Raw genomic sequence first — 71,415 nt, forward strand, 5'->3', positions numbered from 1 at the left:
GGCCGTTTATACACCGAAAGCTGCACCGGCTTCGTCAAAATGTCGCACAAGTTGTAACTTGACCAATTACCCGGGAGGGCGATACTCCCTTATACGGGCTATATAGGTATCTGTATGTGAGGCCCCAAAGAGTAGGGTTTTTCAGCCGTTTGGATCATAAATAGGGTATCGATTTTGGCCATTTTGGTTACAAATTGTGTATGGTCTTAGCACTCTAGTCTTGAATTGGGTATGTTTCTTAGCAGAAGCTACTTTTTCATCATTATCAATAGGACCTTCAACAAAAGCCCTTCATGACGTACGTTTATGGCAACTGTGTCAGCCGCAACGGTCATAAATAGGCTATCGAATTTTAAGTCAGGTCATAAATAGGGTAGCAAAAAACGCAGATTTTGGTCATAAAGAGGGTAAGGGTTTTGAGAATGGGGCCGCACACCCCTACTCAACTTTTCTGGAAGTACCCCCCCCCCCCCCCCATCCTGTGCCAATTACCGGGGGCCGAGGGCAAATCCCCTACCCCGCGCGCGCGCCGATCATTAGATTTGGCAAGATTTTCTCATTTCAATATCGTTAATGAAAAAGCCACCCATTAATTTTTTGGACTAGTGCAATCTTTTCAGTATGACCGAACGACGACAATCATTGTACCTTTTCAATTTTTATCTACCTTTCCTCGGAAAATATAAGGAGTTGCTAACTCAAGGGCGGAGGAAGCAGACGTGGACCTAAAATTCACTTTTCCTTTCCCGTTATCAGCCGTTCGTTTTTCATAGGAAACACAATGGAAGAAAATCAAAAGATGGGACCAAGAAACCTTCCAAAAAAACCTCCATATCGAAGCGCGTGCAGATGTTGAGAGGCCGATTTCTCACTTTGTGTTTATAGGACTACTACCCTTCCCATTTTTTCTGACGACACCAGAATTATAGGCCATAAAAATAGTTTGTCTTTGATTTCTCCGCCTCGCGAAACATATGGTTAAGTGATGGGACATGCACTCTTACTGGTATGGGACTCAAGCGTTGGTGCCCGGGAAGTACTCCCTTATGTTGGCTATGTAGGTATGGGCGGTCCCAAAGGGTCTGGTTTTTCAGCCGTTTTGGCCATAAATGGGGTATAATTATCAACTTCTTTCAACAGCAGCAGGGACGTCGGATCCGGGGGAGCTGGGAGGGGGCTTTATCCACCCCAATTTCAAGCAAAAAATACTTGAAATAGTAAGTTTACAAATATTTCCAGACCCTCTACAAGTAAGCGCCTATGGCGCTCGCTTGTAAGCCCCCCCCCCCCCCTACCCCTCCCCCGATTCAAAATACGCTCCTCCATCCCTGAGCAGGGGCCCTTGATTTTAAACGAGAAGCTCCGACCATGGGATTCAATATCACGATGCTCAAGGCCATGTGAAATCATTTTGAAATTCCCCTCAAAGCCAGAGAGCGGAAGTCTTCTTTAATGAACTTGTAAGCTAAAGGACATGGTGAAGGAATGGTATAAATAGATTCAGTAGCTCGTCAATCTCAGTGCAGCGTCGACAAGTCACAGTGTAACTGTCACACAAGCCTTCTCTGTTGTAAAAAAAAAAGAATGTACGGCCAGTGGTGTGGGCTGAACTACGGGCGAAAGGGTTTAATTGTATCTTTTGTTTAATTGCTGCTAGGTCCTATTCAGTGATGGTTATGAATATAAGTCTGTACTAACAATACTTTTGATTCAAGTATGTTAATGGTCGCGATACATGATATATGTAAAAATGTTATCACATATGTATTTTCTTTCGGCTATTATGATTTTTACAGACACCATGAGGATGTAACACTGATGTACGCCGGATGCGATATAACACCTTTAATAAAAAGCCTATCGCGTTTTAGGACAATTACGTTCAAAGTCCACACCCTCGCTTGAGTCCCATACCAGTAAGAGTGCATGTCCCATCACTTAACCATATGTTTCGCGAGGCGGAGAAATCAAAGACAAACTATTTTTATGGCCAATAATTCTGGTGTCGTCAGAAAAAATGGGAAGGGTAGTAGTCCTATAAACACAAAGTGAGAAATCGGCCTCTCAACATCTGCACGCGCTTCGATATGGACGTTTTTTTGGAAGGTTTCTTGGTCCCATCTTTTGATTTTCTTCCATTGTGTTTTCTATGAAAAACGAACGGCTGATAACGGGAAAGGAAAAGTGAATTTTAGGTCCACGTCTGCTTCCTCCGCCCTTGAGTTAGCAACTCCTTATATTTTCCGAGGAAAGGTTGATTAAAATTGAAAAGGTACAATGATTGTCGTCGTTCGGTCATACTGAAAAGATTGCACTAGTCCAAAAACTTAATGAGTGGCTTTTTCATTATCAATATTGAAATGAGAAAATCTTGCCAAGTCTAATGATCAGCGCGCGCGGGGTAGGGGATTTGCCCTCGGCCCCCGGTAATTGGCCCAGGATGGGGGGGGGGGGTACTTCTAGAAAAGTTGAGAAGGGATGTGCGGCCCCCTTCTCAAAACCCTTACCCTCTTTATGGCCTAAATCTGCGTTTTTTGCTACCCTATATATGACCTGACTTCGATAGCCTATTTATGACCGTTGCGGCTGACACAGTTGCCATAAACATACGTTATGAAGGTCCTATTGATAATGATGAAAAAGTAGCTTCTGCTAAGAAACATACCCAATTCAAGACTAGAGTGCTAAGACCATACCCAATTTGTAACCAAAATGGCCAAAATCGATACCCTGTTTATGATCCAAACGGCTGAAAAACCCTACCCTTTGGGGCCTCACATACAGATACCTATATAGCCCATATAAGGGAGTATCCCCCCGGTATCGCCCTCCCGGGTAATTGGTCACGTTACAACTTGTGTGACATTTTGACGAAGCCGGTGCAGCTTTCGGTGTATAAACGGCCCGATAAACGGATCCCGAAGTTTATTTTATGCGCTGTGCAAGATACTAGAAGACAAGCATCAAGCATAAAACAGAAGTAAAGCCCATCATTCATCGCAAAACATAGTTCCATTCAAGCGTGTCGTGTTCCTTCAGGTTCATTTCCCAGCGGCGATGCAACCGGCGAGTGTTCGTTGTTGTTGTTTTTCAAATTCGGGCATATAGCCCTCAAGCTCCCAGTAGTCTTGGCAGTAGTACAGGATTCAGTTGCCATTAAACGGTAAATGAAAACTTACGATTTTCTTCTTCTCCTAGTGCTACCTCTGCGGCAGAATTTATTGAAGGGTCAGGACGAGGGCTACGGTTAATTTCTGCAGACCGGTGCCATTATTTACCTTTGGAGTCTCGCAAGTCTTGAGAATTGATCAACTTTAACGCAACCTTCACCTCAAAACTGGATCTAGAGTGTACACAAGTATTAAAGGAAGCTTTTTGCCACTACTCAGAAGGTCAACAAACGAACCTGAACGGAAGAAGATGTTTTTTCATCGGGTGCTAAGGTTATACAAATGAGCTTTTACACGAGCGATGGCTATGTAAACACACTGACTGTGGCAGATTTTAATCTGTTCTCGCGTGCAATCCAAGGAGATACCCACCGGTTTGAACTTATAGAACGGCTTATTAAGGTATGAAATTTACTGTGATGTGCTTTGTAGGCTTCATTTAGACCCAACTTTTGAGATTTTCCCCGTCAAATTTGGCTAAATTTTAGTAGGTGATCAAAGGTCTCGGAGGAGGGTGTCTTCCAGCCTCGCTGGTAAGCTTAGAATTTTTCGAAAAGTTTCCATATTTCGTCAGTCAAAGAAATGAATGTACCTTAAAATTCGTATGAAAACGAAATTCCGTGAACTACATTTTTGGCGACGTAGCACGCTTCACAAAATCGGTGAATTTTACCTTTCTGATCACGGTCGGCAACCTCAGTTCGGCCAAACTTCAATTTTGGCTCGTAGCAAAGCAAAAATAAGGAATTGGAAAATAATAAATTGCTTTTTTCTAAATATGTGTCAAACCCTTTTCACTGACAAAAAATGAAGGAAAATTACTTTTGGACCCGAAGTCGAGTGGACCGCTTTTAGCGGGACTGCCACTTAAATTCCAAAAGGGCATTTAAAAAAAATAGTTGTTGTGGCTCACCTCCTCCAGGCAACATAGAATTTTAGTTATTTGACGTTGTTGTTTTGTAAAAGACGGCAAAGAAATGTACTAAGAATTATATCGCAAGCGCACAGTCATTGTATTGCTCTTTAAACCATTTGTTCAAAGTAGCGCTTTTTAAAAAACATGTTTCAACAGAATCTTCTGTCATCTTCAGTTTAAATTACAAAGTACAGAGTTGAATATATAGTGTACACAAAATGCTGAATGCTCACATATCTGCATGGAAAAATGCCGGGTGGTTTGGCCGACATAACAGGCATTAAAGCCCGCACACAAAAACTTGTATATTACACCCGCACGGAGCCCACGAGGGATAGGATCTTTCACACCAAACATGTTACTGATTTTGAATGATGAGAAAACTAACTTGATATCAATGCTGTTACAATAACATTTAGCAAAGTGGCGAACCCGAAAGGTTTCTCAAAATTTTAACATGTCTGCTACTATCCAGACCATTTGTTTAGTGGCATTCTAGTGCCCTTTGTGGTTTTCTTAAACTCCATCTGATCCATACCTATGTATCCCATGGGGTCTAAAGAAATATGTCAGAGAGAGCAGGAGTTGGTCTCAAATGCCCAGTTTTAAAATAAACAACTATTTCTCGAGTAGGTAAAGGAGTTCAAACCAACAACCCTTCTCAGACCAGCAGGGGGAGGTGCACATACTTTCTGAAACAATATCTTGGTAGAGATAGACAGGTGCAGGGCTGGGGAGGACAGCAAGGGGGGGGGGAGGGGGGGGAGGATGTTGGGTGTGAAAGTCTTGGAAGTAAGGAAAGAAGTTTGTTTGTTTGTTTGTTTGTTTGTTTTCTTTCTTCCCAAATTCTTTAACTGGACATCTGCCTGTTTGCAAAAATTTCCTTTTCAAAGAGTCCACAGGTAACCTCTCTATAGCGGGTGGGGGTGGGAGTGGAATACTGGTAAGGTTATAAAATAAAACAGAAATGCAAATTTCCAAGCGAGAAGAAAAAGATATTTACTCTACTCATCAAAACGTGATTACACTCTTTGAATCCCCAGCTTATCAATTAACTGAACTTACTCATAGTTTAGAATCCATTCAACCGTCTCCACTGACGGAAACCAAAAAAAATTCTTACCTTGCTTTTCGCACGGCCCTTCGATGCAGGCTTCGCACTTGAGTCTTTCCCGCGCTTATCCTCATGCAACCTTTGAGGCCCCTGGTTTTGAAGTTTTTCCTTTGGGACTGAAAAAAGATCGAATATCCTATTGATAAAAAATAATAATATTGTCAGCATTACACTAAACAAGCTCGTCGACCGAAAAAATTAACGATAAACGAACCATTTCAAGGCGTTCTTCTGCATTCGTGTATCGCGCTCCGTGTCATTCACGCCATCTTTGACACGCTAGTAAAAGTGGCCAGCGGTTTAAAATCTTTGTTCTGTTACGTGATGTGAAGTGTCTCTTTGTCATTCCCATGTCCCTCGCTTGGCCAAACTTTGTAGAATTAAGTGGAACGGGCGTACGGGATTGTGTGATTAGCCACTTTAAGTATATTTTTTTATTCTTTTGGTATCTATGTCAGATTTGTCTTCTGACAGATGAGTTACCGCTGTATATAGGCTTCCACAATTCGATAACCGATTCTCGCCTTCGTGAAAGTTTTGACAACTCATCCTCAGCATCCAGCATCCTCTCATTGTCACCTTGTATGTGGTATCCAGTCCTTCATCAACCTGGGAAACACTTTCCTTCGCGTCTCTCGAAAAAAAGATATCAAACTATCAGTGAAAAATGCTAATTATTCCCGTATTTTTATCATTTCCGCAAAAAGGATAAAGAATCGCAAAGCTAACAGAACACGTGGCGTAACGTTCAACTAAATTCAGACTAGCTTTAAACAACTGATGTCCCCGTCTTCAGAGGTATTCTATCTCTTGACTCTTAGGCAATATTCTCGCTCTCTCTCTCTCTCTCTCTCTCTCTCTCTCGTGGACAAATGTTACATAATTACCGTGTGTCGTCATTATGCAGGCTTTCGGAGAGATTCAATTCATAGTCACCTGTCAATTGTAATCCACGTTAATCTTCTCCATCCTTAGCTATCCTTTTTTCGTGGTTTATCATTATCTCTTTGGTGTTTTTCTATCTTAGTAAACAGCTAATTTCAGGTTTCGTTCGATTTCAAGTGAATTTCGTACGTGGCGAAAATAACTCAAAATACCGTGACTGAGCTCCTTTAAATGGAAGAAATATTTTTAAGCCGTCAGCCATCATTCTGAAACTTATTTAACGCTAGTGTAGGCGGGCATAAGATTTAACCATTTTTACCTTTATATATTCAACACTGCGTCTGACTAGATTTGGCTTGATTTGGTCTGGACTCATCTCGTTCTTGTACTGATGTGCTTACAACGTGAACTGAATTCAGTGCAAAACGGAAAGAAAACAGATTAAGCATACGCAGAGCTTGGGGAAAATTACTGCTAAATGCAAATAAAATTACTGGATTAATTGCCGTGCTTAGCGATGGCAATACTAAATAGGTAAAACCCAAAATTAACTTGCAGCTGTCTTTGTAAGAAAGTTCAGGGACCGTGATTTTGAGGATAAAGTATACACAATAAAAAGAATAGGTAACGAAATATGCAATAACAACGGATTTGAATATTTTCATTACATTTTGGTTTTGTCTGCTTCTGTTTCTTTGGAGGCTACTGTCTCTTGTATTGGTCTGCGGTTGCACTCTTCTCCTCAAAGACCGCACGATACGGAGATAAAGAACGATAATAATAATCAATGGTGAGACAGTAAACAACGTTAGGCCAGTTACAAAGTAGATCGTACTCGCCAACTCATTCCACACGAATCTACAGAATGTTTCATGACCGACTTTTTGCACACTGGAATGGTACGCCGCCGGGAAAGAGAACGCAATCGATATCAACCATGTGGCAAAGAGTGAAGCTGCCCTTGATTTGGGTGTAATCAGAGGTGCCTTCAAAGGAAATACGATAGCCACGAATCTGTTAAAAGCAATCAACACTAGGCTTAAGATAGACACTATGGTCGATACCAGTCTGAAATACGCTCCTACTTTGCATGCAGCAGTTGCCAGAGGCTCTTGAAGAAGACTTCCACTGCTTGTTATGATCTCATCAGTGAGGTACAGCGGCCAGATGGCAAAACTGGCAGTAAAATCGGACACCGCCATGTTGACGTAGTAATAGTTGGTGCTTGTCCTCAGACTTGGAGTTTTGTAAACTGAGAAGATCACCAAAAAGTTTCCTATGAGACCTGCTAAGCTGATTATAGCCATGGTCGTTGTAAAGAAAATGGAAACGGCGTGAGGGCACAACGCAGAATCATAAGGATCGGTTTGATTGAAGTTGTTCATGATGATGGTCTTCTTTACCTTCTCAGTTTTGGTTCAGCTACAACACAGTGAATAAGAGCAATAATATTATTAAATCGATAATGTTACATGCCTCCTTAACAAATACATAGATTTTTCCTTTGCAGCTTCGAAGAAGGAGTCAGTAGATGACAATCTTTCAGCCGTTTTTTTGAATGTACGTGGGAAAAACTTCTCCTTTAATTTTTGGTTCAGTTATTTGAAGAATGATTTAAAAAGGCCGAACCGATTCCGAAAAACCAATTTTACGTACCTTTGTGTAAACTAAAAGCTTGTTTTCGCTCTTAAACTGATTGCCTTCGATTGTGTTCAGCGAACAGTTTCGGGGCGATGGTAAAATAGTTCAATAACTTGACCCTTTTACAAAGTAGAAGATATAATATGATGGTCAGGTTGATATAAAAGTGTTTATATCAAGCCAAACTGTACTTACTGTTCAATACACAATACACAACAAATCACAACACTTGGTAAACAGTACCGCGTGATCTCAGAGTCCTTAATTCGCATTATCAAACACAGCTGTTACTCGTTTAAAATTTTATAAGCATAGCATTAAAATTTTACCAATATAATTCACTTTGAAATTCCCTATCTATCGGAAAATGTTTGATAACGGTTTTGTTTTGGAACTTACAGAAGACACGATCAAACCGAAACCTTATAATTAATTGTAATTGAGAGGTGACAGGAAATTTCAGTTAATACTGTCAAGGGCGCTTCCTATACCATATTATTTGAAGGCATTGAAGAAATTGCAAATTTTCCAACTTAGGGAAATCAGTGAAAATAGTAATAGCTTCTGTAGCGTATTCTAGTGCTCAGCTTAAAACTTCATAAAGCTAAGGACTAGTACAAAACTGTCATCCCATGCAAACAGCTATCAATGTCCGACGTTTGTAAATTAAACGAGGAATTAGAATTGGAAGATTTTGCAACCGTACGTAATGCAGTCATGATATTGATCAAGCAGGGTACGGCTTTTAATGCTTGAATCGATTTTATCTTTGGGCTTTCCTTTAAATAAAAAAAAAAAAAAAAAAAACAGAGAGAGCGAGAGAGAGAAAAGATATACTTGATTGAGCCATGATTTTAAAACTTGTTATAAATATTTTATAATTTTCCGCGATTTAGGTTTTTGTGGTCTTTCGCTGATAGTTTGTTTTAAGTTAAAAGTATTGACCTTATCATAAATTATACCTGCAACGTGGAATAATCATCATTTGCAGAAGATATGAAAGCAATATAGGCCATAAGCAATAGAGTGGTAGCCCTTTTTTGTCTTTTTGTACTACTAATAATTCATTTAGTCTATACTTAATCAGCATCCATTTTTATGATTTTTTCATCACAATTTACCCCAATGTTTCTCGGAATTGTATGGGGACTCAGTAGAAACACGGATTCTCGTGTTTTGGTGTATTAACCAGTTTACCCAATTCCGACCGGGTTTTTGAACTTCTGTTGTATAGGAAATCCGCACTCAAGGAATCAATGAATTGTTGATTATATTTTTGCCAGCTATAACAAATGAGAAACACCATTGTTTGTGATCACCTGCTATAAACATTGTATGCTCAAAGTAACTGAGTTTGTAAAGTGCGAACTCAAAAAGCAGAACTCTCTTCGATGGAATTTGCATTGATTTGTCTTTATCGTAAAAAAGTAGATACACAACGCTTAAGCAATAAAACTGTGCTAGCAATAAAACCAGACTAACACTAAGCATGAATTTTTGGGAACACTTTTATGCGACGTTAGCATTTTATTATGGCATCTATAAGTCAGAAATAAAACGCGTTCAAATGTGTATCCGTTTTTACAGCATTTAGCTAAATAATCAAATCAAAATCAAACACTTTTTTACGCGAAAAAATTCATGAAGCTATCGCTTATTTACATTGAAGCTTTGTGTCTTAAGTTAACCTATGTAAATTTAACATAGCATGCATTTAATTTTAAATCGGTAAAATTCTAATTACAAACAGGTTATAATACATATTATTAAAAGTTAGGGAGTGACTACACAATACAGGGCCGCTTTTGAAGGTGAATATATATAGTGGCTCGTTCAGTGGCTCGTTTGGCTTGACTAATTTGCAGTAGATAAAAGAAAGAAGAGTAATCTGTATATGGTTTAAGTCCCAGGTCTATATTTTTAATGGCTCGTTTGGCTCGGCAGTGAATGAAAGAACGAAGAATAATCTATATATGCATTAAGTCCTAAGTCTATATATTTAGTGGCTCGTTTGGCTCGGCAATGGATGACAAAAGAAGCAAACGAGCCAAACGAGCCTGCTCATTTGGTGGTCCTTTAAAAGTGCCCCTCTATTCTGTAGTTTAGCCATTTAGTTGGATCTTGAGATAATGCAATTCAAGAGTTTTCATTGGCTTAGATTAGCCATTATAGTATATGTGAGCCAATCTGAAACTCGCGCTTCTGGAGCTATTATTAAATACATCTCTGAAATGAGGCGTTGGTATTAACTATGGATATCAATGTTAATGGTCTGAACGACATTTTTAGACCAATTCCAGATCTGACCAATCCAAAAAATCTAAGCATCATTTCACAAAGCGTTTAGTATTTGCCCCGAAGAGGGTACTATAAACCACTCGGATTGTTAAATTATATGTCTTAATATCTCTATCCTATTGTTACCGTGGATGGAGGCAGCTCTTGGACATTCTAACATTCATGTAAAGAGAATATTCACTTCGACATGTCATACGCCGCGTTCTTATATGCTACTAGTTCTGGTAGAGTTTCATCTTGTTGCCGTGGCGCTATCGGTTTTCTTTTAAAGCAGGAACAGATTTTGCTAAACTCAAAAGGACACCGACTAGTTAAGGTATGACGAAAATTTGTGCTAAAAGCAAATAAAATTACAGGATTGGATGCTGTGCTGAGCAGAGGAATCAGATAAAAAGAAAACCCTTCCATCAACCTACACTTGTCCTTGATAAAAAGGCCAGGGGAAAACATTTTAAGAACCAAATAAACGAAAAACAGGGAAGACCAGGTAAATAACATAACAACAATGGATTTAAATATCTTCATGATGTTTTGGCTCTGTTGATTCCTTTTTCGTTGCGAGTCACTGCTTCTTGTATTGCATGCTGGGTTCAGCCTTTCTCGCAAAACGCGCATGATGCGAGAGTAAAGAACAATGATGGCAATAAATGGCAAAACTTCGAACAAGACCAGACCAGTCGTGTAAAAGATAATGAGAGCAAAGCCATCCCATTCAAATTTGCAGACTTTTTCTTGACCAACCGTTACTGTCTTGAAGTAGTAGAACATGGGGGTGCAATACGCCATCGAGATCATCCATGTTCCAAGTATTAAAGCTACCCTTAGTTTCCCTGCGATGAACGCGGCTTTCAAGGGGAACACAGTAGCGACGAACCTGTCTGTAGCGATCAATACCAGGCTTAGAACGGATACTATTCCCGATACCATTCTAAAAAATATCGCTACTTTACATTCAAAAGACGCAAGAGAGCCTTGAAGAAGACTTCCATTGTATGTTATGGTCTCGTCAGTGAGGTACAGCGGCCAGGTAGTAACACAGGCGAGAAAATCAGAAACGGCCATGTTGACGTAATAGAAGTTTGTACTTGTTCTAAGACTTGGAGTTCTGTAGACTGTTTCAATCACCAGTATGTTTCCAATGAGAGCCACTAAGCTGATTATGGCCATGGCGGTCGTGTAAAAAATGGAAACAGCGTATCGGCAGATAGGTTGACCATCGGAGCTGATGTTAGTGTAGTTTTCCATGTTCATGATTTCTTTTAAGCTTTTTCGATGAGTGATTACCTGCAGGAAGATATGTATGTACCAGTCAAGAAATGAATTATGACAGATAATTGGCAACACTCCATATTGTAATAGCTTCTTTCCGTGATTGTTTTCTGATGACTTTTAACGCCAGTTGAAAGCTTTGAATAGCTATCAATACATTCGCCACCTTGTACCATTTCTTTAGTCGCCGCTTACATGACGATGATTACATATAGCCTATTAACCAAGTGCGAGGGCGATACGGACCAGTACGGTCACGAGCAAGCTTTATTGATGAGAAATTTATTGTACGACTTAAATTGTTTAGGAAAAATGCCGCCTTTACGGATCGAAAAAAAAAAAAAAAAAAACACGTATCACAAACTCCAATAGAGGATAGACCAGAATTCGAACTTTCCTAGATTTCCCGAATTTCTCTAGAATATTTCAGAAAATAGTTCACCAAAAGGGTCTTTTCGACGAAATGAAAAAAAATCGAATTTTTGGTTCTGTCACAGGATTTTCCATATTTACAGGCAGTGGCTCTTCAAACTATAGCTCCTTGGTATGGAGAAACATGACTACTCGCAAAGCGAACTAACTAACGGCATATTAAACGTATGTTATGTATTTCTTTTTTCTTTTTTTCTTTTTTTCATGAATCGATAGACGGGGGTCTGAAACACTACGTTCCTTTGCCTTTTTTGTCATATAAACAAATATCTTTTGGTGCAATAGAAGACGTTAGACTGTCATGACACTGAGACAAGGTAATCTTCTGCAAACGTAACCTATCTGGCCTGAACGAGTTCACAAACCATCGCATTGTTCGATATATACTATACTACTACACTGTCTACATGAGAGGTTGCTGATCTCATCTATTACTCAGTAATATCAAAAATAAGTGAAAGAAAACTTGTATAAAGAACGTGCAAATATTTACTTGAATAATTATCAGAGTTCAAATTGTTGTCAGAGTGTTACTCATTTTCTTTAACTATTTCCCTTATCTATTTCAGCTTCTACATTGCAGCTAATGGAAATATTTCATCGTTACATACACTTTGAGGTAAAACTGTCTGTCTTACTCACCTCTTTGATTTTTAGACCAAGGGCTAGGTTTTTGTGCCTGCAAAATTATTCCCTTCTCGTTTTCAATTGATATTTATTCAGCCAATGGAATATGTTTTATTTATGGTACATGAATGTGTAGGATGAACTTAGCTTGGTAGCTTGAGGCGGTACGAAACGAAATAAGTATAAGTATTGCCCAATGACTATTAAGATGTTCGTCACCAGCCTTGCAAGAAAAAAAGTAATTTGTTCTGAGTATAAGAACTAGCAAGTGGTCTACGTATGAACTCTTTGTAAACAATATTGCATGATCTTAGCGTGTGCTAGTCTCCTTCAAGGCCTGGAGGCACAATTTCTTTCCAGATAAATTATGGACTAATTTCGAGCGAAATTTTGAAAGACATTGTTAGTTGCAATATAATAACAATATTAAAAAAAGACCACTGTCTTCAAATTACATAACAGGAGCATATAGGAATGATCAACTTTAAGTTGTAAACAAATTATTGTGATTAATCTTTGGCGTCTGAAAATAGGAAACAAGGACTTAATAGAAAAGTTTAAAAACACCCGGGATACTAGCCATGCAAAGGTGTTTGCTCTACTTAAGGACGTTCGCGCGAAATTTTTCCATTTTTTTTAAAATTTATACTGCAGTCAGAGAATGAGTTGACTTGTGTCAGAAATGCAAAAAAACAAACAAACAAACAAACAAACAAACAAAATTGGGGGTCACCGAATTCGTTTCAGAGATAAAGCATGTGGAAAACTACCCTGATTTTGAAGAAAAATTGGCGCACGTAATTCAGCATGGTCTACAGGAGTTTATAGTTAAAAATATCGAAGGTGAACCAAGGGAGGCAAACAATATTAGCCATATTTTTGAGAAGTGGGTCTGTTGCGTAAATAATTCCAAATGTTGCCAATATTTTCGCAAAACTTAACCCTTTAAAAGGCATTTGAAACCGTTGCAAAGATAAACGAAGAGCTAAAAAGAACGGAATTCGAAGGTGTATTTTACAAAAAAATTTAAACTTCTAATCGATAGATTTTCTTCATTTTTTCGCTAAACGTAGAAAATCGATAGAGAAAATTATCTATCAAAAGAAAAATAGGGGTCACCGAACGTCCAAGATCGTAAAATCCGGGCAAAGTTATAGGCATGGCCAGCTGCCCTATCATTGTTCATTTCATTACTTAGCGTGCTCATCGATGCATGACGTGGCGTGTGAATTTGCGTACGCAGTAAGGATGCGCAGAAACAATTATCGTGAATGTCCTTAATCAATAATCTAAGGAGTTATATGTATATCTGATGGAGTTGAAAGAGTTCAAGCACTTTCTTTCAATAAGCTAAGCCATACTTGAAAGCTTCTTTCCCGTACGTACTAAGTTTTCAATATGAAATATGTTATCTGTTGCTGTCTCATAAGAGGGGGACATGAGGATTTGCGGTGTTGCGGTGTTGATGTTTTTTTAATGCGGTGATGCGGTGAATAAAATCTCAACTTGCGGTGTTGCGGTGATCTCAAACCCTACGGTGTGCGATGTTTGTGTTTTTCACGCTGCGGTGTTCGGTGAAATGAATTTTTTGCGGTGCTGGGGTTTTTGATTTACCTTTCTCAAACCTAAATTTGACCTAAATTTAGCATGTAAACTTCGTTAATCGAAGCTAATTTATGACAAATATGTACCATTGACGGTGTTTCGTTGACTTTCTTGCGCTGATGCGGTGTTCGTTAATTTTTTTGCGGTGCTGCGGTGTTTAGAACCACCCGATGTCCCCGTGTCATAACATTGAAAACATTTACCTTGTACCCTAACAAGGTAAATATCGTAAAGGCAATATTGGCTGTATTTATCCTAGAAGATGTTTAATAATTATTTCTCCTTTTTATGTCACGAATTACGTAGAGAAAACATTTTATCTTAGAATCATTAAGTGAGGGGAAATGAAGCTGAGAGAAATAATAACAGATAATTGGCAACACTCACATTGTAATAGCTTCTTTCCATGATTGTTTTCGCTGATGTTTGACGCTGGTTGAAAGCTTTGAATGGCTACACATATATTCGCCAACTTGCACCATTTCTTTAGTCCCCGCTTATATGACGATGATTATATATATCGTATTAACGAGTGCGAGGGCGATACTTAGAGAATATCCGCCCGAGGTCTTGACAGTACAAAAAAGACCGAGCGCCAGTACGGGCACCAGCAAGTTATATTGATAAGAAATTTATTGTACGACTTAAATTGTTTAGAAAAAATGCCGCCTTTACGGACTGTAAGAAAAAAAAAAACACAGACACACACACATTCACAAACTCCAATAGTGGATAGACCAGTGTTTCTAACTTTCCTAGATTTCACATATTTCTCTAGAATATTTTAGAAAATAGATTAACCAAAAGGGTCTTTTCGACAAACTAAATCGAATTTTTGGTCCTGTCATAGGACTTTCCATATTTACAGGCAGTGGCTCTTTAAACTATGGCTCCTTGGTATGGAGAAACATGACTACTCACAAAGCGAACTTACTAACGGCATATTACGCGTATGTTATGTATTTCTTATTTATTTTTTTATTTATTTTTTTCATGAATCGATGGATGGGGGTCTGAAACACTGCGTTACTTTGCCTTTTCCTTTTTTTGTCATATAAACAAATATCTTTTGGTGCAACAGAAGACCTTAGACTGTCATGACACAGAAACAACGTAATCTTCAGCAAACGTAACCTATTTGGCCTGAACGAATTCGCTAACCATTACATTATTCAATATATACTATACTACTACACTGTCTACATGAGCGGTTGTTGATCTCATCTATTACACATTAATATCAAAAATAAGTGAAAGAAAACTTCTATATAAAACGTGCAAATATTTACTTGAATAATTATTCGAAAGTTCCAATCTTATGTCAGAGTATTACTCATTTTCTTTAACTATTTCCCTTATTTATTTCAGTTTCTACATTGTAGCTAATGGAAATATTTCATCGCCACACGCACTTTGAGGTAAAACTGTCTGTCTTACTCACCTCGTTAATTTTTAGACCAAGGTCTATGTCTTTGTGCCTGCAAAATTATCCCCTTCTCGCTATGATACTTATTCAGTCAATGGAATATGTCTTATTTATGGTGCATGCAAGCACAATAGTAGGATGAACTTTGGTTGGTAGCTTGAGGCCGTACGAAACGAAATATTGCCCATTTTTTTTTCAGAATGACTGTTTAGATGTTCGCTACAAGCCCTGCGAAAAGAGTGATTTGTTCTGAGTAACAGCCAGTGCGCGCGTGGTCGTGTAACTCTTTGTAAACACTATTGCATGATCTTAGCGTGTTCTAGTCTCCTTGAAGCCCTGGAGGCACAATTTTTTTACAGATGAATTATGGACTAATTTGGAGCGAAAATTTGAAAGACATTGTTAGTTAAATGTACAATATTCAAAAAAGACCACTGTTTTCAAATTACATAACAGCGGCATACAGCAATCATCAACTTTAAGATGTAAACAAATTATGATCAATCTTTTGGCGTGTGGAAATTGGAAACAAAGGCTTAATAGAAGACTTTGAAAACACCGAGGATATATACTAGCCATGCAAAGCTTTTACCCTACTTAATCAATAATGTTAGGAGTTATATAATTATGGAGTTGAAAGAGTTAAAGTAGTTTCTTTCAATAAGCTAAGTCATACTTGAAAGCTTCTTTCCTGTACGTACTAGCTAAGTTATCAATATAAACTATGTTCTCGTTTGCTGTCTGATAATGATTGAAAATATTTACCTTGTACCCTAACAAGGTAAATATCATAAACGCAATATTGGCTTTATTTATCTAGAAGACGTTTAATTGATAATTATTTCTAGTTTTTATGTCACGAATTGTGTGGAAAAAACATTTTATCTCAGAATCATTAAGCAGGGGAAAATGAAGCTGGGAGAAAATCACAATGCTTACACAAGTGATAACAGGTAGCAAGGACATGTTACCTAAAACCAACAGCGAAACGAACGAACCACCCTCAACATTGTAACTCTGATTAAGGTGGACTGAAGCCACCAAAAATTCAGAACAAAAGAGAGCAGCGAAACGTTCCCCTAAAATATCGCCGCACATGAGCGGCTGATTGTTTTTATAATTACTTTTCCCTACATTTCCTTATCTGAGCGCGACTTGTGATTTTGTCCCTCGTATATGTCAATGCCACATTTATCGGGGGTCAACAAGAATTCCAGCTTTGAAAGTCAGCTGCGGTCTTCCATCTGTCAAGAAACTTAATTATGAAAGCTTTCTAGTTCTGCACATGAATAATTAACAAACAAAACTGCTCAGCAGCTTTAGGGTGTAAGGTATGAACTTTACATCCAATGTTTGGTGTGATTACATTGTAGCCTCTTAGGCGTTAATGCATACTCTGGGAGTAGTTACGATGTCAAACAAGAACTGAGTCGAACACTAATCGTAAACTGCAGCTTAGATAGGTTTTGTTAATGATCATGAGCGATAAGTGAAGATAACGGTTTGATAAAAATTTTCAAAAAAGTGTTGTCAAAGAGTTGTTTTCTAGGTTTCCTGAGCAAAGATTTGTGAAAAGAAAAGGATTTTTGAAGAGCAGGTAGCTCAACCCTATAGTGTCAATGACAAATTACGCATTTAGTTTTGAATATTAAGTTCCATCTGAATAAACATAAAAGAATTGCGAATCTACCTGTTATCTTATGCTACGTCATGCCAAAAGTAGACGAGTTACACCGGCTCAATATACTGGAGTTTTAGTTCAAACACAGAGCGGCAAAGTGTTATTATAATATAGCCAGTCAATAGGCCATATTCGTATTCTCATTATAGGACTGGAACTAGTTTACCATGGAGGCTTATGCGGGGGGAATATCAGAAAAAAGATTCAGTAAATCATTTGCATTTGAAAGGCTCCCTGCATTAGCCCCAGCTGCAAGCGAGTTCCAGTTCAATATCGATAACACGAAAATGGCCTATTTACGCGATCTTAAACAATAGTAGCAGTACGCCGATATCCATAAAATCATGTGTGTAAATTTATGATCACTCTAATCACAATCTAGGTGGCCTTATAATGATTCGAAGATCGATGGCGGCGGCCAATTTAACAGTCAAGTGAAAAACTGTTTGTGATATCATTAATTATAATTCTATTGGTAGATTTCTCGTGATGAGGCTTTTGCGGCTGGTTCTCGAAGTCTTAAGTTTGATCAGTTTTCATTATTAATTTTAACAAAGAATTGGTTCATACTTAGCGAGCGTCTTGCTATCCAGTCACGGATGCCTGTTAAGAGAGTTAATGAGAGCATGAGAGAACCTTAAACCTCCTAAATTTGACCCCATAAAAGCATCGCCTAGAATTTCTGTTTTAAGAAAACACGATTAAGTTAAGGAGTATTAGCTAGTATTACAACAACCCAGTATGATCTAACAGCTCACGACACCACCTGAAATCAAGTGAGAGTGTGCCTAACTACCTATATACCTTTCATGAATGATATTGATTGCAAGTAGTAAAGGACAAAAACTGACTACTTAGCGCTTCATTATTCGAAACCAAAATCGCGGGAAACGAAGGTCGACACATTCTGGTTGTTAATGCAGCTGCTAAAGTAAAAAACACCACAGCTAGGGGATAAGTAAAACATCAGTGTTATGTTAAGGTTACCGTATACCTTCAGGGGTGTCTCGCGTCCAAGCGATGTAGCGCGTCCGGTTTAAGCTTTAGATACCTTAGCCCCTATATCAAATTAAAGCTTATAGAGCTGGCTATCAAACCATACCAAAAATTTTGAAATAAAATGAATTGCCAATTTTTTCACGGTCACCAAATGCAAGCGTCCTAATCACCTTTTGGAAGCTACAAGTCAAAGCGAATTTTGTTTTTCGCCAATTTATTTTTTTCCTCGGTTTCAGGACAAAAAGCACTAAAAAACCGTGTCTGCGTTTTTCCATATTCAATTGTAGTAAAAAGTTACAGAACATTTTCGAAATAGGATTTAAAAAATGTGAAGTGATCGTACAAAAATCGCTCTCGGAGAAAAAATATTTCGAAATAAACAATTCGCAGACACGTTTTTCTTTTTTATATGTTAATCTAGCTACTGTCCAAATTTGAGGGCAAACAAACAAATTCCGTTTGAGTTGTAACTCTTTAAAGTGTCTGCTTCAAGTGAAAAAATTTATCCGAGAAAACAGCGTTAAGAAAAATATCTTACTTCGCAAACAAACTCCGCCCACAAACGCCTTCAACTGGGTTCTCAGATCACTGAGCCAATCAGCGCTTGGAAAATTTACTACCATTAACTCGCGGTGAAATTTACGCGTGAATCTGCAAAAAAAACCTTGCGTTTCGCGATGCGCTCAAGGCGGAGAGATAATTTTTCTGCAGCTGGGTTTTTCTTGAAGCTGGTTTGGCAAAATGGGGAAGACGAAAAAGGATACGAACGTTAGAGTAGCTGGGCGACGAGAACAAACAAAAGAAAGCGCGGCAGAGCAAATGTGCATGGATAATATTACAATGGATCTCAATGAGTTGGACGATTCATCGGTATCGAACTCAACAAAAGAGTCACTGTAAACATCGCTGTTATCGCTGTCGAGTTCCCAAATTTTACACAACCTTTCTCTTCTCTTGACTCGATCTTTTTGCCCGCTTGATACGTCCGTAGCTTCATCCGCGAGGCCAACTTTCGCTTCTTCAGTCATTGATGTATTTTTATTCATTCTTCGCTCTTTCGAACTGGTAAACGGACTTTTCCGTGGTCCATGTTTACTTATAACTTAATAGAATTACATCTAACACGAAAAATGCTTGGATTAACAATGCTGATTAACTGAGTAGCCAGCCAATTCGTGGTATCAATATCGGTAATATTCCCGCGAAAGTAGTCTCGGTTGATTGCATACACGTTATAGGGCTGTCAATCAAGAGGGAACTTTTACTTCCGGCCATAACGTAAAACATCCATTTCTCCGCCAATATTAGTTTTTTTTCAATTTTGTTTTCAGAAATTAGAGATTACTCTTCGACCATTAGTTTGAACCAAAAATCCAAATTTGAAGAAAATTGCCGATCTGAAGGTATACTGTAACCTTAAGATATTAATGCACACAACACTGTAACAGTAAAGTTTCTCGTTAAAGTAATTAACAATGACTCAGTGTGTTTTACAGACTGTAAAGGAAAAAAATCCAAGTAATATTATAGAACAAGTCCCAGTTATATGACACAATAGAAAGCTTTTTAAAACCGCCTGTAAAATAAGAACTTTTTAAGAAATGACTTAAGGTGGCGCAAAACAGTTTCCAGCACTTTCTAAGACGCAGATTTTGACGTGTCTTTATTACCACTTCTTCTCAGTTGATGCGACAATCATGGTGTCAAAAAAACTACCTGATCATTGGTGAACACGTTGGTATCATTTTCGTGACACGATAAAATTACCGTAGCAATAATACCACCTGCTAAAAAAACCCTTAATTTTATCTTCAAGAGAAAATTGTACCAAATAAAGTCAAACGTATAGTGGCAACAGCCGAAAATTCAATTATCAAACTAAATTTCTGAAACGCTATCATCGACTATCATGAAGAATTTTGAATAAGCTCAAAGTGAATGATAGTTCATGATGGTTGGAGGTGGTCAAACAGAAGCGCGTGCTACAACTATCATTAACTGTCATGGGCTGTTATGCGCCGTTTGATTCGGGCTTAAGTCAATATTTGGAACCACAGATGGAGAATTTACATTAAAGCGCAAGCGATTATTGTCGTGTCCTCTTAGTACATAAATTAGAGGAGGTTTAACTAGCTGGAGAATTGAAACTAATTCAGAGAGAAGCACACAACAAGTCGACCATGTGATCTCTTTATTTTTCTCTCCCATGCTGCTCCTTGTCTACTTCATGACATACATGCACGAAATGTGACATACACGACATCTCTCCTTTTCTCTGAGGAAACAAAGTCTAACAATCCTTCGAACTTGATCGTAAACATAACGAAAACAAATTCAACTTTAAAGGTAGACACCTTTATGCGATAAACATGTCAACAAAGTCAAAAGTTTAAATTCCCTCCGAATGAGCGGCCTCAACAATACCTTTAAGAACAAAATCACAAAGTTTTTTGATTTATCCATCAGTGAACATCTCACAGCAGATCAGTTCATAATTTCAAAACATAGTCTTTGTATCTCTCTGGTGGTCTCCTCTGCCTCTGGCACTCCTTTTCCTTTGATGACTAGGAATTCAGCTTGAGCTTTCCCTTTATCAATCAACACTTCACAAATAAAACGACCTTTTACTGGGAGGGGTTTGCTGGAGGCATAGGCATATAGCTTCCTGTCAATAGGAGCAGCTCCTGATTTACATTTGATCTTCTTAACTTTCACATCCTCCCAGGTTTTTTCATCAACAATGTTATTGGTGGCTCCAGAATCCACCAACATTTCTAGTTTTACCCCACCAACAGACAACTTGAGCAGACTTGAGTGAGCTTGTTCTTGGGCCATCGTAGTTTAACGAGGAATAAAACACAAATAGCGGTGATAAACATATTAAACTTACGCATTTTAATAACTTGACGTTTCGTATGCTACGCAACATACATTTTCAAAAGTGGAATAAAGACCGTTACAACTTTTGAAAACTATATATGAAATGTAAATAAGGGGTCTGGAAACGAGATTAAGAAACATCTGTTTCTTAACTGAGTAAAACAATAAAAGCCTAAGCTTATTAATAAAGTATCAGCTTCTCACTGCTGACGTTTACATTAAGAGTCGGCTTAATTTTATAATGATAATCTGTTTTACCAGAAGCTAGAATGTCAAAATGATCCCACTTGATGTTGTGACCTGTGGCTTTTATATGGTCGGCAATGGCTGATGTGGGGTCATTCTTAGTGAGAGCTCTGAAATGGGCGAACGTCAAGTTATTAAAATGCGTAAGTTTAATATGTTTATCACCGCTATTTGTGTTTTATTCCTTGAGTGAGCTTCATTAGTAACTCTGAAAGCATAATCAACTTGCTCCCCACTAGCTTTTAGCTCTTCTTGCACTTGATTCATTCCTGGTTTCTTTGGTTTAGTTTTGCAAACGTTAGCAAAATGATCTTTCCCTTTATATCTCCTACAGGTCTGACCCCTAGCAGGACATTTTGGATCTCTACTCAGGTGCCCATTCGACCCACAACGATAGCACTGAATTCCATTTTTCTTTCGGTTTTGTTTACCAGCGGGTCACTCAGGTTTTTCGTAAACCCTGTTTGCATCCTCTTTCCTCGGCTCTCTCACACTGGGATAAGACGTTTGGTGGGCTACACTTTCACACTGTTCTGCGATTTCTAATGTGCGAGCGAGCGTTAGCTCCACTCTTTCCACAAGCAGTTTGCGCCTTACATAGTCTGACCTACATTTACGCAGGACAGCGTCTCTTACCTGGTTGTCAAAGTCTGCACCAAAATTGCAATCCTTTTCTTTTTTTCTTAATCGAGTAACAAACTGCAAAACAGTTTCACCTTCCTTTGTTGGAGTCAGTGAAATTTCTGGCGGGCGAAAGCTGTATTGACTTTGGGAAGAAAATATTCATTCAATGCTGTTACAGCCGCGGAGTAGTCGGTTGCTTCTCCGGTATCCGCGAGAGTAGAGAAGATTTCTTGTACATCTGGGCCTGCTAAATGGAGTAGCATCGCTCTTCTTCGCTGCCTCGTGTTTGCATTTGTAGTCTCACTGATAATGAGACCTTTGCCATCCGCAAATAACCGAACAGATGTCAACCAACGCGTCCAGCGCGGTCCCAACGTGGCGGGATCCTAGTGACAATCGAACTTAGGAATCGCATTTGAAGCGCCATTTTCGCTAAAAGACATGATCTTGTGCCGTGCTTGTCCTCGTCGCCAATGTCCTGTCCTCTTGGTACATAAATTAGAGGAGGTTTAACTGGCTGGAGAAGTGAAACTAGTTCAGAAAGAAGCACACAACAAGTCGACCATGTGCTCTCTTAATTTTTCTCTCCCATGCTGTTCCTTGTCTACTTCATGACATACATGCACGAAATGTGACATACACGACAATTATATACATTAATTAATGCCTGACGGTCTACATTGGTGACAATAATTATTAGCACTAGGTTTTTGCCGTCTTTCTTCAATTAATCTACATGTAATTTTTTTCTTGGCTGCGTGCTCGAGCTTTCTTTTAAACGGTTATCGATTTAAAAGGCATTATGAAGAGGAATTTGCTGAATGAGCAGTGTTTATACTCTATACTCTATACTCTGTACTCTATTTATAAATAACACGAATGATATATAATCGTTTCGTGAAATTAATATTTGTATTTTTTAGTGAATGATCACTTTAAGATCATTTTGTTAGATGAAAGACATCTCCAACTCTGGCGGAAACCTAAATGTCAGTTGCAACACACTCCTCTGTGGCAGTCAAACGTACCGAGGCAAGTTATCAAATGTCCTATTCAGTGTCTAATTTAAAGTAGCCTTAGGTATAAAATACATTAATATCACTCAGTTAGCATCAATTGCCTGGCACTGCTTAGTCCCAAAACAACAAACAAAGAAAAAATTTAACAAAATACACTGAACCTGTACAAACTTTCTCCACCATCTACATGTATCACAGGCAGTTAGCTTCAACAGGGTGATACTTTATTATTACGAACGTTTTTTTTTTTTTTTTGCTTTTTTTCTTTTGCTTTTGTGTCAGTATACATACTTTTTTTGGCATGGGACTATCTGACTATGTTCAGTAGGTACAATAAAATGTAAAAGATCCTTTACAAGACTCTCCCTTACCTTAGAAAGTTTGCTCTTACCAGCACCCTGTCCCACCACATTATAACTTGTTTTCTTGCTCATTGACTGAGTCACCTTGCCATCATACCTCTGAATCAAATCTGCAGCGTCATCTCTCTCAATACTTTCCAGCACTCCAGTAATAACAAAATTAACGTCAGTCCCTCTATGCAGTTTTCCTCTCCCTGTAAATGCAGTCAAATAACATTAATTTTGACCATTACTTGGCCAAAAAAGAAATTGACTAAGATTTGTTCAGGACAAAGAAAAGCTCATAACAGCATAGTGCTTGTGTTAATGGAGTGCTTCCAAGGTATACATGTAGCTCTAATGTACATTCACCTCAAATTAAGGTATGTGTATGTAAGCATTGAGTTGTAACTACAGCTGTAAGTACTTGTAAAACACACAGTCAAGTACATGTAACTGTTTTTATTGTAGACAACTTGCCAGACTCACTCAAGATTGAATGAAAATGCGTGAAATTGCAAATAACAAAAATGATAGTAATTATGAATCTCCATGTCCACTACCTGGACAATATAACATTCTTTTTAATAAACATTCATAACTATTTGCATTTTTATTATTTTGCAATTTCACACATTTTTATTCAATTTCTTTTGTTTTCCTTCGCTTCTTGTCATCAACATTTTACCCATCAAAGACTGCAGTTCAGGCAGTCGAAAGCTTGTAATTTTTTAATTGTTTCAGCCAGATATTGTTTTTAATTTTTTTACCAAATTAGTTTGTTTCTTGCTGTCAAAACTATGTCGAAACTGGAGATCGAACACAGTGTTAAATTCCAAAAGGACATTTAAAAAAAATAGTTGTTGTGGCTCACCTCCTCCAGACAACATAGAATTTTGGTTATTTGACGTTGTTGTTTTGTAAAAGACGGCAAAGAAATGTACTAAGAATTATATCGCAAGTGCACAGTCATTGTATTGCTCTTTAAACCATTTGTTCAAAGCAACGCTTTTTAAAAAACATGTTTCAACAGAATCTTCTGTCATCTTCAGTTTAAATTACAAAGTACAGAGTTGAATATATAGTGTACACAAAATGCTGAATGCTCACATATCTGCATGGAAAAATGCCGGGTGGTTTGGCCGACATAACAGGCATTAAAGCCCGCACACAAAAATTTGTATATTACACCCGCACGGAGCCCACAAGGGATAGGATCTTTCACACCAAACATGTTACTGATTTTGAATGATGAGAAAACTAACTTGATATCAATGCTGTTACAATAACATTTAGCAAAGTGGCGAACCCGAAAGGTTTCTCAAAATTTTAACATGTCTGCTACTATCCAGACCATTTGTTCAGTGGCATTCAAGTGCCCTTTGTGGTTTTCTTAAACTCCATCTGATCCATACCTATGTATCCCATGGGGTCTAAAGAAATATGTCAGAGAGAGCAGGAGTTGGTCTCAAATGCCCAGTTTTAAAGTAAACAACTATTTCTTGAGTAGGTAAAGAAGTTCAATCCAACAACCCTTCTCAGACCAGCAGGGGGAGGTGCACATACTTTCTGAAACAATATCTTGGTAGAGATAGACAGGTGCAGGGCTGGGGAGGACAGCAGGAGGGGGGGGGGGGGATGTTGGGTGTGAAAGTCTTGGAAGTAAGGAAAGAAGTAAGGACTCTATAATTAATCTGACGCAGGTTGTTGCTGTTTTGTTCTTTTTTGTTTGTTTGTTTGTTTGTTTGTTTGTTTGTTTTCTTTCTTCCCAAATTCTTTAACTGGACATCTGCCTGTTTGCAAAAATTTCCTTTTCAAAGGGTCCACAGGTAACCTCTCTACAGCGGGTGGGGGTGGAAGTGGAATACTGGTAAGCTTATAAACTAAAACAGAAATTCAAATTTCCAAGCGAGAAGAAAAAGATATTTACTCGTCTCATCAAAACGTGATTACACTCTTTGAATCCCCATCTTATCAATTAACTGAACTTACTCATAGTTTAGAATCCATTCAACCGTCTCCACTGTCGGAAACCAAAAAAAATTCTTACCTTGCTTTTCGCACGGCCCTTCGATGCAGGCTTCGCACTTGAGTCTTTCCCGCGCTTATCCTCATGCAACCTTTGAGGCCCCTGGTTTTGAAGTTTTTCCTTTGGGACTGAAAAACAATCGAATATCCTGTTGATAAAAAATAATAATATTGTCAGCATTACACTAAACAAGCTCGTCGACCGAAAAAATTAACGATAAACGAACCATTTCAAGGCGTTCTTCCGCATTCGTGTGTCGCGCTCCGTGTCATTCACGCCATCTTTGACACGCTAGTAAAAGTGGCCAGCGGTTTAAAATCCTTGTTATGTTACGTGATGTGAAGTGTCTCTTTGTCATTCCCATGTCCCTGCCCTAACTCCCTCGCTTGGCCAAACTTTGTAGGATTAAGTGGAACGCGCGTACGGGATTATGTGATTAGCCATTTTAAATATATTTTTTTTATTCTTTTGGTATCTATGTCAGATTTGTCTGCTGACAGATGAGTTACCGCTGTATATAGGCTTCCACAATTCGATAACCGATTCTCACCTTCGTGAAAGTTTTGACAACTCATCCTCAGCGTCCAGCATCCTCTCATTGTCACCTTGTATGTGGTATCCAGTCCTTCATCAACCTGGGAAACACTTTCCTTCGCGTCTCTCGAAAAAAAGATATCAAACTATCGGTGAAAAATGCTAATTATTCCTGTATTTTTATCATTTCCGCAAAAAGGATGAAGAATCGCAAAGCTAATAGAACACGTGGCGTGACGTTCAACTAAATTCAGACTAGCTTTAAACAATTGATGTCCCCGTCCTCAGAGGTATTCTATCTCTTGACTCTTAGGTAATATTCTCTCTCTCTCTCTCTCTCTCTCTCTCTCTCTCTCTCTCTCTCTCTCTCCCTTACAGCAAATTTTTAATTAGATCCGTTATGGCTAAACACTATTGATGTCGCTATCTTTACCACCTACATCCCATCCTTTCTCCATCACGGATATCAAAGGTACATTTCTTTCGCGGTCTAATGCTAAGTGCTATAAGTGATTTTTTTTTTTTTTTTTAAAGTTACAACGTGTTTTCGCTCACGCGCGAAAGAGCACGACAGTATGTAACCCCTGCTTGAAAACAGCCACAATCCTCTGGTTCAGCTGAGAACGAATCATCTGCGATGAGTACTGACCCAGTCACAATTCATGAACCACATTATTGCGACCGTCTGGACTCATGTTTCCAAAGGATGGACGCATGGTACTTGTGCTACCTGCGTGGCGTAGTTTCCAACAAATGGTACGGAAGCACCGAGTTCATCGAACAACCTTACCTCGGGACGTGAAAGTAAACAAGCACTAAGTGGAACGCGCGAAACTCTCCACCCAGCTGGGGAATGCATATTCGAATGGGTTTGAATCCAGTTCAATTTAACTGGAGCGTGTGGAACTCTTCAATTAGCTAGCTAATGCATTTTCGAATGGGTTTGAATCCCCTTTATGTTATAATTAAGAGGAACGATTGAAACTCTTCACTGACCCAGCTTAAAATTACATCTTCGAATGGGTTTGAATCCCGTTCAATTTAAGTGGAGCGTGTGAAACTCTCCACTCAGCTGGCAAATGCTTTTCGAATGGGTTTGAATCCCATTCATGTTAACAGGAGTAAATGAAACTCTCCACTGAGCCAGCTCAGTGGAGAGTTTAAGGATTCTATCCTTAAACTGGAAAGACATTTGAACAATCGGACTTGTCCGAAATCATTGCAGTACTCTGCAAAGGCCAATATTGCGCCTGATAGTACTTTCCAAAAAGAAATCAAGGGTATTAAGCAAACTGCCGAACAGATATTTGTTAACGCCCTCACGCGCTTCCATAAAAGAAGGCTTGACAGCCTTAGAAACAAACTTGAGACTAGGCCTATTAGAGTTGCATTTAATCAATCTTGAGAGACTGAAATAAAGGAGAGTTGCCCATGTTGGTGATCAAAGTAACGAAAAAGAACACGGTTGAATGGAAGTTGTGAGCTTTGGAAGATGGGTGGACAAATGTTACATAATTACCATGTGTGTCGTCATTATGCAAGCTTTCGAAGAGATTCAATTCACAGTCACCTGAAAGAAGCTACATCATAGTTTCCACATCTTGAAAAGTTTGGACTAAATTTCTCAAGTTTGTCAATTGTAGTCCACGTTAATCTTCTCCATCCTTAGCTATCCTTCTTTTTTCGTGGTTTATCATTATCTCTTTGCTGTTTTTCTATCTTAGTAAACAGCTAATTTCAGGTTTCGTTCGATTTCAAGTGAATTTTGTACCTGGCCAAAATAACTCAAAATACCGTGACTGAGCTCCTTTAAATGGAAGAAATATTTTTAAGCCGTCAGCCATCATTCTGAAACTTATTTAACGCTAGTGTAGGCGGGCATAAGATTTAACCATTTTTACCTTTATATATTCAACACTGCGTCTGACTAGATTTGGCTTGATTTGGTCTGGACTCATCTCGTTCTTGTACTGATGTGCTTACAACGTGAACTGAATTCAGTGCAAAACGGAAAGAAAACAGATTAAGCATACGCAGAGCTTGGGGAAAATTACTGCTAAATGCAAATAAAATTACTGGATTAATTGCCGTGCTTAGCGATGGCAATACTAAATAGGTAAAACCCAAAATTAACTTGCAGCTGTCTTTGTAAGAAAGTTCAGGGACCGTGATTTTGAGGATAAAGTATACACAATAAAAAGAATAGGTAACGAAATATGCAATAACAACGGATTTGAATATTTTCATTACATTTTGGTTTTGTCTGCTTCTGTTTCTTTGGAGGCTACTGTCTCTTGTATTGGTCTGCGGTTGCACTCTTCTCCTCAAAGACCGCACGATACGGAGATAAAGAACGATAATAATAATCAATGGTGAGACAGTAAACAACGTTAGGCCAGTTACAAAGTAGATCGTACTCGCCAACTCATTCCACACGAATCTACAGAATGTTTCATGACCGACTTTTTGCACACTGGAATGGTACGCCGCCGGGAAAGAGAACGCAATCGATATCAACCATGTGGCAAAGAGTGAAGCTGCCCTTGATTTGGGTGTAATCAGAGGTGCCTTCAAAGGAAATACGGTAGCCACGAATCTGTTGAAAGCAATCAACACCAGGCTTAAGATAGACACTATGGTCGATACCAGTCTGAAATACGCTCCTACTTTGCATGCAGCAGTTGCCAGAGGCTCTTGAAGAAGACTTCCACTGCTTGTTATGATCTCGTCAGTGAGGTAAAGCGGCCAGATGGCAAAACTGGCAATAAAATCGGACACCGCCATGTTGACGTAGTAATAGTTGGTGCTTGTCCTCAGACTTGGAGTTTTGTAAACTGAGAAGATCACCAAAAAGTTTCCTATGAGACCTGCTAAGCTGATTATAGCCATGGTCGTTGTAAAGAAAATGGAAACGGCGTGAGGGCACAACGCAGAATCATAAGGATTGGTTTGACTGAAGTTGTTCATGATGATGGTCTTCTTTACCTTCTCAGTTTTGGTTCAGCTACAACACAGTCAATAAGAGCAATGATATTATTAAATCGATAATGTTACATGCCTCCTTAACAAATACATAGATTTTTCCTTTGCAGCTTCGAAGAAGGAGTCAGAAGTTGACAATCTTTCAGCCGTTTTTTTGAATGTACGTGGGAAAAACTTCTCCTTTAATTTTTGGTTCAGTTATTTGAAGAATGATTTAAAAAGGCCGAACCGATTCCGAAAAACCAATTTTACGTACCTTTGTGTAAACTAAAAGCTTGTTTTCGCTCTTAAACTGATTGCCTTCGATTGTGTTCAGCCAACAGTTTCGGAGCGATGGTAAAATAGCTCAATAACTTGACCCTTTTACAAAGTAGAAGATATAATATGATGGTCAGGTTGATATAAAAGTGTTTATATCAAGCCAAACTGTACTTACTGTTTAATACACAACAAATCACAACACTTGGTAAACAGTACTGCGTGATCTCAGAGTCCTTAATTCGCATTATCAAATACAGCTGTTGCTCGTTTAAAATTTTTAAGGATAGCATTAAAATTTTACCAATATAATTCACTTTGAAATCCCCTATCTATCGGAAAATGTTTGATAACGGTTTTGTTTTGGAACTTACAGAAGACACGATCAAACTGAAACCTTATAATTAATTGTAACTGAGAGGTGACAGGAAATTTCAGTTAATACTGTCAAGGGCGCTTCCTATTCCATATTATTTGAAGGCATTGAAGAAATTGCAAATTTTCCAACTTAGGGAAATCAGTGAAAATAGTAATAGCTTCTGTAGCGTATTCTAGTGCTCACCTTAAAACTTCATAAAGCTAAGGACTAATACAAAACTGTCATCCCATGCAAACAGCTATCAATGTCCGACGTTTATAAATTAAACGAGGAATTAGAATTGGAAGATTTTTGCAACCGTACGTAATGCAGTCATGATACTGATCAAGCAGGGTACGGCTTTTAATGCTTGAATCGATTTTATCTTTGGGCTTTCCTTTAAATAAATAAATAAAAAAAAAAAAAAACAGAGAGAGCGAGAGAGAGAAGAGATATACTTGATTGAGCCATGATTTTAAAACTTGCTATAAATATTTTATAAATTTCCGCGATTTAAGTTTTTGTGGTCTTTCGCTGATAGTTTGTTTTAACTTAAAAGTGTTGACCTTATCATAAATTATATCTGGAACGTGGAATAATCATCATTTGCCGAAGATATGAAAGCAATATAGGCCATAAGCAATAGAGTGGTAGCCCTTTTTTGTCTTTTTGTACTACTAATAATTCATTTAGTCTATACTTAATCAGCATCCATTTTTATGATTTTTTCATCACGATTTACTCCAGTGTTTCTCGGGATTGTACGGGGACTCAGTAGAAACACGGATTCTCGTGTTTTGGTGTATTAACCAGTTTACCCCAATTCCGACCGGGTTTTTGAACTTCTGTTGTATAGAAAATCCGCACTCAAGGAATCAAGGAATTGTTGATTATATTTTTGCCAGCTATAACAAATGAGAAACACCATTGTTTGTAATCACCTGCTATAAACATTGTATGCTCATAGTAACTGAGTTTGTAAAGTGCGAACTCAAAAAGCAGAACTCTCTTCGATGGAATTTGCATTGATTTGTCTTTATCGTAAAAAAGTAGATACACAACGCTTAAGCAATAAAACTGTACTAGGAATAAAACCAGACTAACACTAAGCATGAATTTTTGGGAACACTTTTATGCGACGTTAGCATTTTATTATGGCATTTATAAGTCAGAAATAAAACGCGTTCAAGTGTGTATCCGTTTTTTACAGCATTTAGCTAAATAATTAAATCAAAATCAAACATTTTTTTACGCGAAAAAATTCATGAAGCTATCGCTTATTTACATTGAAGCTTTGCGTCTTAAGTTAACCTATGTAAATTTAACATAGCATGCATTTAATTTTAAATCGGTAAAATTCTAATTACAAACAGGTTATAATACATATTATTAAAAGTTAGGGAGCGATTACACAATACAGGGCCGCTTTTGAAGGTGAATATATATAGTGGGTCGTTCAGTGGCTCGTTTGGCTTGACTAATTTGCAGTAGATAAAAGAAAGAAGAGTAATCTGTATATGGTTTAAGTCCTAGGTCTATATTTTTAATGGCTCGTTTGGCTCGTTTGGCTCGGCAGTGAATGAAAGAACGAAGAATAATCTATATATGCATTAAGTCCTAAGTCTATATATTTAGTGGCTCGTTTGGCTCGGCAATGGATGACAAAAGAAGCAAACGAGCCAAACGAGCCTGCTCATTTGGTGGTCGATTAAAAGTGCCCCTGTATTCTGCAGTTTAGCCATTTAGTTGGATCTTGGGATAATGCAATTCAAGAGTTTTCATTGGCTTAGATTAGCCATTATAGTATATGTGAGCCAATCTGAAACTCGCGCTTGTGGAGCTATTGTTAAATACATCTCTGAAATGAGGCGTTGGTATTAACTATGGATATCAATGTAAATGGTCTGAACGACATTTTTAGACCAATTCCAGATCTGACCAATCCAAAAAATCTAAGCATCATTTCACAAAGCGTTTAGTATTTGCCCCGAAGAGGGTACTACAAACCACTCGGATTGTTAAATTATATGTCTTAACAGGCGCCCTCTGTAATTTTCAACTATGGCCATTTGGACCAGAAAAAATCAAATTCCTCAAACTTTCTCAGATGAATGGTCTAGATAAGTGATTCACAAAAATATAACTTTCAGTTCAATTCGATTGGTATTTTAGCGCTGGGGCCACCATCTTGGTTTTGCCCCTCTAAGAGGGCTTTCAGCGGCCATTTTAGGGCACATTTTTAACAATTTGCCATACAAAGAAAACGATCTAAATCCGGGTAAAAACACTTTAGTCGAGACAAGCAAATGTTTCTTGTTACATTGAGAGGCTGTTTTGGCAATTTGATCATCACCTGATTTTTCTACAGAATTTTAAATTTCTTCCCTTTCGGACTACTCATGAAGCGCCATAAAAAAAGGCGAAGTTTAAAGGAAAATATCACCAAAAGTACATCACTTGAGATCCCAAAACTACCCTCCACTTAAAGAGCAATGTCTCACCTGTAAAAACATGCAATAAAATTTTGGGGCAGTTAAAACTGTAAAATGTTAGAAGAAGAAGTTTAAGCTGTGCTTTTGTCAACAAAGACCGCCGTCCTAATTAGCATAATAACGTGAAAATAACGATGCACAGAGAAAATAATGATATATTCCACTTACCTCGCGACATGTCGACAACTGGATGTTCCACGATGCCTCATGTTATATTTCCAGTCTGTTTCAGCCACATTTTCGGTGCTTAGTGTACGAAATCACTCTCAGACATCGCCACGGTTAAGCAGATTTCAACTCTCCGAAACCCGCTTCATAACATCTATCAATATTATTTGTCTTTCGCCTCATAAGCCGCCGTTTACAAGAAGTTTAACAATTTGCTGAGATCCTAACTGACCCAGAAGTCTGTTAGCAGCCTTTAAAATCCTCCTCTTAATCGAGGATTCTCATCAAGAACTCGTTTAAGCTCAGTTCTGTTTTCATCTGTTGTGCATCCGCCATTATTCCACAGATTGCGTTACATTTGACAAATGCACATTCCAACAGGTAGGGGTAGGGTGGGTAGGAAGTGAAAATGTAACCGACATTAAAGCCATTTTACGCATTTCTGTGTCTTAACTAGGGGGGGGGGGGGGGGTCGTGTATTAAAAAAAAAAAAAAAAAAAAAAAAAAAAAGGGAAAACGATAGACAGTATCAAGTCAAAAGATTATGATCTGTGTATCTTGATCAGCTTTCTCAGTTCATCAGTGAGGCCCTATTAGGGGTTTTCAGGATACTGGATATTTGGGTAAAAAATTAACAGGATGCAAGAAAGTTAGGGGAAAAATTAATGGGGTAGAGCATGTTTAGATCAGATATAGCGGGACAGTTGTGTCTTTCGCTGCCGGGAGTGCCATCAAACTTTGCAAAAGACAACAGACTGACGAATAGTGCGCAGGAAGTACTGATAAGGGACGTTTTATTGAAACTTCTTACATTTTCTTAGCCGTTTCACTTTTGCATCAGAAAAGAAAATGCTCAGAAAATTACTGAAGGGCAGTTAAGGACGATGCCTTCTTTTTTAGGCATGGTTTAAACGCCAGGCGCGCGCTTGGGTTGGAACTAGTGACGTACTTAACTACCCTACCAAGCGTGCGACTTAAAAAAAATCCTATTGTGGCCGAAACAAATTTCGCACTAAAATTACGAGCCTGCACTAAAACCGGGATTACAAGAAAAGCAGCATATCGCTAAGCAATAACTGTGAACGGCTTCCAGCTGACAAACTAGCTTTTATCGTATCCGTAGAAAAAATCATACTGAAATTCAACTGTAGATGGCATAATGCGCGCGCAAAACAACTGCGAGAGACGTCAATGTTTAACTTACTTGGAAAGTAAGAGGGAAAAATGTAACGGACACCGACAAAGTTTTCGAAAGGGTGAAACAACTCATTTAACTTTTAAAACAGGGGTGATTACAGCTACATTTTATGGTATGAATTGGAAGTGGTAAGCCTATTCGACAATGCATTAGTTTTTGGCTGTGAGGAAAAGTTATGTAGACTGTATTTTGGCTAAGCCAGAGTGCTGTTGCGACGATTCTGTTATTAAATACATATCAAAAGTAGTTTTTATGTTACCAATTACCACGTAGTTTAAAGATGTTTTTTAATATGTTTAGTTTTCTGCATGTAAAGGCGAACCTTAGGAGAATCTGTGAAGAAATATCTTTACCTTTTTTTCAGAAAAATGCTATCGTCAGCAGTAGCTAATTATCTCGGAAAAATTAATGACTACCCCCCAGTTTTCTTTGTGGATTCTAATAACCCTGGCTAAGATCTACTTTTTCCACGTTTTCTTAATCTGGCGCAAACACGTTTGTATTTTGTTGGCACCATTCGTTATGAGCCTGAGGCACCCCACGGCCGCTAATGTCGTTCAGCTCTGTGATGGAACACAGCTGCATGTCTGCACAGGACTAGTTTTCGACCCTAAGCAGGGCGCTTTAAAATACCCGCATCTATCAAGCGAAACACTTACGTTGACGCTTAGCTTTTTAAAGACATTATAGATGCGTTTAAGGCACACAAGTTGAATGATTCATAAGCAATTGGATGAGTTAACTGACCCTTGTCAAAAATAGCTGCAGCTTGATTCTCAGCGGCTGTTGTGTCTTCTTGGAGGACCTTCTCCTGTCTGTTTCTGAGCTTGGAAGCCATTCTCGAGAGGAAGGATTAAACGTGGCAAGGAGTCAGGAAGTCATCACAGGTGAACCGCCTAATTCTGGCCTTATCTTTTGAGCGCCTCATCTTTTGTGCTACAGTAATTGCTTCGACTTTTATGACCGTTTCCTGACCCGAGAAAAACTTTTCTTGCGCACTGCTTGTCAGTCTGTTGCCTTTCGCAGCATTTGATGGCATTTCGGGCAGCGAAAGACACGAGTATAATGCTGAACAAAAAAAACAAGGAAGAGGCTTTTTATTGGAGTTCTATCCGTATTCTGTTTGTAATAAATGAAATTTCTCGTCAAAAACTAATGGCTGTCAATGAGATTAGGATAGTTGTTTACAAATATGTTGTGCCTCGATCTCTTTGCAGACACAAAGGTTGCCATGTAAGAAATTCGTGTTAAACGGTACAGAATTCGGGGCACATTTCATTCTCTGTTTATTTCTCCAGCCCCGTCTTTATCTATCTATTCAGTGTAACAAGTGTGGGCTTCGAAATTACTAACAAGGAGCTGCGTTACCTAACCTTAAAACCCCAAACATTTGATACAAAACTTTCATATTTCAACGTGATACAAGTACTAAGAGTCCAGAATAAATGCTTATAGCAGTTGACATACATCATTTCTTCTATCCTAAATAGCTGACCATTGTTGAGGCTCCATAGTGGGAGGGGGGGGGGGCTTAATGGGGTGTGTCGGTGTATCCCTAATCCTATTAATTTTTGTCCTAAATATCTTGTATACTGTTAAATCCAGTTCAACGATTTCCTACTCAATTAATGTCCTGTTTTATCTGATCTAAACATGCTCTACCCCATCAATATTTCCCCTAAATTTCTTGCATCCTATTAACGTTTTACCCAAATATCCAGTATCCTGAAAACCCCTAATAGGGCCTCACTGATGAACTGAGAAAGCTGATCAAGATACACAGATCATAATCCTTTGACCTGATACTGTCTATCGTTTCCTTTTTTTAATACACGACCCCCCCCCCCCCCCCCGACCTACCCTGCAAAAAAATGACCTAGAAAATACCTGCAAGCAGAAGCTCGTGTTCAAATCATTTTGGGAAAGCCAGTTACTAGTTTAGACAAAGAAATGCGTAAAATGGCTTTAATGTCGGTTACATTTTCACTTCCTACCCACCCTACCCCTACCTGTTGGAATGTGCATTTGTCAAATGTAACGCAATCTGTGGAATAATGGCGGATGCACAACAGATGAAAACAGAACTGAGCTTAAACGAGTTCTTGATGAGAATCCTCGATTAAGAGGAGGATTTTAAAGGCTGCTAACAGACTTCTGGGTCAGTTAGGATCTCAGCAAATTGTTAAACTTCTTGTAAACGGCGGCTTATGAGGCGAAAGACAAATAATATTGATAGATGTTATGAAGCGGGTTTCGGAGAGTTGAAATCTGCTTAACCGTGGCGATGTCTGAGAGTGATTTCGTACACTAAGCACCGAAAATGTGGCTGAAACAGACTGGAAATATAACATGAGGCATCGTGGAACATCCAGTTGTCGACATGTCGCGAGGTAAGTGGAATATATCATTATTTTCTCTGTGCATCGTTATTTTCACGTTATTATGCTAATTAGGACGGCGGTCTTTGTTGACAAAAGCACAGCTTAAACTTCTTCTTCTAACATTTTACCGTTTTAACTGCCCCAAAATTTTATTGCATGTTTTTACAGGTGAGACATTGCTCTTTAAGTGGAGGGTAGTTTTGGGATCTCAAGTGATGTACTTTTGGTGATATTTTCCTTTAAACTTCGCCTTTTTTATGGCGCTTCATGAGTAGTCCGAAAGGGAAGAAATTTAAAATTCTGTAGAAAAATCAGGTGATGATCAAATTGCCAAAACAGCCTCTCAATGTAACAAGAAACATTTGCTTGTCTCGACTAAAGTGTTTTTACCCGGATTTAGATCGTTTTCTTTGTATGGCAAATTGTTAAAAATGTGCCCTAAAATGGCCGCTGAAAGCCCTCTTAGAGGGGCAAAACCAAGATGGTGGCCCCAGCGCTAAAATACCAATCGAATTGAACTGAAAGTTATATTTTTGTGAATCACTTATCTAGACCATTCATCTGAGAAAGTTTGAGGAATTTGATTTTTTCTGGTCCAAATGGCCATAGTTGAAAATTACAGAGGGCGCCTCTTAAGGAGGTTGGCAACAGTTTCCAGCACTTTTCTCACAGCTATTCTTTGAAGGATGAATACTACCACTGTTTAACAAGTGATGCTACAATAATGGTATCACACAAATGCCCAATTATTAGTACACAAGTTATGGTCATCCTTTTTATATAACAGGTTACCATAGCAACAATACAACCTGTTCAAAACACCGTTAATGTAAGCTTTAAGTGCCTATAATTTAAAAATGAGTTTGGTGACCCCCATTTTTGATTATCAAAATGAGCATGATAAGAGGCAACTTTTTACAATGCTTAAAAAAATTCTGTGGAGAAGGTTAAAAGCCACATTGAAATTTAGAAAATTCAACTGTGTTTAAACATTGTGAATTTTTCTCTTCACAACAGGTTGTACTATTCAATCATGCAGCAAGTCAACACATTCAGGGAGTTGCTGGGAATGCCAGACAATGAACGTTTTAATGTTGTGTTATTTGGAGGTACATGTAGGACTACATACATTTATATGGCATGAGATTCCTTAGTATCAATAATAATTATAATAGCAAAAACTACACAGCAATGGTTTTTAATTTTAAAAAAATACACAGCAATGGTTTTAATTTTAAAAAAATGCACAGGAGTGGTTTTTGATTAAATTGAAGGTTACATGCAAAAATTCAGGTACTTCTGAACAAAACAAAACTGACCTATGATTGGTATTACAGTGAGGGCACTCGAACCATGGACACTGCATTTTTTCATACATTGTTTGGTGACTACATATATTCCAATAGGGATCTTCATATTAACAAAAGGATTTAAAGTGTTTTTGCATAGTAAAAATCCCTTTAGTATCTTTTACATTATATCAAGAGCCCTCATTCTGTGGTCACCCAAAAAATGCCAGGTGTACTAGTAATTCATGATTTTCGAGTGTCCTTACGCTGTAAAGCAGTAAATGCTTGTGGGGTCGTGAATTACAGATGCATACAGTACAGTACAGTGTTGTAATACCAGACTACATGGAAGCCTTCTAGCTATGAGCTCTCAAATAATGTGTGCTGTCAATTGATAAGAAAAGAAAATGTCAACTAATTATTGCTTTAAGAGTTAGGGAGTTTGCAGTGATACCGTAGACAAATGCAGTATTTAGAGTGGAAGTTGACGGTTGTAATGGCTTTTTGTGCAGGTCATCTATCAAGATTGAATTGGAATTTGTGACTACCATCTGGAGCTTTGTTATAACTTTCAAATGTAATTTTCTGGCTGCAGGTTTCATTGGGTCACTGTTTTCCCTTCTCCAGTTCTTATGTTGTCCTTTGATTGGTGCAGTGTCCGATGTATTTGGAAGAAGATTGTCAATGATTGTTTGTAAGGTGAGAAAGTCCTTACATGTCTTGAACATAATTAGTGGAGCTGAGACATTATTTTAAAATAGATCTGGAACTGTTAGTAGCCTGAACTGTTGATAGTAGCCTGTTAGTAGCCTCAATCTTTCATTTGTTATTTTGTTCCTCAAATTACATTTTTATAGTCAGACTGGCCTGCAGATAGCTAGTGGTAGTCTAGGCAGGCCAGTCTATTAAGATCTAATTATCAACATTTTTATTAATAAGTATATTATAATAGAAAGGTAAGAAAAAGTAAATAAAATGGAAAGGTGGGAAAAGAATGAAAAAAAGAAGTCATGGGTCATCATATTAATTACTACTGTAGATAATATATGTACCATACATCATTATTATTTTATTTATTTAATTTTATTAATTTTGTTATTATTATTGTTATTATTTACTACTACTACTACTTCTTTGAGAGCACTTACATGCAGTACATAGTATATTTTCAGTTCTGAGTTTGAATGAGTTTTTGGTAGTTCTCTCAGAGAGCATGGTATCTCATTCTTGAAAAGGCATTTTTGTATTTAAAGTTTTGGGGGTTTTATGTTAATAATTCTTGGAGGTAGACGAGTGTGTGTTGTAAGAATGAACATTGGATGATTTTGTCAATAAATTACAAAAATATATATTATGTTAATTGGTTAATTGGTTCTGAAGCAGTGCTAACATCATGCATCAATTCAGATAAAGATTTATAGTACAAAGAGTTAAAAGACAAAAACTTAGCATTCATAAACAATGCAATGGTATGTTCATTTTTCTTTGCAAAGTACATGACACATAATGCACATTTTTTTTTTCTATACATTAAGATTTTGTGAACCAATTTTATGAAACAGCTTTACTATTGTTGAAATCCCTTCCACAAAAGATCTCAAGAAAATACACTTTTTAAAAAAGGCTGTCTTAAAAAATAACCACTTTCATCAGGCACAGGTTGAAGGCTTTTAGCTGAACTGACCTGTCCATATTTCAGATGGGAGTGCTGGCTTCTTATGCTGTCTGGGCATACTCGTGGAACTTTACCATCTTTGTCATTGCCAGAATCATTGGTGGATTATCTAAAGGCAACGTCACTATCTCTACAGCTATCATTGCTGATGTTACTTCCACAAAGAACAGGGGGAAAGGAATGGTAACAAAAACACCTTTCAAATCAAAAGACTAGTATTTGAATGACCATACATTAGGGTTTGAACTGCTACTTAAAGGGCCCTAGTCAGCCACACCTTTTTTTTGTTTCTAACATCGAAGAGTTTGGCTATATTATATTTTATTCAAAGCATGTCCAAACAAAGGAAATCACTGTGAAACTACGAAAGATACATGTAATTAACGCCCAAGTCGCTAGTGGAGGGAAGGTGCCTACGAAGCCCGGGGGCTGCAACCGCAGTCACATCCCCAAGGCGCTAGAACACCCGACTGGCCTGCCCAACCTGCAACCAAGCCACGAGCCCCCCACGCCAAGCCCCCTACAGGCACCCGTCACACTCAAGCCAGACGGCATTGGTGGAAAATAAATGAATAAATAAATAAATAAGTAAATAAATAAATAAATAAATAAATAAAATAAAATGCTGAAAAGAAAGGGGGGGATAGGGAGGGAACGCCGAGAACCGCTAAACTATAATTCAATCCACAACGCCACACTAACAGAGCGATGAACACACTGCGAGCACATGGGACGACAACACATGTACTAACCAAATATACCGCTGGACAATGTCAGCCCCAGGGCTCTCACGATCATATGACTGTTGCAAACGCTACAGAAACGCACCAAACGCTAAACAAACGCTAACAGATGGCCAAGGCACTAACAAACGCCTACAAAAACGCTACTGACCAGACTGGCTCCTGGTCATAAACTATGTAAAATTCCATTGAACTATATCAAACGCTACAAAACGCACCAAACGCTAACCAAACGCTCACAGACGGCCAAGACACTGACAACCGCCTATAAAAACGCTACTGACCAGACTAGCTCCTAGTCGTTAACTATGTTAAATTCCATTTAACTATATTTAAACATACATGTACTTTCAGGAACACAACTTATAGTAAAGCAATAAGTTTTTGCTTCACCCTGCAATATCAATAATTTTGATGGCATCAAAAATGGCAGAGGCTGACTAGGATTCTTTAAAACAAAACATTCCACAGTCGTTGGCTTGAGACCTGTTTGAAATACACACAGGAATTTATGACAAGCACTCATGCATTCTAGGCTTCATTGAAAATACAAATACTGAGTCATAAATTATACATAAATTGTGGGTATGGGGTCAGAGTTTTTTAATCTTTAATTTACATGTATTAACAGTCAAATTAATTAACTTTAATTTAATTGAACTAGATGATTTTTATGAAGTTCAACATAATTATGCTGTGTGTTCTTTGGTCTCTATCAACAGGCTCTTGTTGGTATTGCATATTCCTTTGGCTTTATTATTGGGCCTGTGATTGGTGCTGTATTTGCCAAGAGGTCATCACTTGAGAGTGGAAACCCTTACCTCTTACCAGCCTTATTTGCAATTACTTTGACTGTAGCAGACATCTTGTTTGTGTATACATGTCTTAAGGAAACATTGCCAAAAGAAAAAAGGGTAATACTTGAAATACAGTGTAAATGCTTATAAATTGAGATTTTAGCTGACTGAGATGAAACTTGACGTACACCTTACATTGTACTGCAGATATGATATATTTATATGTGGTTCTTATTAACTAAGTGGGAGGTATGTACAGGAGCGTCTTGACCGAGATCTTGAGTACTCAGCAAATGCCCACAAGCAAGGAGAGATTCTCCCATACTGGCCAACCAAGTGTGGTTAATGAGATGGTCATAACACTGAGTATAGCCAGACATTAAAACTTCAATTTGCTGAAGACCTAAGACCCAAAAACAAAGACCTGAAAACGAAGACCCGAAAATGAAGACTCCTGTATTTTCTGTATTTAACATGATCGTGTTATCAGTGATTCTCCCATACAACCTTCAGTGTAGCCAGCTTATACATAAATTTCAATCCTAGCACTCTACATGTACATGTAATTATTATCGTCATGTTTGACCAATAAGCTGTGTACATTAAAACTGAAAATTAAAGTCCTAATAATATACATAGTAAATTATTGTCCTGATTTTGTATTCATTTGTTGAATTGCTCACTTACATGTATGTAGCTATACACAGTCAGTTAATTGTACCAAATTTTTTTCTAATATATACATAATTTTTTTCTTTTAAAAAAGGTAAAGTCTCTACTATCTGAATTTAGAAATGCCAGCCAGCTTCTCAACCCTGTGTCGCTCCTCAAGTTTGATGCAGTGGAGATCAGATCCAGTAAAGAAGGTAAGTGTACGAATGTAATGACAAATAGTAGTTTTGAGTTTGGATGAGATTCATTAACTCTCTATTATTAATTTTTAAGTTTTGGTATATTGGTGAGAACTTTAGAGAGCGAGACTCTCACTGGTACTCACCTAGGATAAAAAGGCTGGAAGCAATCTGCATATAAGACTTCATCCAGATAACATCAATGGGATAGTAAAATTTTAATTCTTGAAGGATGGATATGCCTGCAGTCAAAAGCCATGCAACAGGAGAACAGTAAAACAGCTGATTACAGAAAGAACAACTTTGTGCCAGAACAATAGAACAAATTATGGAGAATTAGAATGCACCACTCAAAGCTCAGTTTCATGATGGTGCTGCATAACCTGGCCTGTAAGCCTGATCAACTCCAATAATTAGCAATCTTGATATCTTGAATGAGGTGGCTGTGATTTGTTGTATTTTCTAGATCTAAATACAGTTCGTCGCCTTGGCTTGGTGTATTTTCTATTTCTATTTTTCTTCTCTGGACTTGAGTTTACACTAACATTTTTGACGCACAAGAACTTCAAGTATTCAAGGTATGTGTGTACCAAAAGTAAGTGAAGTATTTACTGAAAATTACACAGTGGAACTTTGTTTTACATTGGTCATGACTGTGCCTTGGAGAGGCCACATGGCATGTCTGCAAGCTTTGTAATATGATATTCATGAATGTATTTATTTTTTTAGCATGCAGCAAGGAATGATGTTTTTCTTCATAGGAATCACCATGGCCATTGTGCAAGGTATTATTGAATTATTCCATAGGGTTATAAGAACTCTGCAGATGGCAATTAGGCAAAATATTCCAGTTATATGTAATGATGGCATGAGCCAAGAGAATATACATTTTCAATTGATGATCAAAGTATACAAGTTCCTTCCCTTTTTCATCGTGGTGTCTTCTAAAAGAAATAGAAAACATGTTTTCTGTGTTTCCATCGAGTTATAGATAAAACACTTGTGAAAGTTTGGGGAACTCAAAAAGCTGTGGAATATTACACTTGCCTAGTGGCGGATCCAGACTTTTAGCTAAAGGCAGGCGGGGGGGGGGGAGGGGGGGGGGTGCAGTTTGTTTTACTTGCCCTGCCAGCTTTTCTTCCTTCAGTCATTTCTTCTTTTTTCACCCAAAATAAGGGGGGGCGGGCCCAGGCCCCCCCTAGATCCACCACTATGTCTTGTACATGTTCCCACAGCATTTCTCATTCTCCCAAACTTCCACTTGTGTTTCTACATTTATAGCTCAATAGAAACATGATACTCTCTTTCTATTTCTTAAATAAAATTCAAACTGGGCCCAGCCACAGCTTAAATATTTTGCTGACTGCTGTTAAAGTATGATGTATGTTAATTAATGTCTCAGTCACAGCATAAGATGTGATATTCAAATTACTCAGAAAACACAGGAGTGTATTGCGTTATACAATGTATAATTATTTCAAAGTGAACATTTGTGACACAATTTTGTACTTGCTACTACAGTATGAAAAAGGAAATTTTTGTTAAACCAACATATAGACATAAACACTCAGCTACATGTGTCTGAGCCATGGTTCTTGAGGACAGGTATCAGAGCATATTTCCTTGCTTAAATTGATTATAAACTCATCAAGTTCTTTGTTGACTTTTCTTGTTTTATCCTTGTTAGGTGGTTATGTCCGTAGACAAGCTCCAGGAACAGAAAAGAAGACAGCTCTTAAGGTAGAACTGGATGCCAATCACATTTCAGTTCACAAATGTTTTCTTTTACACTAGCCAGAGTGCATTATATTGATCAGGAGTGCAAGTGTTAATGAGGCAGCATCTTTTGTCATTTATGCTGTAGAAGTTATGTAACTGTTGATTTTGACTGACAGAAAAAGCACAGGGAATGTCTTAGACATGTTAGTATTTAGGATTGACCGACAAATGTCATTCAGTATCAACAGATTTGCTTGCTTTGAAAACTACTGCTCTGCATTTTTCTGACAATGGTTCTGAACATCCTCCACATTTCCCAAAATTTTTACAGGGTTTATTTTACTGCCTTCGAGAACATCAAAGTGCTCTAGATTTTGAAGCTTGGTTCTATTTTACCTAAACGTTTAATAGATGCTTTTTTAGCTTTAAAGCTGAACTTGTTGGTTTATTTTTCACAAATTTTAAGTTTTTTCGGCTGTTCCGATATTTGTAAAGGAACGTTCCTCTGGGATCGAGTGTTCCTCATTTTTGTGTTCCTATTAACCTTAAGAGGACCAGCTTTTTACAGAGTAGGAACATAGCGTTCACTGTAAGGTAAGACAAGAACATTTTGTTCCGAGTTGTCAACTGCAAGTGGAACAAATTGTTCCCAAATGAGTGATTTAGGACTGTTTTGTTCCGAGTTCCTTTTTGTACATGGAACACATTGTTCCTAACTTGATAAATTGGGTCTGTTTTGTTCCGAGTTCCTATTTGTGAATGGAACACATTGTTCCTAACTTGATAAATTAGGACTGTTTTGTTCCGAGTTCCTATTTGTGCATGAAACACATTGTTCCTAACTTGATAAATTGGGTCTGTTTTGTTCCGAGTTCCTATTTGTGCATGAAACACATTGTTCCTAACTTGATAAATTGGGTCTGTATTGTTCCGAGTTCCTATTTGTGCATGGAACACATTGTTCCTAACTTGATAAATTAGGTCTGTTTTGTTCCGAGTTCCTATTTGTGCGTGGAACACATTGTTCCGAAATTAATAAAGAAAGACTGTGTAATAAAGAAAGACTTAGATTTTGCTGTGAAGATGAAGAGGAGTTAACGTTTGAAGTGGTCGACTTTAGTTTGTGTTCTCCAAATCTGTTGTTTAAATTTATCGACTACTTACAAGATGAATGTAAGCTCGGTCATGGTGGGCGTTTGGGCTACATAGATGCTATTTCTGAATTGATCGACTTCAGAAAACTTCATGGCGCATCAGAAGCAGTTCTAAGAAAGTTCTCTACGACAGAGTTGTACCTCAAGAGAGCCCGAAAAACAGTTGCAAAGATGATGAGATTGCAGTGGACACAAGATTTAGACATCGAGACTCTGGAAGCAAGAGGGCACTGGGGAACAATGGAGGAGTTATTGGAGGTGGTGAAATTTCATCTGCCGCGTTACGAAAATACCGTGAAAATGTGCAAAACCAGTCCAGCCCAAGTGAACCCCTCAGACCTAACATTTGCCACAAAATTTGTAGCCATGTATCTGTTCATCAAGGTGAAGGGATCGCGGCCCATGACGTACCAATATTTGACGGTGGACATGATTGCCACAGCTAAGGAAAACGGTGGATTTATCGATCAGAAAACGTTCAAGACGGCTGGAAAATATGGCTTCGATTCTTTGATTCTGACCGACGCAAACATGCACGTTCTTAACGGCTACATCTCGAACGTTAGACCGTTGCTTAAGCCCCAGTGTGATTTCGTTCTCGTCACCAGAAATGGAGGTCAGCATGGCAAACTGGGCGAAACTATGAGCAAAGTGGTTTTTGATGCAATTGGAAAATACATTCATCCCACACGTTATCGCCAAATCGTCGAAACGCAAAGCCTCAATCAGCTCACTAGCGAAGAGTAAAGGTTTTTGTCTGAGGACCAGAAACACAGTTCTGCGGTTGCTAAAGTTCACTATCAAAAGCAACGATCGCGAGAAGTTGCCCTGAAGGGTCACGAGTGTCTTCAAAAACTTCAAGGTACCAAGGGTTCCGAGGTAGACGATGACGTACACGCAAGACTTGGCGGTTCAACGTCCAGCTCCGGGCCTTCAGTTGAGACAGCTCAGAATAAAAACAGCTCGACCCCCATAAAGGATACCCTGCCTAAGAGAAACTTGCACCTTCAGAGGAAAACTTGTCATGTTTTAAAATTCACGAAAGAAGAGGATGATTTTCTGAAGGAAGGGATAACTAAGCACGGGTTTGGACAGTGGACAGCTATTTTGAGAGATTCCGATTTCGCATTTCAAGACGGAAGAACGGCGGACTCTCTAAAGAAAAGGGCCGGAATGAAAATGTCGCTAGTTTGATAAAGAGACTGGAAAAGTGTGGACACTGACTTTCAATGCAAAGCTGATGGGTGTAAGCAGAGTTTGTTGTACACAAAACAGACAAAAATCAATTGCTTTATTGTAAATGCATCTTCCTGTCTCCAGATGACAGCAAACTCAACAAACATGTTATATTCTTTTGGAACTGGCCTATCGCCACTGTCAATATCACTGTAGCATAACGACTGTCTAGTTCACAGTGCTTTCAAGAACTATAATCTCTTAATGTAACTAATAGCCATAATATTTTTCCTTTAATTCACATCGTGTGCAAAATAGTCAAACGTGGCATAAGCGCAACGTGGTATTCCTTAACAATGCACACACTAATACATGTGCAAATATGAACATAGAAAGAATAAGTCGCACGCAAGCTGTCTTATTACAAGCCCATGAAACTACCAATCTACGGTTGCGTACTAGTCTGCATAAAACGAGTCAGGGTCATTTGCTTCTTGGATGGATGCGCCTGGCTTTGAAAGTGCGGTCTCTTCACTGACATAGCTGCTACAGGGTTGTGAGCTCGAGCAATGCCTGGGGACGGTGGACAGATAGCTTCCACGTCGTCATTCGGAATGTACATTGGTGTCTTTGGTGCCACCGACCAACATTCTTCGTCGTCTTCGTCTGAGCTCCTGCTTCTGGCAGGCAGATTTGCTGGACGCTGGCTGGGTGGGAAGACTCTCACTGGCAGCGGAGAGAACAGGTCTCGTATGAAATTCACGCAAGAACGGTCTACCAGCTCGTTGCTAAGGCAGAGCCTCTTGCGTTCTGCCAGGGCAGCCGGTAGTTTCAGCGTTCCATGACGCTCGTGATAACAGCGCAGTTTTTCGCAATTGATTTCCAGGAGACTTTGCATCACTCTTCGTTCTTCTTCGTCTCTTGGATCTTCCATTCTTTCGCTTTGCTCAGCCATTTCCTTCTCCATAGCTAAAAGCCACGGCTTCCCAAATGCTGTTCTGATCCTTTCCTGTTCCTGATCTTCTTGAAAGGCAGCGAGGTCCCTTCGAATCGGTGTGGGCAGCGGCTCGTTATGGTCGTGCGGGAGCAACGACACGTGCTCCACCGACACTCCCCTCGTTTGTAAGAAGTGTTGCCTCTTCTTATAGCACCTTTCTTCAACCCTTTTCAGCCTTTCCTTTTCAGCGAGATGACTTTCTAACATGTGGCTCAGTTGGCGGTGACGTAGAGAGCCAGGTGAGCATTGTGCCAGCCTAGCTTTCAAGGTCGTCAGGGTCTCGTCTTCATCGGAATCGCCGACATCTTCAATGGCGTCCTCTTCAGAGCTTTCTTCTCGGGATTGCGGTTCTGTCAGAAGGCCGCAACTCTGTTCTCGTCTACAATCGCCCTGGGCGGTTTCGTCGACTTCTTCGTCTATTAAAGAAACGCTCAAAATGTTGCGCAACTCCTCCTCAGGCATACCACTTTCGTGCACAGTGGGCATTGTACTGGCCTGACTGCTCGGGCTGTCTCCTACGATATTGGCGCCCACACAATGCAATCCATAGCATGTTTCCTCAGCCACTTGTTTGCTTCAGGTTCGACACGAGGAAGACTCGTGAAGTGGTACTTGCGCAGGCGTTTGTCCATAGCTTGATTGTGAGCTGCACCAAAATCCATTTCCACCTGGCAAGTTATGTACATGGTCGCAGTGCAATGGAAACCTTGAGCCTTTTTCCACTTCGCGTCGTGCGACGTGAAACCCCCTTGACATATGATTTTCCAGTCATCTATGTCGAGCAGGGTGGCATATGCCTCGTCTAGGAAGATAACCTCTGTCAGGTTGTCAATCATAGCCTTGTTGAAACTCTTTTGCTTCGTGACGCGAGCAATTCGGCTTAGGGGAATGATCTGAAAAACAGGTGAGAAGAGGCTGGTCTTTCCGCTGTCAGCTGAGCCAATAGCACACAGCACAGGCTGTTTGTGTTCTTTGGGACGGAACAACGCCAGGAAATCTGCACAAAACTGCCGAATTTCATCTTCTGTTAGGCTGTTCCTTAGGATTGCCTCAAAATATCTTGGCTCCGGGTCCTTGAGTCGGTCGTAGTCCACAAACGCGCGTGAAGTTGTGAGACCCTTCTGTTGAAAAGAGCCAAAACAAAAGCACATCAGACAGTGCTACAGATCGTAAAGATTGGGTTTGAAAATTTGATTGTATCTTCTTGTTTAAATGTTAAAACAGTCCAGTGTATTCTTCTCACCTGAGATTCTGAGATAATCCCTTGGACGAACGACCCAGAGAAAAAGCTCCAAAACCACCCGTCTTGTACTTCGATCAGGTCTCTGTCAATCTTAATTTGGCGTATGAACACGTTGAATATGCTGGACCAGACAGTCTTTGAACGCTTCGTTTCCCATTAGGCTGTGGAGGAACGTTTTCATGGTACACAGATACTGGAACGTGAACTGCGATTTGGCCGCCAGTTTGTACACCTCGCCGCGATACACAGCATACTGCAGCTTTTTCATCACAATTTGTATATCGTTGCACAGGACTGTTACTGGACAGGATAGGGGTTTGTGCAGCGGATCTGGTAGTGCTGTCTGCGATGTACTTTGCAGGTTGTTATCAAATCCAAAGGTGTCTAACACGAGACCAGCTCGGCGTAATTCCGAAACGGATGCTGCCATCATCGTTTGAAAACTCTCAAGAACGACACGAAGGCGAACGACATTTTCCGTCGGCGCTGACTCTTGGGATTCTTCGTGGAAGTCACCATGAAGCTCCTCTTGCAGAGCCCTGCCAATCAAAACAAAAGGTTTTGCTTACGTAAGGCAATGCAATATCTCCCTGGTATTACTTTGTGAAAGTGAACTGCTGAAATCAAACTCGCGATGTTTTGAAAATGAGAAGATAAAAATTGATCAATTATCGATAATCGAATAACAGTCTCTTTTCACCGGGCAATGAAGCATGATTACTTTGATTTTTCAATGATGAATAGCATTTTTTACCTTTCTGACTATTTATGTTTGTTTATTATATATTTACTTTCATTAGCGTGCAATTTAACAGAAATTCAAAGAATATAAATTGGTCAAATTAATCTACTCACCCGAGGCAATGCTGGTACGATGACTCCACTAGTTGCATTAAGCAGAGGTTTTTGTGGTCCTTAAACACTTGACACAGCTGATTCAGGTTATGACAACAGTTTTTCTTTCGTGACGCCCTTGATGCATAATATTCCAAACCGCAACTTGCGACAGCTCTTTGGATTCTAAGTGCATTAATGACCGAGCCATTGTTTGTTTGGCAAGCCACCCAGTAAGATATGGCTGGGAATGTTTGCTTTCCCGGCGATGAAAGCTGGGACGCATTGACGGGCGATTCGTCATTCGATTCGTCACTCTCTCTGGTCTCCTGCAATTGTGGCCTTTTTCGCTTCTTGCTGTCCAATGTTGACGTACTTATCGCCGAAAAAAAGAAGCAAATTTCCGCCAATTTTGACAAGGTTAAATCGCATTCGTCGCGTTTCTCGCATATCCAGTTCCATGCTCTTTCTATTTCGGCGTCGCTAACCCGCCAAACGCACTTAAAAGCAACAACCGAACACAGCTTTTCAACCCTCGCAACTATCTCGCACTCCGCCTTATCTCTTATTGCCTTGCTATTTAACTGAGAGCAAGGTTTGCTCATCTTGCCACATGAACATGAGCATGAACTGAGCCGTTTGAAGTTCTGACTACCCTTAAATACTGTTCCGTCACAAACATGAACAAATTTTCATTCTCAAACCCGCCGGAGAGAATAGCAGAGCAAATCACAGGTGAAAGATTGAGAACTCCATTTGATCACCACCAATAGCTTTGCAATATTCTTTTTCTCTAAATTCTTTCGTTGAGCTCAAAAACAAATAATGGCTTTCACCTAAACACTCCACAATACAAATCTCCAAAACAAGTTAATGCTTTAATACATTTGATGAAGAAAAGATTACATAAGCGTTATGTAACCTATCAATAACTTTGATATTTCTGACAAATTTCTTGTGGTTAGTTCCTTTTGAAAATAATAACGGAAAAAAGCTGATAAAGTTAAACAAATGTATTCATGCGTATGTGATGTGATGAACAATAATAAGTTGATGAGGTGAATCTTACTCTGTTGTTGGCGTGTATACTGGGTATGGCGTATACTACGGATATGGCCAGAGTTGATTAACAAATTTACTCAAACCCGCTATATACGCTTAAACCGGTATATACGCCAACAACAGAGAAAGATCATTGCAACAACTCATTAGCATGCAGTAGGCACATTTCACTCTGTACATGGCGTGTTTACCGGGTTTAGCGTATAAAGCGTATATGAGATGAATTAATTAACATCTACTACTACTACTACTACTACTACTACTACTACTGCTACTGCTACTGCTACTGCTACTGCTACTGCTACTGCTACTGCTACTACTACTGCTACTAAAATTAATTAGTAGTAGTAGTAGTAGGAGTAGGAGTAGGAGTAGGAGTAGGAGTAGGAGTAGGAGTAGGAGGAGGAGGAGGAGTAGGAGTAGGAGTAGGAGGAGGAGTAGGAGGAGGAGTAGGAGGAGGAGTAGGAGGAGTAGTAGTAGGAGTAGTAGTAGGAGGAGGAGTAGTAGGAGTAGTAGGAGGAGTAGTAGTAGGAGTAGTAGTAGGAGTAGTAGTAGGAGTAGTAGGAGGAGTAGTAGTAGGAGTAGTAGTAGGAGTAGTAGTAGGAGTAGTAGGAGGAGTAGTAGTAGGAGTAGTAGTAGGAGTAGTAGTAGGAGTAGTAGGAGGAGTAGTAGTAGGAGTAGTAGGAGGAGTAGTAGGAGGAGTAGTAGGAGGAGTAGTAGGAGGAGTAGTAGGAGGAGTAGTAGTAGGAGTAGTAGTAGGAGTAGTAGGAGGAGTAGTAGGAGGAGTAGTAGTAGGAGTAGTAGGAGGAGTAGTAGGAGGAGTAGTAGGAGGAGTAGTAGTAGGAGTAGTAGTAGGAGTAGTAGTAGGAGTAGTAGTAGGAGTAGTAGTAGGAGTAGTAGTAGGAGTAGTAGTAGGAGTAGTAGTAGGAGTAGTAGTAGGAGTAGTAGTAGGAGTAGTAGTAGGAGTAGTAGTAGGAGTAGTAGTAGGAGTAGTAGTAGGAGTAGTAGGAGGAGTAGTAGTAGGAGTAGTAGGAGGAGTAGTAGGAGGAGTAGTAGTAGGAGTAGTAGGAGGAGTAGTAGTAGGAGGAGTAGTAGGAGGAGTAGTAGGAGGAGTAGTAGGAGGAGTAGTAGGAGGAGTAGTAGGAGGAGTAGTAGGAGGAGTAGTAGGAGGAGTAGTAGGAGGAGTAGTAGGAGGAGTAGTAGGAGGAGTAGTAGGAGGAGTAGTAGGAGGAGTAGGAGGAGGAGGAGGAGGAGGAGGAGGAGGAGGAGGAGGAGGAGGAGGAGGAGGAGGAGGAGGAGGAGGAGGAGGAGTAGTAGTAGTAGTAGTAGTAGAAGTAGATGTTAATTAATTCATCTCATATACGCTTTATACGCTAAACCCGGTAAACACGCCATGTACAGAGTGAAATGTGCCTACTGCATGCTAATGAGTTGTTGCAATGATCTTTCTCTGTTGTTGGCGTATATACCGGTTTAAGCGTATATAGCGGGTTTGAGTAAATTTGTTAATCAACTCTGGCCATATCCGTAGTATACGCCATACACAGTATACACGCCAACAACAGAGTAAGATTCACTTCATCAACTTACCTTTCATTTTTACTGTAAGTATTTTGATACTTACAGATCAAAACGTGATAGGGAACAGAAATTTTGGGAAACGATCCTTCTTCTCTCCTCCCTCTCTTCTTCCCTAACCCTCCCTCTCCCTCTCTCCTCTCCCTCCTCTCCTGACTCTTCCTCCCTCCTCCTCCCTCCCTCTCTCCTTCCCTCCACCCTCCTTCCCTAACCCTCTCTTCCTCTCTCCTCTCCCTCCTCTCCTGACCCTTCCTCCCTCCTCCTCCCTCCCTCTCTCCTTCCCTCCACGCTCCTTCCCTAACCCTCTCTTCCTCTCTCCTCTTTCCCTCCCTCTCTGAACCACCCTCCCTCCTTCCCTTAACCTCCCTTCTTCCCTCCTCCCTCTCTCCCTGACCCTCCCTCCCTCTCTCCTCTCTCCCACCTTCTCCAAACCTCCCTCCTTTCTCCCACCCTTACACCTTCACTCTTAACTTTGCTTCCATCCTATCTCTTATTCTTTCTTCCTTCCTTCCTTCCATTTTTCTTTCTTTTTCTCATTCTTCCTTTTTTCATTAACATCCTGCAGGGTATGGCGGCAATAATGCCAGCAATGGTTATTGTAGGCTTGGCAAAGACTATCCCCACTCTTTACATGGGGCTAACATTGTTCTCCTTTGGTAAGTCCTTTTTTCAATGATACTTAACTCTTTGAGAGCAGATGATTTTATTCTTCAGTCTTCTCATTATGTACAAGTAGATAATCTTGAGGTATTTTATTTATGCCATGCAACCACAGTTGAATGCACTGGCTTAGTGCTGAAAATGTGATCCCAGACAGTATGCAATTGGCAAAGTTTTGTTGATGCCTTTACTGGTGAAAAAAGCTGGCTTTACAGGGCTTGTCTGTTATACAGCCACAAGGACTTGTAATACTGTAAGTTTCACCAGGCTCTGCTCCCCTCCCTCCCAGGAGAAATTTAAAAGAAATTGATAACAAAATTTACCCCAACGACGAGTTTCACTGTAACTGTAAATTAAAGTATCTTTTGGTTAACTTTTCCTTTTTAGGATCAGCAACAGTAGTACCTTGTCTGACAACTATGATCTCTCATCACGGTAAGACGAATGATTGAATAGCTTCTTTATTTCAGTCTTAAGATTAATAGAGCACTAAAAATACTAAAATATGGGGACACTGTAAAATACATTTAAACACACAAAATCTAATTGGCTTTTCCTAACCTCTCTAATCACCGTAATGAGACAGGCAAAGTTAGCTCACTAGTCTGCGCCAAGCACTCTGAGTTGGAATTCTTGCATTGATCAGTGTGTTGTGTTCTTGGACAAGACACTTAACTGTCACGGTGTCTCTCCCCTGTCAGATGTATAAATAGATAGCAGTGAATTTATGCCAGGGAACCCTGCAATGGGCTTGCATCTCATCCAGGAGGTTGGGGGTGGAATTACGGTACTCCTGGTCACTTCATGTTCAGAAACTGGAGATACGCACAGGCCACTACAAGGCTCAAGGGCAGCCTATCAAGTGCCTTGATTGCACTGACCAAAATGTTTGTCTCGCAGAAATCATGAAAATTATTAATGGTCGTGCTCTAGGTGATAGAACTGACAAAAGTAAATCTTCTGTTCTGTTCTAACACAAACAGTTTATGACAATGTTTGTTGTTGTGGTTGGCCTTTTCAGAGTGGAGAGGAGTGAAGGGTTGTGATACCAAACGTTTTGTTGTTGTTTATATTTTAGTGTAATTTAACACTTACTTACTTAGGAAATGCTGATCAGAAGGGGAAAGTCATGGGAATTTTCAGATCCCTTGGGGCCTTGGCACGAGCGATTGGTCCTGTCGTGAGCTGTACAGGTGAGCGGTCCGTTCTGATTGGCAGTCCAGTTCGACTGTACGCGAAGTTACTACGCCACCTTATTTTATACATTAACTAGAAACACTACGTGTTCCCCTCAAAAACAACATAAAGATGACGACGGAAAAGCCGAATGACATCTTGTGAAAAAAGACTGTAGATTTTACCTTTGAAAAACCCAATCATTGTCAGGATCTGTTGAGAACGCCTGTGGCTGTTAAAACTTGCTCAGGCTAATGATGTATAGCAGCGTTCAATTCTAAATGGGAATACGAAAAATTGGCCGCCGTCGATCGCGTTCCCTAGACTACGCAAACTTAGCCATTTGCCCAGAGTGGCTCCACGTGTACGCACATGTACAGCCATTGTTGTTCTCATTATACACTCTTGTGTTTGGTGCGTTCACTTCCTGAATGCGTCCGTCCATGTATTCGTCTTTTTTTGTCGCCTCGCCTGTTTATTGATTACTGTTTTTTACTTGTTTGTTTGTTTGCTTGTTTATTTTTTTTTTCTATCTTTATTTAGTGAACGCATAATTCATTCATACTCTATTTGTGTCCCTCAGTCTACTGGTGTGTAGGGCCCTTCTGGTGTTACTTTGTTGTCGCTCTCCTATTCATGCTCCCCATGAGGATCTTGGTAAAGTTACCAGCTTAACAAGAGTCAAGCAAGATAGTTTTCATTTTTCAAGAAACAGATCAAGATACGTTGTGTTGGTTTGGAGTCAGTCTTTATGACGCAAGCTGGAATAGCTCGTAATTGGTAATTCCTAAACAGTTATTTTGCCCCGAGGACTACATAATTAATTTCTTACCTCATTGCAGCTAAATTTTGCAAGAACTAGGTGACACTTTCATTGCTTGCTATCGTCGAAGTTGCACAAATCGATGTAAAAAGTTGCAAAACACAAAACTAAGAAAGAAATGGGAAGGTGGTCAACTCGTGTCACGCAATATATTTTTTACATGTGACTGTTGTAATATGCTTCTTCTTAAGCAATAGGTATTGAAGCGGGCAATACTCGTATGTACAATAATTGTGGCAATAAAAGCTTCATACTTAGATGTCGTTTTTATTTTTTTTATTTATTTATTTTTTTCATTTTAGTAGTTGGCATTGTGAGAACGAAATGTTAAAATGCGGACAAGAAAACAAAAATAAATGAGAATATATGAAAGATCGTATATTTGAACTGCGGAATCTTGCGATGACGAACTACAAAATAACACAAAACAATACAATGCAATGTAATGCAATAGAAATTTATTGTGTAATACTCTTGGCTATATGTGAGTTGTGACATCACAGGAAAGATACGATGACACAAGAGTATTCCAGAGACAATCAAATTAAAAGTGATATTATAATTATGATATGCTTAAAATTATGATATTTTAAAATTTCTATATATAAGCAAGAATCATGAAATACAATCTAAAATAATCACACGTTGTGCTAAAAGGTAAAAACAATAGTCATATGTACAATCAAGCTCACGCTAGCAATGCCTGCGCAATTGACTTATTAGGACTTTCTTGCTTAAAAGAGCTTTTTGATAATTCTTTTTTTAATTTTGTCCCTTATCCAATGATTTATTTTAAAGTAATGTCATTTTATCTTACACGTTTACATTTGTTAATGAATCACAGGTTCTAAGTAATTTACATTCGCAACTGAACAGTATATCTGCGCCTAACAAAGTCTAAATTGTTATTATTCCTTATTTTGAACAAGTAGAAACTTTTTCCATCCTCTTAGAAAACCAATCAGTCGATTGGCTCGCTAAGGGAGATAAACACGTGAAAGGGGCGTGGAAGTTTGTCGAAAGAAAATTGAATGTTAAAACCCCTAAACACCTCGGGTGTGGCTTAAGCTATATTTTACCCCTTAAAAATGCAACTTCTAAAAAAGGCAAATCAGAACTTTAATGACTTTCGTGACAATTTCATCCAAGGCTTTCTTCTGTGAAGACGTTTAAGTACTTCCATGCCCGGTCGATTTAAAACACTTACACAATAAGATGAAATTCAGAATTCAATGATTGCTGAGAAAATTGGCCCAAGTATTGAAAACATTTCGCAAGAAAATTCTCCAAAAGAGACAACATAAAACATCCCCGCCTCTTTGACATGGGGACCCCTCCGTCCGCCCCATCGAACTGAGAAACTTTACATCAATATTAGGTAACAAAGTCGCTCGACAGATGCTAGCCTTCTTAAGAGATATGCGTGATTAATTTCGACAACAACATTAAGAAAAATTCGTTTGCAACCACGGCAAAAAAAAAAACGTTCGTTTCTCTACTGCTTCTGTGAAAAAAGAAAACCAGTTGTACTTGTATTAGACAATGGCAACGAAAGAAACTCAAAGCAAACTTGTCTTTTCTATTTCCAATGTCCTTGCAGAAGTTTCTTGGTTCATTTCTTGATGTTTAATTTCTATGGAGTACTCCACTGACGAAGTCTTTCCTTCCTATAACAACAAAAAAGAACAATTTGAAGATATTATCTTAAAGTCTCCTAACCATTGTATAACATTAGTTTCTCTTTAGCAGAGAATAAAGCCTGAAAAAAAAAAAGGAGAAACAAAAGTCAAGCTTCAACGGGACTCAAAACTATGACCGCTACTATATCGGTGCAGTGCCTTACCAACTGAGTTATCAAGTCAACTGTGAGCTGATCGATTATTTGTGTGTTCATTGTCGTAATATATTCGCAGATGATGAATACAGTTTGTTTCTTGAACTGAAGGTATACGCGCCCTATCATCTCTTAAACATAAGAACCGAATGTTAGGTAGATAAATCACAAGAATAAGGGATCTGATTGCCTTACAAGAAAGTTTTCTGTTAAAAGAAAACATTTTCTCAGTAATTGGAATTGAAAATATGTTGATACACTGTAGCTGCTTTACATACAACACAGCTAGATTTTGCCCTTTTAAACACAAAAGCAGAAACTGAAAGTAGCGTTCTTTTAAGTAATATTGGTAACCAACGCAGCACATTCCTAAAATCTTTTCTTCGCTAGTGGAAACATACCTTTATTTTTCAAACGCAAATGTGACGTCATCTCCAATCAGCATGAACGGTGCCCAGCTGGAAACCTTGGTAAAGCCGTGATCTCTCAACCACTTCATGGCCGCGTGAAGAGATACACTGGCACTTTCTCCACGAACAAGGTGCTCGTAAAAGCGACTCATCAACTTCTTTGTTGTACTGTCGTCTAGAGCCCACAGTGCCACCAACACTGAGCGTGCACCGGCTCCTAGAAACGCGCGAGCGATTCCAACAACTCCCTCGGCTCTAATTTGTCCACGGCCACTGTGACAACAGCTTAGTACCACCAGTTTAGCTCGCACTTTCACTTTTGAAATGTCGGACACTTTCAAAAGGTAGTCGTCTTCTAGTGGAACCCCGGTGGTGGAACGTGGAGGAGAAAGAGCAATTTCTCCTCTTTCAGCATTACCATGTGCAGCAATATGTATCAGACTCACTGAATTTAGCTTCTCAAGTACCGCTTCCTTGGTTGCGTCCTGTCCTAACAAAGGCCAAACGCCCAGCCGTCGTGCGATCATCTCTGCTTCCTTTCTTGCACCAGGCAAAGGTACGAACTTTTTATTGACTTCTTCTCTGTAAATCACCACACCAACATCAGGATCACCCCTACCAGAGCACCAGTTTGACAGTGATAGTCTGCAGGACTGTCCTGAATGAGCTTCAGAGTCGACAAAGAAGGAACCACGCGGATTCTGAAACGCTCCGATAAATATTTCCCACTTCCATTGAGTAAAGCTGGAAATGGAACACGGTACAGGTTGCGATCAGGAACAATGATGATTTCAGGTTGATCAGGTAAGTCGGATACAGGATTGACGAGCAGTTCGTAGAACAAAGTTAGACTCGGTTCGGGATCATCCGTATTCCCAGGCTTATCTTGTCGCAAAGTTGTGAGGTTCTCTTCTTGACAAGATTCAGGATTTGTTTCAATGTCATTGCCATTCAAGGATCGATCTTCGCACACCTCCTCGGGTAAATTGCCAAAGTCTTGGAAGCTTTCAGCCATGATAGCAAAAAATTCATCCAAATTTTCAGCAACCTTTGTTAATCTTGTGTAAAGAGTCTTTTTATCCACATCAAGTTTTCGGAACTGAATGACTCCGCTTGTCTTGAGAATCCACAAAAACACTGTTTGTTCAAAATAAGAAATGTACAGACAAGTAGAGTTACTTTCTTTCTTCATGACATTTTCAACAACAACCCATGATTGCGGGTCAGCTGATATACGATTTTCAACAGAGTACTGAGTTGCCATCAAGTCCGCTAAGGCTCTAGCTCGTCCAAGCTCTGCAACATAAAGAGCATCCTTGGGATTTCCAGCGAGACGAAACAATTCAGTGAGCAGCTGATAGGGAAAAACATGCTTGTCTGCAAAGGATATCTTAATTTGATCGCTGCCTTGAAGAAAACCTCGCATTGTTTCGGATTTTTCAATACCTCGTAACAAAAAGGAAAAAGCTTCTTGAAAGTTGTGTTGTCCTAACTTCGTCAGTGAAAGATGACAATAGCAAGAAAACTCAATTTCAGCTTCTCCAATATTTTTACTTATTGAGAGTGCCTTGTCAAGATATTCGTCGGCTACGTCATGATCACCGCCAGATTGAAACACTTTCCCAAGGCTGAGGTAACTTGATGCTTCTAATCTTCTGTTACCAATTTCAACTGCAATCGCAAGTCCTTTCTCGAAGCAGGCTTTAGCTTTATCTTTATCACCAAGGGATTTATGAAAAGAACCTTCTCTTAAGTGATATTGTGCTTGTCCTTCTTTATCACCAATTTTCATGATGATCTCAAGCGCATTGTCACAAGATAATTTACTCTGCCTATATTCCCTAAGATTAAGAAACACAGTTGCCAGGCATAGGTAGGTGCGTGCTTGGTCTGTCTGGTTACCAATTTCCCTACTGATCGCAAGTGCTTTTTCATAATATTCTTTAGCCTTGACATATTCACCGAGAGAACAAAACACAGTTCCTAAGTTTCCATACCGTTTTGCTTCTCCTTCTCTGTCACCAATTTCCATGCTGATCGCAAGTGCTTTTTCATAATATTCTTTAGCCTTGACATATTCACCGAGAGAACCAAACACAGTTCCTAAGTTTCCATACGATGATCCTTCATTCGCTCTGTCACCAATTTCCATGCTGATCGCAAGTGCTTTTTCATAATATTCTTTAGCCTTGACATATTCACCGAGAGAACGAAACACAGTTCCTAAGTTTCCATACAAGGATCCTTCATTCGCTCTGTCACCAATTTCCATGCTGATCGCAAGTGCTTTTTCATAATATTCTTTAGCCTTGACATATTCACCGAGACAGTCAAACACAGTTCCTAAGTTTCCATACGATGATCCTTCATTCGCTCTGTCACCAATTTCCATGCTGATCGCAAGTGCTTTTTCATAATATTCTTTAGCCTTGACATATTCACCGAGAGAACGAAACACAGTTCCTAAGTTTCCATACCATGATCCTTCATTCGCTCTGTCACCAATTTCCATGCTGATCGCAAGTGCTTTTTCATAATATTCTTTAGCCTTGACATATTCACCGAGACAACGAAACACAGTTCTTAAGTTTCCATAGCATGATCCTTCTTTCGCTCTGTCACCAATTTCCATGCTGATCGCAAGTGCTTTTTCATAATATTCTTTAGCCTTGACATATTCACCGAGAGAACGAAACACAGTTCCTAAGTTTCCATACCATGATCCTTCATTCGCTCTGTCACCAATTTCCATGCTGATCGCAAGTGCTTTTTCATAATATTCTTTAGCCTTGACATATTCACCGAGACAACGAAACACAGTTCTTAAGTTTCCATACCATGATCCTTCATTCGCTCTGTCACAAATTTCCATGCTGATCGCAAGTGCTTTTTCATAATATTCTTTAGCCTTGACATATTCACCGAGAGAACGAAACACAGTTCCTAAGTTTCCATACCATGATCCTTCATTCGCTCTGTCACCAATTTCCATGCTGATCGCAAGTGCTTTTTCATAATATTCTTTAGCCTTGACATATTCACCGAGACAGTGAAACACATTTCCTAAGTTTCCATACCATGATCCTTCTGTCGCTCTGTCACCAATTTCCATGCTGATCGCAAGTGCTTTTTCATAATATTCTTTAGCCTTGACATATTCACCGAGAGAACCAAACACAGTTCCTAAGTTTCCACACAATGATCCTTCTGTCGCTCTGTCACCAATTTCCATACTGATCGCAAGTGCTTTTTCATAATATTCTTTAGCCTTGACATATTTACCGAGAGAAATGAACACAGTTCCTAGGCCTCCATAAGCCACTGCTTTTCCTCCCCTGTTACCAGTTTTTTGCATCATAGTGACCGCTCTCTCATAAAGTTCTTTTGCTTCAGCATACATAAATTGACTCTGATATGTCTGTGCTAGATTTATGCAAAGCATACCTTCTTGGACAGTATCACCACACTCGCGGAGAATGGTGAGAAGTTTCCAGCCGCACGCTATTGCATTTGAGTGATCGCTAACACGACGGTACGCCTCAAACATGGTATGATAGATTTGTCTGTAAATTGTTCGCTGTAATGGCTTCTTTACACTCAGCACTTTGTTACTGAGCAAAACTAAGCTTTCTCTGCATAACTCGATGGCTTTTAAGGCACGACTAGTGTTGAGAAGGAAATTTGCAACAACTATGGCTAAAAAGATAGCATGTAAAATTTCTTCTGCGTAGTTCATGACGTTTTCCTAAGTAAGTCTTGTAACTGAAAAATAAATCAAATAAGGCTGAGTGTGGAATTTTTGCCTTATTACGTAATAAGCTTCGTGAATAGCCATAATCGGGGACGGAGACCGTAAGCGCGCTCCATTTCTAGTATTGGGGCTGTCCCTGTATGATATGGGACAATTTTTCTATTTTTAGGACAAATTGCGCCATTATGTGCGGTACACGCGCGTACATGCTGCGAGGATTTTTGCGGATGCAGCGCGGGAAAATGGCGACCGAAATTCCCAAAATGTTTGATGCTTTTGGCCCACAAATCAGTACGTTCATGTCTGTTGGAATTTTGCTTGAGTGTTTTCGTCGTAAGCGGCTCCAGTAAGTAAGACAGTGTTTAATTTAGTTATGTCCAGCTTTATATCACTGACCAAGTTGTGTTCCGCTGCTTCTTTTATAGGCCTCCACATTACTCCGCTCTAAGTTTCACATATGTTGAAGATTAACAACTTTTCCATAACACAGCAAAAAATTGTAAAAAAAATGCTGCTCAGTACTGTTTGTGTAAAAATCCAATAAATTGTCTGTTGTCGATGAAGAAGAGCGCCAGCCAATAAAACATGACAAATTGGACTTCCGCACTTTCGTGTGAAAAGGTACATCGAACTGATATAGTATCTCTCGTTTTTAAATATGTTTAAGGTTGATAAATGTTTGAGAACATATTAAAAGCTTAGCTGAAAATATGTGAATACAGCAGAAATAATCAGCAAAGTTACGATGACGCTTTCTTTAACCAACTCGAATAACGATTTCGATTTCGTTGGTTGAGTTACCAAAACTCCTTGTCTATTTTAATTTATTTTCGCAGTGTAAAATTTTACTATGTTAAAGAAACACACAGGATGTTAGTAGCCTTTTGGCGTTGGTGAAAACTGTTGCAGCATCTCAGCACAAAAGATAACGAAAGATATCTTTGTCAAGATTTGTTGACAATTGAAAACACCGACTCGGATTTGAAAGTGCTCGCGCTGCACTATGCAAATGAGCTACTTAACGTACGCGTCAGACTTTCCTTTCAAAAACTTTTTCAAATTCGCCAAACAAATAGAAACAATAAGAAACTATCAAAACAGGGTTTGGTTATGATTAAGCATTGTTTGGGAAACGCACGAATTAACTCGATACCAGGGTAAAGAGTTTTCTCGCATAACTTTTCTTTACAGAACAAATGCAAAATCTTACTCGTACAACCAGCGCGAGCAGATATTATCCATTCACAGCGCGAAATTTAAGACTTATTTTCGACCCTGAAAAACTCACCTTTTCCGTTAGCTCAGAGCATAAAACTACATATTAGTGCCCTGGTTCTTATTCCCTGCCTTATTCCCTGCCATCGCTGTGAAAAATCTGCAAGAGAATCTCGCAACTCTCACCATTTTATCACACGTCACAACATCCACGCGAGAGCCCCCGACATGTGCGTGGATCCGCGCGGATATATGACGTCAGGATGACGCAACTTGTTCTAAAAATAGAAATATTGTTCCATATCATAGGTACGCGCGGATCCCAAGACTGACGGTCTCCGTCCCCGATTATGGCTCCTGGCCTTGTGTTATTACGAGGAAGGGTAGGGACTCGAAAAAGCCAAGTTTGAGCAAATTAGTATTCTGAACCTGCGCATTATACCTTTAGGTCTGATCGACTAAATAAATAAATGGTAAAATAGTGCTTGCTGTAAAAGTGCCGAATTCATTTCGGGTGTACAATTGCAAGTTCAATTTCTCAATTTTGTACTTGACATCTCCGAATCACTCAATCTATAAAATGTTGGAATGTACAAATCACCTTTGGAAACTTTTCATGAGTAAATTCATTCAGGTCCATTTGTGAATAAGCTTCTCAAACAGAGAGTTGAAGAATGACGTTTACGGTGAACGACAAATGAAAAAAATTGCGTCTTAACTTATTTTCTTTCTTTACCTATATATATAATCCTTAAATCGATCCAACACAAAAAGAGACAAACAAATGTTTCTAGTCACCGCAAATACTGATATTCTCTCAATATTTTTACTACTTAGTGCAACTCGATCGTGAAAATTATAAAATTAAGGCTTACAATACAAGACAAGTTGTACTCACCTCACCAATCAGTTGAAATAAAAGCCTGAAGACCAACTTGTATTCCTTGCATGGAGTGATCTTTATTGTCAGGTTTGTTTTACACTGTTCGCTTTGGAAAGTAAAACACCGGATACCCGTAAATAATTCATAAAATCAGACCTTGCACGAGGAAATTAGAAAACGAAATTTTCAAGTGTCATTTTTTCACAGTTTCCAAAAAAAAATGAAATTATGAAATGCTTGTTTTTAACCTATCTACGTGTGTCATTTTTGATTTAATGTGAAATGGAGTCACATAATCTTCCATCCTGAATTGTTTACATAAAAGGCATTAATTAGCGGTTTACAGATTACTGATTAAGTTATTCTGCTGTAGGTTAATTTCAATTTAAACTTATATGTTTTGCGTAACCCTTACTTTTAAAAAACGTTTTAAGACTTTTATCATAAATACATTTACATGCGCAAAAACATTTTTTCAAACGTATTTTAGTTAAATTTTCTCGAAAATATGATATAAATTTCAACTGGAACCTGTCACCTTGCAAAAAGCATTTCATTTTTTTTTTTTGTAAAAAGAATGATCCAAGTATTTTAGCATATTCAAAGAAGACAGATTGTCATATGACGTAAATATGACGTGAGGATGTAGACAACCCAACCACAACTTGAGTTTTCTTTTCGCATACTCTTTCGATTGAGAAGCGTAAAAAGACACGAGAACTAAAATAGTGACGCGAACTCTAAGGGGGAGGAGTAGGGAGAGGAGGAGGGCAAGGGGGAGGGGGTTAGACGCGCGTCTAAGCGTTGAACTCGACTCACAGGACTCCCGTTCGGAATCATACTGGCGGAGCAATCCATGCTTAAAGTGATCCTTGTTGGGTTAAGCACCAACAAAACGATCAGGCAATGAAAACAGATTGTTTCGACAAAGCCCCACTTTCTCAAAAACATTAAATTAAAAGGAATGTATTTTCAACAAATTGTACCTTTCCGGTATGTTTCGACGGCATTTCAGGCAGTTTGGTCGAGCGATGGTTTCTATTCTGGCGAGATGCAGTCCAGTTAAAATACCCACTGAGACGAAATGAGTCTGATATGCCGCCGAAGCGTAGCAAAAAAGGTACGATTAGGTATTTGCAGTACACAAATTCCGTCATCCAGCGATATATCATATCAGTGATTTAATATTGCAAGTTATCATGCCCAGAGGGTATCAATGGGGTGGTGGCTTTTACTGCTAGTTAAGAGAATTAAGAGTTGATTTATTTTTCTTACGGTTAGCAGAAATCTTAACCAGAAATTTATTTCCACTGTTTTAAAAAGTTATAAATTAACTTTCAGAGTTGAAAACAGTTAATTTGATTACTGTAAAACATAGTTAAGGTCTTAGTACCATTCCAGGACGGAGAACGGTATTGTTATAAAAATTGTAGACTAATAAAGCTTACAAGCCACAAGACAAGGCACAAAATGTCTTGACAAGAGATCTTGAGACTTTCACTTTCGTGGCTAAAATGTTTTTACCGTTAACATTTTTTACGGCTAACGGTTAACTTAACAATTTTTTCGCCTAACGGTTAAGTTTTGACTCGTTTTACGGCTAACGGTAATCGCCATCGAGAGCCTCTGCCCAGGACAGTAGACACGGCTTCTGAATTGCGAATCTGGCTACGGTATGATTGTACCTCAAAAATAATTTCGCCCAATTGACTATATTCTCATCACCCGTCTGCTTAAGAGCACACTAATATTGTTAGCAGAAATCAGATATTGGTCAACCTGACGCGTCTTAAAAACAGCACAGTGACAAATGATTATGCCTGCAGCCAAGAGCGGATGATCCATGAACCTCTTCCGGGGTGAATTATCCTAGATCTATAGAGCGTGTTCACGCCGCGGACGTCATCAAATTCTCAAATCCAAAACTAAAGAGCCCCCAAAGGTTTTGTCCTCATCAGGCATAGGAAGTACTAAATTTATATCTGTTTACAACTTTTCAGCTCAATAGCGTCCTTCGGTTGGAAACCAGTGCATTTTTAATTTCGGAGTCATGGCGGTGCGTGACATGAAGCTAAGATCACGTTTGTCGAAAAATATACACTTATCTCGTGATTTTTAGCCATTTTAGGAGTTAAAGTATTAGGAAAAGTGCTTTTATAGATGTTTTTTTGGTTTGGATCAGATAATCAGTTGTCTAGATAGCCAAAGTAAGTTCCAGATGTCTTTCCGGCCGCCATATTGGAGGAGTAAGGAGGTCCTCCAGCATGGTGGCTCCATACAAGGCACTATAATTTTGTGCGGAACATTTCGACGAATATCTCAACTTTGGAACAACGCACACACCTTAAACTCGGAGAACTGTCTTCTTTATTTATCGTCTATAATATCACAATTTCTTGACTTTATTCACTTTTATTGCGTGACAATGCACACACTCTATTGACAGGGAGTGGCTATTGTAAGCGCTTAGATGCCTCACTGATATAACATTGTCGCATCTATTGGTTTTATTTTCGTGAGGTCGCTGAAACTGAAACAATATGCGAAAAAAATCTGGTTGCCACGACATATGAGGTCACGAAAATGTGACGACCTAATATGACACAAGCGTAACGCGCGCCGAAACTGAAAACAGATTTCAAAAATTTTGCACCGGGAAGTGCGAATCGTTCTCTTAAACCGCCCTGACTTGTTGCAGCAAAAAAAGGTAAAACAAATTAAAGCTTCCTTTTAAACAAAGTGCGGGATGATGCAACGCAAATAGATTTTCATGCACAAGGATACGATTGTTCCAAAGCTTGAAGAAGAGTTCATTGGTCACCTGTATTGGTGGTTTCACTCCGACACCGTCAGGAATACAGAAAGATATACGGCCTGATTCTGTGCCAATAGCAAAATAATATCTAAAAAGACCATAAACATAGACATCATCAACACCTTAAAATCGCTATACCTTACTACTGGATGAAATGTCTGAGTAACTTTTGCTGCACTAACGTTGGTTCTCTCAGTAAATGGTCTATAGACAAATGCCCCATTCATACCAACTTAACAAGTTTAACTAAATCAGGTTTAGGTTTTTCCAATTTGTCGACTACGTTTCGAATTCATTTTGAAAAGTCAAATTTCAAACCACCTTGCTTACATACTTTTACCGGCTAGGTTTTTACTTTGTTAATCAATTTGCGGGGTGTGTACGGCATGAGCAACCGAACTTAAGGAAGTTTGCTCGAAAATTTTCCAATATTGATTTTTTTCTAAAACTTTTACCACTGTAAGATGATGAGTTAGTTATGTCAGAAATTTAAAAAAAATGGGGGGTCATCGACTTCGTTTTGGAGAGAATATGCCCGGAAGAACAAACTAAATCTGAAAAAATCGGGCTTCGTTAGCGAATAAGGCCACAGTGTCTGTAAGCCCAAAAATATTGCAATTAGATCTTTGAAGTGAGATGTGAAGTGATTTGATTTGCACTCGCCAAATGTTTGCCTCGCAGAAATCATGAAAATTATTAATGATAATGCTCTAGTTGATAGAAAAGACAATTATAGTAAATCTTCTGTTCTGTTCTAACACAGTTTCTGACAATGTTTGTTGTTGTGGCTGGCTTTTTTAGAGTGGAGAGGAGTGAAGGATTGTGATACCAAACGTTTTGTTGTTATTTATGTTTTAGTTCAATAACGAAGCGTGCGAAGTCTAAAAATATAGAATGCAAATTATTGGAAGCCCGCGAGAGTTACACAACATAAGCGTGTTCTGAGTGAAATAAGAGGAAAATGAACGCCAAACTTTCGTTTTAAAAACTGTTTTAGGAACACTTGCTTAGGCGCTTGAAAAAGCGTCAAATCTTCCAATATTCCGTTTTCTTTGTCTGAGTTTGTCTGAGTTATGACGTCACTCGCGCGCTTCGCTATTTAACACTTACTTAGGAAATGCTGATCAGAAGGGGAAAGCCATGGAAATTTTCATATCCTTTGGGGCCTTGGCACGAGCGATTGGTCCCGACGTGAGCTGTACAGGTAAGCGGTCCGTTCTGATTAACAGTCCAGTTGGACTGCACGCGAAGTTACTAGTCGCCACCTTATTTCATACATTAACTAGAGATACTACGTGTTTCCCTTAAGGACAACATAAAGATGACGACGGAAAAGCTGAATGACATCTAGTGAAAAATGACTGTAGATTTTACCTTTGAAACTCCCAATTGTCAGGATCTGTTCAGAAAGCCTGTGGCTGTTAAAAATAGCTCAGGCTAATGATGTATAGCAGCGTTCAATTCTAAATGGGAATACGAAAAATTCGCCGCCGTCGTTCGCGTTCCCTAGACTACGCAAACTTAGTCATTTTGCCTAGAGTGGCTCCACATGTACGCACATGTACAGCCATTGTTGTTCTCATTATACACTCTTGTGTTTGGTGCGTTCACTTCCTGAATGCGTCCGTCCATGTATTCGTCTTTTTTGTCGCCTCGCCTGTTTATTGATTACTGTTTTTTACTTGTTTGTTTGTTTGCTAGTTTATTTATTTCCTTTCTATCTTTATTTAGTGAATGCATAATTCATTCATACTCTATTTGTGTCCCTCAGTCTACTGCTGTGTAGGGCCCTTCTGGTGTTACTTTGTTGGCGCTCTCCTGTTTATGCTCCCCATGAGGGTCTTGGTAAAGTTACCAGCTTAACAAGAGTCAAGCAAGATAGTTTTCATTTTTCAAGAAACAGATCAAGATACGTTGTGTTGGTTTGGAGTCAGTCTCTATGACGCAAGCTGGAATAGCTCGTAATTGGTAATTACTAAACAGTTATTTGGCCCCGAAGACTACATAATTAATTTCTTACCTCATTGCAGCTAAATTTTGTAAGAGCTAGGTGACACTTTCATTGCTTGCTATCGTCGAAGTTGCACAAATCGATGTAAAAAGTTGTAAAACACAAAACTAAGAAAGAAATGGCCAGGTGGTCAACTCGTGTCACGCAATATATTTTTTACATGTGACTGTTGTAATATGCTTCTTCTTAAGCAATAGGTACTGAAGCGGGCAATACTTGTATGTACAATAATTGTGGTAAGAAAAGCTTCATACTTGGATGTCGTTTTTATTTTATTTATTTATTTATTTTTTTCATTTTAGTAGTTGGCATTGTGAGAACGAAATGTCAAAATGCGGACAAGAAAACAAAAATAAATGAGAATATATGAAAGATCGTATATTTGAACTGCGGAATCTTGCGATGACGAACTACAAAATAACACAAAACAATACAATGCAATGTAATGCAATAGAAATTTATTGTGTAATACTCTTAGCTATATGTGAGGTGTGACATCACAGAAAAGATACGATGACACAAAAGTATTCCAGAGACAATCAAATTAAAAGTGATATTATAATTATGATATGCGTAAATGTTTTAAAATTTCTATATATAAGCAAGAATCATGAAATACAATCTAAAATAATCACACGTTGTGCTAAAAGGTAAAAACAATAGTCATATGTACAATCAAGCTCACGCTAGCAATGCCTGCGCAATTGACTTATTAAGACTTTCTTGCTTAAAAGAGCTTTTTGATAATTCTTTTTTTAATTTTGTCCCTTATCCGATGATTTATTTTAAAGTAATGTCATTTTATCTTACACGTTTACATTTGTTAATGAATCACAGGTTCTAAGTAATTTACATTCGCAACTGAACAGTATATCTGCGCCTAACAAAGTCTAAATTGTTATTATTCCTTATTTTGAACAAGTAGAAACTTTTTCCATCCTCTTAGAAAACCAATCAGTCGATTGGCTCGCTAAGGGAGATAAACACGTGAAAGGGGCGTGGAAGTTTGTCGAAAGAAAATTGAATGTTAAAACCCCTAAACACCTCGGGTGTGGCTTAAGCTATATTTTACCCCTTAAAAATGCAACTTCTAAAAAAGGCAAATCAGAACTTTAATGACTTTCGTGACAATTTCATCCAAGGCTTTCTTCTGTGAAGGCGTTTAAGTACTTCCATGCCCGGTCGATTTAAAACACTTACACAATAAGATGAAATTCAGAATTCAATGATTGCTGAGAAAATTGGCCCAAGTATTGAAAACATTTCGCAAGAAAATTCTCCAAAAGAGACAACATAAAACATCCCCGCCTCTTTGACATGGGGACCCCTCCGTCCGCCCCATCGAACTGAGAAACTTTGCATCAATATTAGGTAACAAAGTCGCTCGACAGATGCTAGCCTTCTTAAGAGATATGCGTGATTAATTTCGATAACAACATTAAGAAAAATTCGTTTGCAACCACGGCAAAAAAAAAAACGTTCGTTTCTCTACTGCTTCTGTGAAAAAAGAAAAACCAGTTGTACTTGTATTAGACAATGGCAACGAAAGAAAAGCAAAGCAAACTTGTCTTTTCTATTTCCAATGTCCTTGCAGAAGTTTCTTAGTTCATTTCTTGATGTTTAATTTCTATGGAGTACTCCACTGACGAAGTCTTTCCTTCCTATAACAACAAAAAACAACAATTTGAAGATATTATCTTAAAGTCTCCTAACCATTGTATAACATTAGTTTCTCTTTAGCAGAGAATAAAGCCTGAAAAAAAAAAAAAGTAGAAACAAAAGTCAAGCTTCAACGGGACTCAAAACTATGATCGCTACTATATCGGTGCAGTGCTTTACCAACTGAGTTATCAAGTCAACTGTGAGCTGATCGATTATTTGTGTGTTCATTGTCGTAATATATTCGCAGATGATGAATACAGTTTGTTTCTTGAACTGAAGGTATACGCGCCCTATCATCTCTTAAACGTAAGAACCGAATGTTAGGTAGATAAATCACAAGAATAAGGGATCTGATTGCCTTACAAGAAAGTTTTCTGTTAAAAGAAAACATTTTCTCAGTAATTGGAATTGAAAATATGTTGATACACTGTAGCTGCTTTACATACAACACAGCTAGATTTTGCCCTTTTAAACACAAAAGCAGAAACTGAAAGTAGCGTTCTTTTAAGTAATATTGGTAACCAACGCAGCACATTCCTAAAATCTTTTCTTCGCTAGTGGAAACATACCTTTATTTTTCAAACGCAAATGTGACGTCATCTCCAATCAGCATGAACGGTGCCCAGCTGGAAACCTTGGTAAAGCCGTGATCTCTCAACCACTTCATGGCCGCGTGAAGAGATACACTGGCACTTTCTCCACGAACAAGGTGCTCGTAAAAGCGACTCATCAACTTCTTTGTTGTACTGTCGTCTAGAGCCCACAGTGCCACCAACACTGAGCGTGCACCGGCTCCTAGAAACGCGCGAGCGATTCCAACAACTCCCTCGGCTCTAATTTGTCCACGGCCACTGTGACAACAGCTTAGTACCACCAGTTTAGCTCGCACTTTCACTTTTGAAATGTCGGACACTTTCAAAAGGTAGTCGTCTTCTAGTGGAACCCCGGTGGTGGAACGTGGAGGAGAAAGAGCAATTTCTCCTCTTTCAGCATTACCATGTGCAGCAATATGTATCAGACTCACTGAATTTAGCTTCTCAAGTACCGCTTCCTTGGTTGCGTCCTGTCCTAACAAAGGCCAAACGCCCAGCCGTCGTGCGATCATCTCTGCTTCCTTTCTTGCACCAGGCAAAGGTACGAACTTTTTATTGACTTCTTCTCTGTAAATCACCACACCAACATCAGGATCACCCACTACCAGAGCACCAGTTTGACAGTGATAGTCTGCAGGACTGTCCTGAATGAGCTTCAGAGTCGACAAAGAAGGAACCACGCGGATTCTGAAACGCTCCGATAAATATTTCCCACTTCCATTGAGTAAAGCTGGAAATGGAACACGGTACAGGTTGCGATCAGGAACAATGATGATTTCAGGTTGATCAAGTAAGTCGGATACAGGATTGACGAGCAGTTCGTAGAACAAAGTTAGACTCGGTTCGGGATCATCCGTATTCCCAGGCTTATCTTGTCGCAAAGTTGTGAGGTTCTCTTCTTGACAAGATTCAGGATTTGTTTCAATGTCATTGCCATTCAAGGAGCGATCTTCGCACACCTCCTCGGGTAAATTGCCAAAGTCTTGGAAGCTTTCAGCCATGATAGCAAAAAATTCATCCAAATCTTCAGCAACCTTTGTTAATCTTGTGTAAAGAGTCTTTTTATCCACATCAAGTTTTCGGAACTGAATGACTCCGCTTGTCTTGAGAATCCACAAAAACACTGTTTGTTCAAAATAAGAAATGTACAGACAAGTAGAGTTACTTTCTTTCTTCATGACATTTTCAACAACAACCCATGATTGCGGGTCAGCTGATATACGATTTTCAACAGAGTACTGAGTTGCCATCAAGTCCGCTAAGGCTCTAGCTCGTCCAAGCTCTGCAACATAAAGAGCATCCTTAGGATTTCCAGCGAGACGAAACAATTCAGTGAGCAGCTGATAGGGAAAAACATGCTTGTCTGCAAAGCATATCTTAATTTGATCGCTGCCTTGAAGAAAACCTCGCATTTTTTCGGATTTTTCAATACTTCGTAACAAAAACGAATGAGCTTCCTCAAAGTTGTGTTGTCCTAACTTCGTCAGTGAAATATTACAATAGCAAGAAAACTCAATTTCAGCTTCTCCGATATTTTCACTTATGGAGAGTGCCTTGTCAAGATATTCCTCGGCCATGTCATGTTCACCGCCAGATTGAAACACTTTCCCAAGGCTGAAGTAGCTTGATGCTTCTAATCTTCTGTTACCAATTTCAACTGCAATCGCAAGTCCTTTCTCATAGCAGGCTTTAGCTTTATCTTTAGCACCAAGGGATTCATGAAAATTGCCTTCTGTTAAGTGATATTGTGCTTGTCCTTCTTTATCACCAATTTTCATGATGATCTCAAGCGCATTGTCACAAGATAATTTACTCTGCCTATAGTCTCTAAGATCAAGAAACACAGTTGCCAGGGATAGGTAGGTGCGTGCTTCGTCTCCCTGGTTACCAATTTCCCTACTGATCGCAAGTGCTTTTTCATAATATTCTTTAGCCTTGACATATTCACCGAGACAGTGAAACACATTTCCTAAGTTTCCATAGCATGTTGCTTCTCCTTCTCTGTCACCAATTTCCATGATGATCGCAAGTGCTTTTTCATAATATTCTTTAGCCTTAACATATTCACCGAGACAGTCAAACACATTTCCTAAGTTTCCATACAATGATCCTTCATTCGCTCTGTCACCAATTTCCATGCTGATCGCAAGTGCTTTTTCATAATATTCTTTAGCCTTGACATATTCACCGAGACAACGAAACACAGTTCCTAAGTTTCCATACCATGATCCTTCATTCGCTCTGTCACCAATTTCCATGCTGATCGCAAGTGCTTTTTCATAATATTCTTTAGCCTTGACATATTCACCGAGACAACGAAACACAGTTCCTAAGTTTCCATACCATGATCCTTCATTCGCTCTGTCACCAATTTCCATGCTGATCGCAAGTGCTTTTTCATAATATTCTTTAGCCTTAACATATTCACCGAGAGAACGAAACACAGTTCCTAAGTTTCCATACCATGATCCTTCATTCGCTCTGTCACCAATTTCCATGCTGATCGCAAGTGCTTTTCCATAATATTCTTTAGCCTTGACATATTCACCGAGACAGTGAAACACATTTCCTAAGTTTCCATACGATGATCCTTCTGTCGCTCTGTCACCAATTTCCATGCTGATCGCAAGTGCCTTTTCATAATATTCTTTAGCCTTGACATATCTACCGAGAGAAATGAACACAGTTCCTAGGCCTCCATAAGCCACTCCTTCTCCTCCCCTGTTACCAGTTTTTTGCATCATAGTGACCGCTCTCTCATAAAGTTCTTTTGCTTCAGCATACATAAATTGACTCTGATATGTCTGTGCCAGATTTATGCAAAGCATACCTTCTTGGACAGTATCACCACACTCGCGGAGAATGGTGAGAAGTTTCCAGCCGCACGCTAT

General features: G+C 39.0%; 5 protein-coding genes, 1 long non-coding RNA gene and 3 pseudogenes across 8 annotated transcripts in view; 2 read left to right on the top strand and 7 right to left on the bottom strand.

The window, feature by feature from the left end:
- Window positions 1-6,430: 6,430 nt before the first annotated feature.
- LOC149103726 (neuropeptide FF receptor 2-like) lies at window positions 6,431-7,486 on the bottom strand. Its single transcript, XM_089274240.1, has 2 exons — window positions 6,754-7,486; window positions 6,431-6,494 (listed from the first exon to the last, which is right to left on the bottom strand). The coding sequence occupies exons 1-2, from the start codon at window positions 7,468-7,470 to the stop codon at window positions 6,483-6,485; spliced, it is 729 nt and encodes a 242-aa protein (XP_089130366.1). The 5' UTR covers window positions 7,471-7,486; the 3' UTR covers window positions 6,431-6,482.
- Window positions 7,487-9,229: 1,743 nt separating this feature from the next.
- On the bottom strand, window positions 9,230-11,637 carry LOC149103727 (QRFP-like peptide receptor). The gene has a single exon (XM_089273452.1). The coding sequence runs from the start codon at window positions 11,273-11,275 to the stop codon at window positions 10,202-10,204; it is 1,074 nt and encodes a 357-aa protein (XP_089129578.1). The 5' UTR covers window positions 11,276-11,637; the 3' UTR covers window positions 9,230-10,201.
- Window positions 11,638-20,239: 8,602 nt separating this feature from the next.
- Window positions 20,240-26,181, bottom strand: LOC149103728 (uncharacterized). Of its 2 annotated transcripts, none has more exons than XR_016202149.1 (3): window positions 25,753-26,181; window positions 25,224-25,350; window positions 20,240-23,388 (listed from the first exon to the last, which is right to left on the bottom strand). It is a non-coding gene; the product is annotated as an uncharacterized LOC149103728 (long non-coding RNA). The 2 variants fall into 2 exon arrangements; XR_016202150.1 differs by lacking the exon at window positions 25,753-26,181 and adding an exon at window positions 25,429-25,519.
- A 1,482-nt stretch (window positions 26,182-27,663) lies between these two features.
- On the bottom strand, window positions 27,664-28,727 carry LOC110044010 (neuropeptide FF receptor 2-like). The gene is made up of 2 exons (XM_089273560.1): window positions 27,987-28,727; window positions 27,664-27,727 (listed from the first exon to the last, which is right to left on the bottom strand). Exons 1-2 carry the CDS (start codon window positions 28,701-28,703, stop codon window positions 27,716-27,718), a joined length of 729 nt encoding a protein of 242 aa, XP_089129686.1. The 5' UTR covers window positions 28,704-28,727; the 3' UTR covers window positions 27,664-27,715.
- A 6,266-nt stretch (window positions 28,728-34,993) lies between these two features.
- Window positions 34,994-53,609, top strand: LOC149103729 (solute carrier family 75 member 1-like). Its single transcript, XM_089272917.1, has 13 exons — window positions 34,994-35,582; window positions 36,591-36,682; window positions 37,458-37,561; window positions 38,562-38,720; window positions 40,003-40,194; window positions 40,844-40,943; window positions 41,395-41,506; window positions 41,658-41,713; window positions 42,616-42,668; window positions 51,257-51,347; window positions 51,739-51,786; window positions 52,455-52,544; window positions 53,111-53,609. The coding sequence occupies exons 1-13, from the start codon at window positions 35,542-35,544 to the stop codon at window positions 53,200-53,202; spliced, it is 1,230 nt and encodes a 409-aa protein (XP_089129043.1). The 5' UTR covers window positions 34,994-35,541; the 3' UTR covers window positions 53,203-53,609.
- Window positions 43,720-45,178, top strand: LOC149103730 (uncharacterized; annotated as a pseudogene).
- LOC149103731 (uncharacterized) lies at window positions 45,423-49,299 on the bottom strand (annotated as a pseudogene).
- Window positions 53,610-53,786: 177 nt separating the features above from the next.
- On the bottom strand, window positions 53,787-59,518 carry LOC149103732 (uncharacterized; annotated as a pseudogene). The gene is made up of 2 exons (XR_016201845.1): window positions 55,586-59,518; window positions 53,787-55,017 (listed from the first exon to the last, which is right to left on the bottom strand). The product of XR_016201845.1 is annotated as an uncharacterized LOC149103732 (transcript).
- Window positions 59,519-66,705: 7,187 nt separating this feature from the next.
- Window positions 66,706-71,415, bottom strand: part of LOC149103733 (uncharacterized) — a 5,659-nt gene continuing 949 nt past the window's right edge. The window contains exons 1-2 of the mRNA XM_089273569.1: window positions 68,501-71,415; window positions 66,706-67,930 (exon numbers count right to left, since the gene is read on the bottom strand). The exon at window positions 68,501-71,415 is cut by the window's right edge and continues 949 nt beyond it. Coding sequence (XP_089129695.1) covers window positions 68,503-71,415 — 2,913 coding nt within the window. The 3' untranslated portion in view covers window positions 66,706-67,930; window positions 68,501-68,502. The remainder of the gene's footprint in view (window positions 67,931-68,500) is intronic.

The sequence above is a fragment of the Orbicella faveolata genome, unplaced genomic scaffold (genome assembly GCF_042242905.1).
Source record: "Orbicella faveolata isolate gen_17 unplaced genomic scaffold, um_ofav_v1 contig_35, whole genome shotgun sequence".
In the NCBI taxonomy this organism is placed as follows: Eukaryota; Metazoa; Cnidaria; class Anthozoa; order Scleractinia; family Merulinidae; genus Orbicella; species Orbicella faveolata.

Coding starts and splice junctions, on each gene's coding strand:
- LOC110044010 (XM_089273560.1), bottom strand. CDS start 28,703: ATGAACAACTTCAGTCAAACCAATCCTTATGATTCTGCGTTGTGCCCT.
- LOC149103727 (XM_089273452.1), bottom strand. CDS start 11,275: ATGAACATGGAAAACTACACTAACATCAGCTCCGATGGTCAACCTATC.
- LOC149103726 (XM_089274240.1), bottom strand. CDS start 7,470: ATGAACAACTTCAATCAAACCGATCCTTATGATTCTGCGTTGTGCCCT.
- LOC149103729 (XM_089272917.1), top strand. CDS start 35,542: ATGAGGCATCGTGGAACATCCAGTTGTCGACATGTCGCGAG. Junction 51,348..51,738: donor GCTAACATTGTTCTCCTTTG/GTAAGTCCTTTT, acceptor TTTCCTTTTTAG/GATCAGCAACAGTAGTACCT. Junction 51,787..52,454: donor AACTATGATCTCTCATCACG/GTAAGACGAATG, acceptor TTACTTACTTAG/GAAATGCTGATCAGAAGGGG.